Source organism: Oncorhynchus mykiss, chromosome 24 (genome assembly GCF_057628025.1).
Source record: "Oncorhynchus mykiss isolate SJ-2025 chromosome 24, ASM5762802v1, whole genome shotgun sequence".
NCBI lineage: Eukaryota > Metazoa > Chordata > Actinopteri > Salmoniformes > Salmonidae > Oncorhynchus > Oncorhynchus mykiss.
This window is the reverse complement of record NC_143045.1, coordinates 7,597,524-7,669,612: the sequence shown is the minus strand read 5'-3', so window position 1 is coordinate 7,669,612 and position 72,089 is coordinate 7,597,524. Positions and strand designations below refer to the sequence as shown.

At 42.0% G+C, this 72,089-nt stretch overlaps 1 protein-coding gene, 1 long non-coding RNA gene and 1 pseudogene across 6 annotated transcripts; 2 read left to right on the top strand and 1 right to left on the bottom strand.

Moving 5' to 3' along the window:
• Nucleotides 1–12,985: 12,985 nt before the first annotated feature.
• Nucleotides 12,986–34,473, bottom strand: LOC110503605 (uncharacterized). The gene is made up of 3 exons (XR_002470496.3): nucleotides 34,069–34,473; nucleotides 20,473–20,630; nucleotides 12,986–15,249 (listed from the first exon to the last, which is right to left on the bottom strand). It is a non-coding gene; the product is annotated as an uncharacterized LOC110503605 (long non-coding RNA).
• LOC110503603 (echinoderm microtubule-associated protein-like 1) lies at nucleotides 34,426–71,156 on the top strand. Of its 5 annotated transcripts, none has more exons than XM_021582019.3 (23): nucleotides 34,426–34,675; nucleotides 47,081–47,287; nucleotides 51,044–51,176; nucleotides 51,431–51,535; nucleotides 57,474–57,496; nucleotides 59,877–60,006; nucleotides 60,471–60,620; nucleotides 61,466–61,535; nucleotides 61,694–61,708; nucleotides 61,841–61,951; nucleotides 65,111–65,206; nucleotides 65,429–65,563; nucleotides 65,694–65,793; nucleotides 65,982–66,136; nucleotides 67,423–67,548; nucleotides 67,764–67,895; nucleotides 69,094–69,161; nucleotides 69,265–69,353; nucleotides 69,520–69,617; nucleotides 69,732–69,819; nucleotides 69,915–70,010; nucleotides 70,309–70,439; nucleotides 70,663–71,156. In XM_021582019.3, exons 1-23 carry the CDS (start codon nucleotides 34,603–34,605, stop codon nucleotides 70,786–70,788), a joined length of 2,457 nt encoding a protein of 818 aa, XP_021437694.1. In that variant the 5' UTR covers nucleotides 34,426–34,602; the 3' UTR covers nucleotides 70,789–71,156. The 5 variants fall into 5 exon arrangements, with proteins under 5 accessions (XP_021437694.1, XP_021437695.1, XP_090074298.1 ...); XM_036961585.2 differs by lacking the exon at nucleotides 34,426–34,675 and adding an exon at nucleotides 44,730–44,959; XM_021582020.3 differs by lacking the exon at nucleotides 61,694–61,708 and having other exon boundaries at nucleotides 34,448–34,675.
• LOC149972353 (zinc finger BED domain-containing protein 4-like) lies at nucleotides 37,173–40,032 on the top strand (annotated as a pseudogene).
• Nucleotides 71,157–72,089: the final 933 nt, after the last annotated feature.

Sequence of the window (72,089 nt, the reverse complement as noted above, 5' to 3'; positions counted from 1 at the left end):
GACGAGCTGTCAAAGACTCACACCAAGCCCAAACACTGCAGGGTGCATAACACACACCACACACAACGGCACAGTTCAAACATCAAACATACATAACCAATCAGCATGCCCCCATGAACACACACACTCATGCACACACACTGAGGCATGCCCCACCCTTCACCCGTGGGTTGGGACCAGGGGTGACATTGAGTGATTATAACACAGTGTACCGTAAGATGAATACCGGTAAGCAAGTGTGGTCCCACCTTGTTATCACAGGCAAAAGCAGAGCATGACAGGCAGCCTCTTAAACGCATTAGCTTGTTACCCCCGCAGGGTTCCTGGATGCCATGATACACACACAGTGTGTATCATGCGGGCGTGGTATTATTGGCTCCCTTGATAAAGAGGAGCAAAAAAACCTGTACAAAATAAATAATAAAAATACTTAGCTATATTGTATGATATTATGATATTATTTTATACTGACACAATTGCCCAGAGAAAGAGATTTTGATTAACAAGTAATACATTTTTTTAAGATAAGGGTCAGAGTTACATTTTTTAAAATGAGATTGGAGAACATGTTGGATGGGATATTAGACCATTCCTCCACACAGAATATTTCCAGATCCTTGATATCCTTCGTCTGCACTTATGGACGGGCCCTCTTCAAGTCAAACCACAGGTTTCCAATGGGGTTCAAGTCTGGAGACTGAGAGAGTAATTGCAAAATGTTGATTTTGTGGTCAATTAACACTTTTTTTGTGGATTTCGATGTGTGCTTTGGGGTCTTGTTGGAAGATTCACTTCGAGCCAAGTTTCAGCCTCCTGGCAGATGCAACCATACATTTTTTATTTTTATTTTTTTATTTCACCTTAATTTTACCAGCTGGCTAGTTGAGAACAAGTTCTCATTTACAACTGCGACCTGGCCAAGATAAAGCCAAACAGTTCGACACATACAACAAACATACAGTCAATAATACAGTAGAAAAAAAAGAAAACAAAATGTTTATGTACATATATAAATGTCCTGGTACTGGGTAAAGTTCATGATGCCGTTGACCTTAACAAGGGCCCCAGGACCAGTGAAAGCAAAATAACCCCATAACATCAAAGATCCACCACCATATTTTACAGTAGGTATTAGCTGTTTTCTGCAGATGCATTGTTCCTTCGAAGGCCAAACCCACCACTGGTGTGCTTGGTCGAAGAGCTTTTTGTTCATGTCATATGACCAGTAAGTTGTTAGCTCATCACAACATCACCCAGGGCTCTGAGAACCCATTTAACAGTATAGAGTTTCTCCACTAGATGACCACTTCTATTGAAATGTGTGTCAGGAGTCAGAACAGTCAGTCCCAGGACGCGTATAGACTACTGGGGATTCTGGTTCAGTCCATATCCAGTTTTTACTCCTATCACACCACTGCACATTAGAGTCCCGCGGTACATCCTCCCTGTGTCTAAATGGACAGAGCTGATAATGGCCACCACTGTCTAGGGGCCACAGTACTCCTTTCAGAAGGGGACCCAGAGTGAGAGGATGGGGACCCTGAGTGCAGTCTGTCGAGGTGACCCTATGATCCTCCTCCAACCCCCTCTGCTTCCTGGGCATTAGCAACAGGTGTGACATGAGAAAAGCTGTGGGTGTGTCACCACTCAGGAAAAGCTTAAACCGTGTCTGAGTGGCATGTGTGTGTGTAGGAATCTATAGGGGAGAGATATTGAATGTATAACAGCTCCACAATATGTCTAAGTTCAAAACCAGCAGTGTGAGGGTATTTAGGCAGAGTGTGTGCTCTATAATCATGCTTCTACATGTGAAAGACTGAGAGCAAGTGTGTGTCCGTGTTGTTCCAGAAATGACTCAATACTTATATAATGCTCCTCATAAATGGGATGCCAAAACAGAAAATGGCTGGAATGTCACACCAAACACACGACATAAGAAATATTTATATGTTCTGTGACACTTTTCTTTCCATTTATAAACACTTATTCTGATCGTTACCCAAGGATAGTAGTCAAATGGAATAGAATAATTTCTTAGGTCAATATCCTCACTCATGTCCTTTTACTCATTTAACGTCCTGTTTGTCTCCAAAACACTTTCCCAGGAACATGTGGTAGGCTCCATTTTGGAATTGAACCACATGTACATGGCAAGGGTCAATCAGAGAGAGACAGTTGTTGATTTACTGTATCTAAAAACAGCATGCCTTCATGGAGTATCTATCAGTTACTGATGTGTACAACATGCTGGATTACCAAACACACCTAAAATCCAATCAAATCCTTATCTGCAATGGAGTGCCAGCCATTTAACATTTATCAAAAAGTTTTAAAGGAAAAAGATCTGCTTTGAATTTCAACAGAGAGAAGCCACAATGTTTTTTTTCCATATAATCCTCTACGTTTTCCTAAAACATGGTGACTCAGTCAAAAATAAATCCATGATCTTTTAAGAGCCACTGCACTTCTGATTTGGCCTCGTTTTCATTAATGCTCATTAGAAATGCTAGCGGCCATGACTGAAGGAAAACGAGAGTTGTCTTGGGGGTGTGGTTTGATGTGGGTGTTTCTTGGGTGTGTCTTTGCCATTCAATAATAACAAACAAGGACAGTAGCTAGCCAGTTTGAGTTGAAACATTATTGAAAGCAAGCTGGCAACATGCATCAAACATGTCGTCAGGTTTGCTTGATTATGAGATAACGTTAGCTAGCAGGGATCAAACCTGTCTTCAAGTGCAATGTTAGCTATGCAAATCTTCCTCTGACATTACACGTTAGGGAGAGACTATGTATTTAGCTAGTTACATCACAGTATCATTGTCTATTATCATAGCTGCATAGCCTATCAAATAATGACTTGTAGCTTGCTAGCTAACATAGAAAACGTAGCTACTTAACAACAACACACCAGTCTCAGGTTTGATGGTTGACAGCCCAAGTAGAAGCTAGTCGGATATAATCCATATCCTGGCCATCTCCCTAAGATTGTTGAGCAACTTTATGGAAGCCCATTTTCACTACAGTAGCTATTTCCCGAGTAAGGGCAAGTACTAACAACATGTCTTGTCTGGGGAAGACGTTCCAGTGGGCAAGTTCGATATTTGATCATTCCATTGGTCCTCCTAAGGAGAGGTCTCTGCCTGCCCGGGGCACCGGCCATGTAAAGCGAACTCGCCCTGTCTTTTCCTAGAAAACACGGGTGCCACCACGTCTTTATAGGTAAAAGAGGGCATGAATTGTTGGCATAATTGTAATCCAAACCCTCAAGTAAGTCATGATGCATTCACTTACCAAATTCACTTTTGGACAAGATTGACTTTATGACCGAAGTGTTCCTATTTACACTTTGTAGTAAATTTTGACACTAGAATAAATGTTTCTGACTCATATCGATGCCACATAGGCCGTTTTCAAGTTGGAAAGGGCAGTTAACCTTTAATTGTTCACCTCTTCATCTATATTGATTAAAGGGTTAGTTTGAGATTTTGGCAATGAATCCCTTTACCAGAGTCAGATGAACTTGTGGATACCATTTTTATGTCTCTATGTCCAGAATGAAGGAAGTTAGGGGTAGTTTCGCATGCCAATGCTAACTTGCTTAGTTAGCTCAGCTAACTAAGAAACTCCCGAAAATAGGCTCTCACATGAATACTAAATGAATTCTCTACCTTGAAATAAGTACAACTATTGGCTGCAGTTCACACTAGATGATGCCAGATGGGGAGCTGGCATTGTAGGCAAACATTATGTTTGCATGATATTTGAATATTTTTCAATGGCCTTCTGACATTAGCAATGATTTAAATCACATAGTTTACTTAGAAACAAATTGATAGACATCTTGGAACCTGTCATCCCATACTTTAAAGGTTTCTTGTGCAGCTCGGATCAAAGGCCGAGAGCTCAGGTTCAGCTCTCTCTCAAAGCCAACTCCATGTGAAAAGACTCTGGTCTCTCTAGATCTCCCACATCTCCATGTGTCAGTGCTGTGGTGGTGAACTGTAGTTCAATCCTTAAGTGTTGAGGCTGAAAGATGGTTCTCTCTCTCCCCCTGCGTCTTTCTCCCTCTCTCCCTCCCGCTCCTTCTCGCTCTTGTCCTCTCCGTTTCTCTTTCTAAATCAAAGCTTAGCTGTCTACATTTGTACAGCCACAACACTCCAACACTCAAAGTTTGGTGGCCCATTAGCTGTCTGGGGAGGTGCTGTCCAACCAAAGACCGCTAACTCTTAATGTCACACACAGATGTATTGAACCAAAAGCAAAAGATGCAGAAAAGTAAGTCAGTTGTGTAAACATCAACTACAAGCCATCAACATCTACCTCCTCTTAGCGGCATACTCTAAATTCTGTCTGTACTGTATTCTGCTCCACAGAAGCAAACACACATACAGTGCAAGCAGGAACGAACGAACAGCAAAGGACTTGACTCTGTGAAAGCGGTCTTTGGAAAATGACAGGATGTTCATGTGAAATGCAACCATTTGAAATGTATGGATGGAGCCTACTGATAGACGGATTCCACCTTCGCCTGACTAGAAGCTATAGATATTTCAGCGATCATTTAGTCTCTAATCCTGAACGATTCACAGCACGCAGGAAAAATATGTCTTCAGGCAAGCACCTCTCAGTTGTTGCCTCTTGGCTGTAGTGAATATTTGTGACTAACTCAACCACTCGTTGACAAGCCTCTTTGTGCAAACATGTTCAATTACAAGCTCGCCTTACCACACTTTGTTTGATCTGAATATGCACTGCTGTGAAGTGAACAGATTCAAACAAAAGTCACAAGCTTTATGGACTCCCACTATGATGATTGAGAAAGGTAGCAGTCATTTGTCTATGTCTGGGAAAGCCCTTGTCTCCTATAATAGTCTACTGTACATTATGCAATGTGGAACAGACCAAAATACCCACATTAAATGATCAGACACATGGAAAATCCCTCTGAGAAGCGTTTGTCTTTCGGGTGAGGTTTATGTTTGAGTTAGTGTTTCATTGTCACTGTGGCATTGACACAAAGCCACAAAGCTACACTGTTATGAGATGGAGCCTAGCAGTGGCTCAACGGATATCAGTTAGACCCTACTATGCTATCAGTCATTAAATCTGGTTTTTAATGTGCTGTCCTCCACTTCACTCTCCACAGCTTTTGTTGCCTGCATTAAATCTACTGGTTAATACTTGCATTAAATGATCTTAATTAAATTTAATCAGCCCATGTGTTTCACGTGTATATGGAATCAAGAGCAAACAGCCAAACAACATAAGCGGTCACAGTGAAATTGGACATTAGTTGTCCTCAATGTAACTGTTTAGCACATCAAGAGGTTAGGCACATGGTATCACTTGTACGTTGTTGTTTACATCTACGCAGAGGCCCTTTGCTCCACTAGATCGGCAGATAATATGAGCCAGTTAACATGACCTTTATGAAATATGAAGCCTTCATGTGCGTGTTTTGATTACATAAATGCGTCAAAATTTGAGCCCCTGATGAAGATTATCTCATAGAACAAAACACAAGATTTTCTAAGTCTGTGTTCACCACAGACCTTATTTTCAGTGTTTATCCAACACCCTTACGAAAGCCCATTAATTTCCCCATAGGCTTTGTTCAAAGAGCCACGGCAGTTAGTGCCTACAAAAAGATGCCATTACTATTGCTCTCTATAGCTACAGATGACAAAAAATAATCACGTCTACTTGTCATGCATTCTTTAGAGCAAAAATCTTTTTTTATAATTTATAATTAATTCTTCACTTGCACAAGAGAAAAACGGGATTAAAAGTGACTTACACTCATTATTCAACATCACCTGTTCCTCAGCTCACATTAGCATGAAACCCTCAGTAGCTTTTCGCTAATAAAGGTTTAATTAAGGTCTTCACCCGGGGCTGCCCCAGATCTCCTTAATAACCCAGCTCTGATCAGTGATCACACAGCGTACCATCCAACTAACACATCTGTCCAAAAGAGACCTGGCTCTTAGTTAACTTAGTATGGGTCCATCATGGAGCAGATGTGTGTGGGCCTACGTGTGCTGCGGGCCCACCAGTCAACCATGACTTAGAGAGTCGAGAGACAACGCTTAATACATTTTGCTTCAATTAAAAGGTAATCCAGCTAAATCTTTTTCATTGACTGGATTTGGTGTCTGTGGTCAGTGAGCAGCAGTATTTCTCAGACCTTTGTCAAAGTCAGAATAGTCATTGTTGAAATAACCATCCCTGTGCCAAAATTTGGTACATTTCAATTTGCCCTGAGCGTACAGTATACACAGGTATTTTGTTAGAGGTAAAAGTTAAAGAGAGTAGTTAGTGTAGTGTAAGTTAAAGTCTCAAATTTTCCAGCAAGTCTTTTTTCTTTGTAGACCGTAGTACACTATCAGCGCTCAGGTACACAATTTGACAGTGACCCTTTAAAAACGCCTGCATATTTTCTGAGGCAGACTCATTCCTTTTGTGATGAACTGACCGAGCTAGCTACTGGCCAGTGTTCTAGGCTTTCCCCTTGCACTGCTTGCGTCTTCATCAGTATTAATGCAGCTCATGTGGTGGAGGGCCATTATGGGTTATCACACACTGCTACTGTAACGTATCTCCCACCCCATCAAAGAGCAATGAACCAACAGAGAGGGGGGAAGATATTGACAAACGCGCAGTCCCAAAACCAGTATTGTCTGCTTCAGACCAGTCTCCTGCTGAGAGCGGGTCTAGAATCTGGTCTTCCTTCATGCCTGGTAGCCCTTTTGCTCCACACATACAACCCCCCCTCTATAATAACCAGCCTCGGCTAATGGTTTTCAGAAAAACACATTTTACAGCCCATAATGCATGAAGACACGCTTTATTGTTTGTGTTAGCAACATGGACTCCGGGGTAGACGTAAGAAAGTAAATGTAAACCCGGGACACTCCAAACAGTATGATATGTTACGTTTCATTTGGTATACATTCATTTGTGGATGTCCATCATCCATTTCGTATGATATGTTACGAATTACAATTCCTACAATATGTTGCGAATTGCACTTCGTACAATAAGTTAATCACTGGCAAAACATATATGTTACGAATTCCCATTTGTTGTGACTAACGTTAGCTATGTGTTGCCTCCTGCCCTCAGGAGGATGAAAAGGTTTGGCACGGCCCCTCAAATTGCATGGCGCTACAGAGGATGTGCGAATAGCCCCAGTACATCACTGGAGCCGAACTCCCTGCCATCCAAGACAGTGTGTGAACGGAAGGCCTGGAAAATCATTAAACAGTCCAACCACCCAAGCCATACTGTTCTCCATGCTTCCGCACAGCAAGCGAAATCAGTGAATCAAGTCTGATCCCAACAGGCTTCTGAAAAGCTTCTATCACAATGCCATAAGACTGCTAACTAAGTAGCTAACAAAATGGCTACACGGACTGAGTTGACCTTAATATTTTAATATATGCACACAGGGCCCTACACACTATGCACACTGATACCCCAACACACATAGACAGTCACTCCATCATTTGTTCACACAAACCTAATATGCACATACATTTATACTGACACCACACACACCACTCACATACAATCATTATATATGCTGCTGCTGCTACTTTGTTTATCATACATCCTGGTGCCTAGTCCCCTTACCCCAAAACATACAGTTGAAGTCGGAAGTTTACATACAGTGCCTTGCGAAAGTATTCGGCCCCCTTGAACTTTGCGACCTTTTGCCACATTTCAGGCTTCAAACATAAAGATATAAAACTGTATTTTTTTGTGAAGAATCAACAACAAGTGGGACACAATCATGAAGTGGAACGACATTTATTGGATATTTCAAACTTTTTTAACAAATCAAAAACTGAAAAATTGGGCGTGCAAAATTATTCAGCCCCCTTAAGTTAATACTTTGTAGCGCCACCTTTTGCTGCGATTACAGCTGTAAGTCGCTTGGGGTATGTCTCTATCAGTTTTGCACATGGAGAGACTGAATTTTTTTCCCATTCCTCCTTGCAAAACAGCTCGAGCTCAGTGAGGTTGGATGGAGAGCAAAATTCCCTGTCTTAGGTCAGTTAGGATCACCACTTTATTTTAAGATTGTGAAATGTCAGAATAATAGTAGAGAGAATGATTTAGTTCAGCTTTGATTTCTTTCATCACATTCCCAGTGGGTCAGAAGTTTACATACACTCAATTAGTATTTGGTAGCATTGCCTTTAAATTGTTTAACTTGGGTCAAATGTTTTGGGTAGCTTTTCACAAGCTTCCCACAATAAGTTGGGTGAATTTTGGGCCATTCCTGCTAACAGAGCTGGCGTAACTGAGTCAGGTTTGTAGGCCTCCTTGCTCGCACACGCTTTCTCAATTCTGCCCACAAATGTTCTACAGGATTGAGGTCAGGGTTTTGTGATGGCCACTCCAATACCTTGACTTTGTTGTCCTTAAGCCATTTTGCCACAACTTTGGAAGTATGCTTGGGGTTGTTGTCCATTTGGAATACCCATTTGCGGCCAAGCTTTAACTTCCTGACTGAGGTCTTGAGATGTTGCTTCAATATATCCACATAATTTTCCTGCGTCATGATGCCATCTATTTTGTGAAGTGCACCAGTCCCTCCTGCAGCAAAGCACCCCCACAACATGATGCTGCCACCCCCGTGCATCAGACCAGAGGACATTTCTGCAAAAAGCACGATCTTTGTCCCCATGTGCAGTGGCAAACCGTAGTCTGGCTTTTTTATGGTGGTTTTGGAGCAGTGGCTTCTTCCTTGCTGAGCAGCCTTTCAGGTTATGTCGATATAGGACTCGTTTTACTGTGGATATAGATACTTTACCTGTTTCCTCCAGCATCTTCACAAGGTCCTTTGCTGTTGTTCTGGGATTGATTTGCACTTTTCGCACCAAAGTACTTTCATTTCTAGGAGACAGAATGCGTCTCCTTTCTGAGCGTTATGACGGCTGCATGGTCCTATGGTGTTTATACTTGTGTGCTGTTGTTTGTACAGATAAACGTGGTACCTTCAGGCATTTGGAAATTGCTCCCATTGATGAACCAGACTTGTGGAGGTCTACAATTGTCTTTCTGAGGTCTTGGCTGATTTCCTTTGATTTTCCCATGATGTCAAGCAAAGAGGCAGTGAGTTTGAAGGTAGGCCTTGAAATACATCCACAGGTACACATCCAATTGACTCAAATTATGTCAATCAGCCTATCAGAAGCTTCTATAGCCATGATATCGTTTTCTGGAATTCTCCAAGCTGTTTAAAGGCACAGTCAACTTAGTGTATGTAAACTTCTGACCCACTGGAATTGGGATACAGTGAATTAAGTGAAATAATCTGTTTGTAAACAATTGTTGGAAAAATGACTTGTGTCATGCACAAAGTAGATGTCCTAACCAACTTGCCTAAACTATAGTTTGTTAACAAGAAATCTGTGGAGTGGTTGAAGAACAGGTTTTAATGACTCTAACCTATGTGTATGTAAACTTCCGACTTCAACTGTATCTACCGCTATCGATCCAGTATCACTGCACATTGTAAATAAGGTACTGGAACTGACCCTGTATATAGTATGTTTACTCACTTTGTGTTCTTCTTATTCTTATATCTTATGTTTTTGTTCTGCCTTGTTATTTTTAGTGTTACAGTGTTACATTAGTGATTACTGCATTATTAGGGTTAGAGCTTGCAAGTAAGGCATTTCACTGTACTTGTACATGTGACATTAAAACGTAAAACTAGGCTAGTGTTTATCCAGGCTGTATCACAACCAGCCGTGATTGGGAGTCCCATAGGGCCGCGCACAATTGGTCCAGCGTTGTCTGGGTTTGGCCGGTGTAGGCCATCATTGTAAATAATAATTTGTTCTTAAAAATGTGTTCTTAACTGACCCGCCTAGTTAAATAAAGGTGAAATAAACAAATAAATAGACGTTAAGGTTAAACGTTAGGTTAAAGGGTTAAGGTTAGGGGAAGGGTTAGCGAACATGCTAAGTAGTTGCAAAGTTACTAATTAGCTAAAATATTAAAGTAATCCGTGATGAGATTTGAACATGCAACCTATGGGTTGCTAGGCATTTGCATTATATGTAACCAACCACACTACTTTTGTTTTTGCCTTAAGTAACCTTCTGTGTCGTGTAACCATACCAAACGTAACATATCATACTAATTTGAGTGTCCCGGATTTACATTTACTATTTTACGTCCAGCCTATGAGACCAGGCTGGTGTTAATGGAGTTGAGCAGAGTTGCTCAGAGGCATTTCGGCCACCCTGTTAAGCTCCTGAATGTTAAAGGTAGACAGTCCGGTGTTCCGGGGGCATCACAGTGGGGCATCCACGCCAAATGCAAAGAGCCATAGTAGTGGCCCTGGAGTGCTGGAACAAAGCCAGCATGTAAACACTGTGGATGAAGCCGGTCTCTTCCATTGACTTCATATTCTTATTCATGTTCACACTTCTTCACTGGATTGATGTTAGGCCTGGGGTCCTGTCAAACACTCCAGTGTAGCTAATGATGTGATGAAAGAAAGAGCAGAAAACAGCTAAAAGAAAACAGCTAAATTCCTGCAATTCTACACATTTTGCCATGAGCCCAATTGTTTTTTTTTGCGGTGTTATTGTCAATATCATGCTATTCTACACACCCTGCCACGAGTGAGGGAACTTTTTTGTTTTGTTTTTTGTAACAGTATTTTTATTGGAATTTCACAATTTTCACCCATATTAAGAAATTAAACAACAAAGACAAAGCAAAAAACACCACTCACTTACTCATACCTGCACACACACACACACACACACACACCATCTTCCTCTCCCCGCTCGGCGCTTCTCTCGCCCCATCATTGGGTCTCTCAATACATACATTTTAAACAAACATACAAACAGAAATTAAACAAAAAAAAAAACTCAGTTTAAACCAAGAAGTTAGGTTCCACACATGGAACGTGCAGTGTAATTCTGAAATACATAGATCACCACCACTCTAAGAGAATTCTTGCAGCATAATAGCTGATACCTCAGGTTTTTAGTTCATTTAGATAAGGTTCCCATACTTTGTAGAACTGATCTGTTTTAGAATGCAATGTACATGTCAGATATTCCCGAGGCACCCATTCAAATAGTATCTTATGCCAATCTTTAATAGAAGGAACCTTATCACTAATCCACTGTAAAAGGATGTTTTTCCTCGCTGCGAAGGTAAGGATGTTGTAAAGCCTCCTCTTACCCACAGAAGTAACATGCCTACTAGGGAGACCTAACAGTAAAGAAACTGGGTCCAATTCTAGATCAACCCCTAGGATCTTTTCAATTTCTTGCAGAACACCAGACCAGTATCTTTGTATTTTGGTACATGACCATAAACAATGTGTTAGGGTGCCTGTATCAGTTTTACATTTAAGACACTGAGGAGAAGAGGAAGTGGGGCTAAAAGCATGTCTGCGATTTGGGGATATATGCAATCTGTGTATTATTCTTAACTGGATTGCTCTAGTATGATTACATATATATATTGTTTTTGCATATCTCCAAATGTCCTCCCACATCTCTTCGTCAATAGTAACAGACAATTCTTTCTCCCACACTTGTATCACCCTCTGTGTGTCAACAGCAGAAAAGGACCTTAAAGCATCAAAAAACAGACTTACAGACATTTTCCTTTGTGGGACAAAAAAAAGCATTCTTTCAATGACAGTCAGATCAGGGTTGCCAATTAAGGTGGTGCTCTTCAAAATATAATGTCTTACATGTAGGAAGCGGAAAAAGTCCTGCTTTGGGAGTCGATATTTCTCGACCATCTGCTCAAATGACAATAAAATAATTTAGTCTGCGTATGCCCTTATTAAGCCAAAAGTTAAAGCCAGCATCCAGCAATCCTGGACCAACATCTAGGTTGTTAAGAATTGGAGTAAGAGCAGGAGGTTAGTTTGGACCTTCCCAAAAAAAACATTGAACTGACCTCCATACTTTGAGTGTGTTAAGTGTAATGGGATTATTGCAGTGACCTTTTACAGACTTGAAACATCTGAAAAATAAAAGATCCTGTAAGGGGTATTTTGAAAGAGAAGTCTCAATGTCTAACCAAATAGAGAAGTCATCATTTGTGATCCAGTCAGAAATATAACATAGTTGGACACACCATTGATAGAACCTGATATTGGGTAGATCCAAGCCGCCCATAGAACTTGGCAGCTGCAATATTGCCATCTTAAGTCTTGGCTTGCGTTTACTCCATTTAAAGGAAGTTAGCCATCCATTTACATCCTGTTTTACCTTATTGGAGAGTAATACTGGGATCATTTGGATTGGGTAAAGTAGTCTAGGTAAAATGTTCATTTTCAAGAGGGATATTCTACGCAACCATGAAATCGGGAGAGAGTTCCAGCGCTCCAGATCCTGTCTTATTGTATCAAACAAGGGAACAAAATTGGCTTTGTACATTTGCTGGAATTTAGGAGTTGCAAATATACCCAGATAGGTCAAACTTGAGGGAGACCATTTAAAAAGGAAGGGGGGAGAAGTATTAGGTACAGAGTGTTTGTTACCAAGTGGCATAGCCTCTGATTTAGTTAAGTTAATCTTGTAGCCTGAGAGTTCGCTGAATAATTCAATAATATTAACAAGAGATGTAATTGAAGTCTCGGGACTAGAGATGAATATCAGGACATCATCAGCATACAAGCTTACTTTATGGTGAGCATCACCAATGAGCAGCCCCTGTATAGCAGGCATTATTAACCTGATGGCCTCGGCCAGTGGTTCCATAGCGAGTGCAAATAGGAGAGGGGACGTGAGGGGAACATTTTGCTATTTCACATTTTGCCATGAGGCTGAGGTGTATTTTTGCCTGTTTAGAGCACATTTCCTGCAGGTGGGGGTCCTTCAGGGGTCCATTGGCCCCTCTCCAGCAATGGCAAGCATAGTCTGTCTGACCAGCCATCTGAGAAGTGTGGCATGGCCATGTGGGAAAAGAGCATGAGGAGGAGGGAAAGAACTGTGAGTAATAATAATTCATTTAATTTGCAAAGCACTTTCATCACACCCAAGGCAGTGGACTTGCATCAATAGAGTGTATGCATCGTGGCATATTGTCGTTATTAAGGTTGGGGGTCTTCTGTACAGCTGCAGTCAAAAGACAGGGGCATACTGTAACTTGTACACTGAGTGTACAAAACATTAGGAACACCTGCTCTTTCCTTGACAGACTGACCAGGTGAATCTAGGTGTAAGCTATGATCCCTTATTGATGTTACTTGTTAAATCCTTCAATGATGCTCGGTTTTTCATTCTAAACAGTTTCCAGTGTATATCAAGAATAGTCCACCACCCAAGGACACCCAGCCAACTTGACACTGTGGGAAGCATTGGAGTCAACATTGGCCAGCATCCCTGTGGAACGCTTGGCACTTTGTAGAGTCCTTGTCCCGACGAATTGTCCCAATATTTGGAAGGTGTTCCTAACGTTTTCTACACTCAGTGTAGTACAGAGCATTTGGAAAGTATTCAGACCCCTTCCCTTTTCCACATTTCGTTACATTACAGCCTTATTCTAAAATGTATTAAATATATTTTGTTCCTCATCAATCTACACACAACACCACATAATGACAAAGCAAAAACAGGTTTAAGAAATGTTTGCCAATTTGTGAAAAATTAAAAACGTAAATACCTTATTTCCATAAGTATTCAGACCCTTTGCTATGAGACTCGAAATTGAGCTCAGGTGCATCCTGTTTCCATTGATAATCCTTGAGATGTTTCTACAACTTGATTGGAGTCCACCTGTGGTAAATTCAATTGATTGGCCATGATTTGGAAAGGCACACACCTGTCTATATAAGGTCCCACAGTTGACAGTGCATGTCAGAGCAAAAACCAAGCCATGAGGTCGAAGGAATTGTCCGTAGAGCTCAGAGACAGGATTGTGTCGAGGCACAGATCTGGGGAAGAGTACCAAAAAAATGTATGCAATGTAAGGTCTCCAAGAACACAGTGGCCTCCATCATTCTTAAATGGAAGAAGTTTGGAACCACCAACACACTTCCTAGAGCTACCCGCCCGGCCAACGCCCGGCCAAACAGAGCAATCGGGGGAGAAGGGCCTTGGTCAGGGAGACTTTGTTGAAGCACCTTTTTGGTCTGTAATCACTGCCAAAGGTGCTTCAACAAAGTACTGAATAAAGGGTATGAATACTTATAGAAATGCGATATTTCCATTTTTTAAATTATTTTTTTAAATAAAAAAAACTGTGTTTGCTTTGTCATTATAGGGTATTTTGTGTAGACTGAAGGAAAAACACAAACGTAATACATTTTATAATAAGGATGTAACGTAACAAAATGTGGAAAAAGTCAAGGAGTCTGAATCCTTTCCGAATGCACTTGGTTAGGGTTAGGGTAAGTGTACACTTGCGTAATGAAGGGCATTGACCCGATATCTGAGAAAAGAGCTTCAGCTTTGTTTTCACTATCTGGTCTAAATGCTGATATTGATGGGGAGGGATAGGTTTCCCTTGAAATGGACAGATAGTCAATTAATCTAGTCCAGCCCTCATCAACTAAGAGACTGGCAGCATGGATCATTGAGCACGATTGGTGCTTCACAAAGTGATTGGACCAGTGGCTTTGTCTGGGTTGGTTTGGCGGCAGGAAGAAAAGGCACCAAAAAAACAAACAAACAAAAACATTTGTGTTCACTTGTGATTTGTTATGAAAGACAGTGATCTGGAAGAGCAAATAATATCAACATCAACGCCAACATGAGTTATTCCGCCAGAACATTCCCCTCCGAAGATAACGCTACACAAAAACATCTCTAGCCCTCTAAAGCCACAGGATATTGTCATATCCTTCAACATACAGTACAATATACAGCATTTGAGCTCACATTCCAACATACAACATACCAAGCATCACCCCAATGCAATTTTTTTTCTATTGCGTTTTGTCATATTGACACCTAAAACACTTTTTAAATAAACCTCAACCTTTCTGTTCAGCCTCATTTTGAACAGATTGAAATGATTAGCATCAACAACAGACTAACTTTAACTCACAATGAGAGATGACAAAAAAATGCAACAAAATTTACGATTTGTTTGTGGTCGCAGCACAAGGAGAGGCATGGAATGAACGGGGGAGTTTAGTGGATAAAGAAATTGTTAGATAAAGTCTGGTTTCGGGGCCCACTTCTACTTCCTGTGGTCTCTGTGTCCCCTACTGCTGATCCAGCCAGTCCAAGAGAGTGCCGCAGTGTCCTGAAAGGAAAAAAACATTGCTACAGTTATATAGTGAACATACTGACACCCTATACTAAACTTATATATAGTACAGTTATGTAGTGAACCTACTGACACCCTATACTAAACATGTACAAGTAATGAGGTTCAGCCAAAAGATAGGGCATAGTAATAATCACAAAAATACAGCCGAGACCACAGTCCAATAAACGTATGTTAACCTAACCAAGTGGGGAAGTGGAATTGGTTCCTTCACTGAACCTGCTCCTCTGACCAACACAACTAAATCAAGTATCCTGTGACGGCAGGCTTTCCGTTAAGCAGTCAATTAAGTGATAATGCAATCGAAGCCGGTGTTTGGAGCATATACAGTATTGGCACGGGTGTTGTTAGGCCCGAGACGAAGTCCAACCGTGCCAATATATCCTCCAAATGCCGGCTTCGGGGGCATTATCACTTTTACACAACGGGTTACCAACATATTCAAATAATGATTGCCATATTATAATTAGAAATGTTATTTTGCTCAATTTAATCATACTATATTTCATCCTTCCACAATATATACAGTTGAAGTTGGAAGCATACATACACTTAGGTTGGGGTCATTAAAAGTCGTTTTCAACCACTCCACAAATTTCTTGTTAACAAACTATAGTTTAGGCAAGTCGGTTAGGACATCTACTTTGTGTGATACAGTGAATTATAAGTGAAATAATCTGTCTGTAAACAATTGTTGGAAGAATTACTTGTGTCATGCACAAAGTAGATGACACAAGTAATTCTTCCAACAATTGTTTACAGAGAGATTATTTAATTTATAGTTCACTGTATCACAATTCTTGTGGGTCAGATGTTTACATACACAAAGTTAGTTGTCTGTGGCTTTAAACAGCTTGGATAATTCCAGAAAATTATGTCATGGCTTTAGAAGCTTCTGATAGGCTAATTGACATAATTTGAGTCAATTGGATATGTACCTGTGGATTTATTTCAAGGCCTACCTTCAAACTCAGAGCCTCTTTGCTTGACATCATGGGAAAATCAAAATAAATCAGCCAAGACCTCAGAAAGACAATTGTAGATATCCACAAGTCTGGTTCATCCTTGGGAGCAATTTCCAAATGCCTGAAGGTACCATATTCATCTGTATAAACAATAGTACGCAAGTATAAACACCATAGGACCACGCAGCTGTCATACCGCTCAGGAGGGAGACACGTTCTGTCTCCTAGAGATGAACGTACTTTGGTGCGAAAAGTGCAAATCAATCCCAGAACAACAGTAAATGATCTTGTGAAAATGCTGGAGGAAACAGCTACAAAAGTATCTATATCCAGTAAAACGAGTCCTATATCAACATAACTTCAAAGGCAGCTCAGCAAGGAAGAAGCCACTACGGTTTGCCACTGCACATGGGGACAAAGATCGTACTTTTTGTAGAAATATCCTCTGGTCTGATGAAACAAAAATAGAACTGTTTGGCCATAATGACCATCGTTATGGGGGGATGCTTGCAAGCCGAAGAACACCATCCCAACCGTGAAGCACAGGGGTGGCAGGATCATGTTGTGGGTGTGCTTTGCTGCAGGAGGGACTGATGCACTTCACAAAATAGATGGCATCATGAGGCAGGATAATTATGTGGATATATTGAAGCAACATCTCAAGACATCAGTCAGGAAGTTAAAGCTTGGTCGCAAATGGGTCTTCCAAATAGACAATTACCCCAAGCATACTTGGCTTAATGACATCAAAGTCAAGGTATTGGAGTGGCCATCACAAAACCCTGATCTCAATCCTATAGAACATTTGTGGGCAGAACTGAAAAAGCATTTGGAGCAAAGAGGCCTACAAACCTGACTCAGTTACACCAACTCTGTCAGGAGGAATGGACCAAAATTCACCCAACTTATTGTGGAAGGCTACCCAAAACGTTTGACTCAAGTTAAACAATTTAAAGGCAATGCTACCAAATACTAATTGAGTGTATGTACACTTCTGATGCACTGGGAATGTGATGAAAGAAATAAAAGCTGAAATAAATCATTCTCTCTACTATTATTCTGATATTTCACATTCTTAAAATAAAGTGGTGATCCTAACTGACCTAAAACTAGGATTAAATGTCAGGAATTGTGAAAAACGGAGTTTAAATGTATTTGGCTAAGATGTATGTAAAACTTCCGACTTCAACTGTAGTCTCGACACAAATCTAGGGTTGCTAGATTTGTTCGTTCTATCGGTTCGGTTGCTAGAGACGCGACCCAGTCATTCAGTCTTTTTGTTTTGTATCTATGGACGTGACCCAGTCATTTGTTCTAAATGTTCCATTGCCATTCTGGCAGGCAATGTTATTATCCCTTGCTTGCTAGCTAGTCAACTAAAAAAAGTGCAGCAAGAAAATCAGCCTAGTAGCTGCATTTACATTTGTTTAAGCTGTTTTCTAGTGAATTTATTTGGATACATCCATAACAATGAGTTAATGAGGCGCAATTTCACCTGGCATTGAAAAAGTGCTCACTAGTCAGGATACTGATGTTCAGAGGAGCTAGCCAACAACACAGCTAACAAAATCAATTGAAACTGAAGCTAGAAAGACTGCAAACTAGCTGCACTTCGTTTCATTTGACCTTTTTTCAATTTACATTTATTTGTATATATCCATAAAAATGACGCCAGCTGATTCATGATTTTGACTGGCTGAGAAATGCTGCCTGCTTGTCTGTCTTATCCCGACACGTTCATCACTATGGGACAAATTTTTATATTGAAACAATGTTGCAAATGTTGGAGAGACAGACAAAAATGTTTATACAAATTCTCTACTGTTGAAAATGATATATTAGTCTAAAAGAAATGTGAGATAATGTCTAGATGCTTTTATAATGAAGATCAAGTTTATAAATTCCCTGAAAGGCTGATGAGACAGTGGATTGCGCAGTCAGTTGGAACAGAGTGAATAGGCATTTTAAAGTCATTGATTTAGCCGGTGGTAACCTGTGGAATAGACACCGGCTGGAATGCGGTTTTAACCAATCAGCATTCAGGATTCGACCCACCCCTTGCATAAAGTGGTGTACATTCTGTGGCCTTTGGGTACACACAGTAAATAACTGCAAACAGCCAGCAGAGGGATAATTAGAGCATGTGCATTGCCAATAAAAGTCTGCAGTGAGGGAGATATACAAACACAGGCCCACCGCTCAGTACACAGCTGCATCCAGGCAGCCAGCACAATCGGAGCATCACTCATCCTCCATACACAAACCACCCTCTTAATGGAACCACTGAATAGACTTATTATCCTCTCTCGTGGTGATACAAGAACAAGACTCCTTCATGAGGTTAAAAGGACACATCCTGGCAGTCGTGTGAGAAATGTGGAGTGTGTTAAAGGTGATTATGATGTCACACTCATAAGTTATTCTGGACACGGTGGTAGGCATGCAAGATTTACCTAGCAGCCTGTTGGTCAAGACATGCGTGCCTGTGTCACTGGACCATTTTAGTGCACCTGAATTACTTTAGCGGCACTGTGGCCTGCAACGCAGTCTCAATCCGCCAAGCACAGCAACCTCAACAAGAAAGCATTTTCACCATAAAATGGGAGAGGTTTTTGTCCGTCTGAAATCTGCAATACAGCAGGCTCACAAGAGAATCATATTTGAATACAGGAAGTACTAATCAGCAGTACATTCTAAAGGTGGAGGAAGAGACACTGCCGCTGGTCTGCGCTCTGACAGTCTTGGATAAGATCCAAAATCCCCTGAAAAGGAAGAGCCCCAGCTCCCATGGGGCAATTCCCTCACTATCCGCAGAGGGGTGCAATAGATTCTCACCTTCTATCCCAACTGTATAACTTTAGAGGTCAAAGCATAGATGCAAAATTTTTGTCAGGGTTAGTAATAATGTGCTCTGGAGCTGTGCAGGCATTGGATTCGTTTAATTGCTTTCTAGAATGATTTCCCTGTACTGTGTGGCACATTTTCTTGTCACCCCTAATCTAATATTTTTGAGGTATTGTGCTATTATCATCATCTTGCAGTCAGTTGAATTGCCATTTTGCAGATTTGTACGGTCTTATTGAGCTCATTTCCAAGTTTTACACATCTTGTGAACACTGAAACGCTAAATTGCTCAGAAATATACATGAGTGGGTGTAAAAGCCGTATATGCAAGTCATTTGGCACCTTTCTCCTCCCAGACTGGCTGTGGTTACAGTGCCAGCACCAGACATACATCACTCCTGTCAATTGTCAGATGTGTCCTTGGATTTCAGTAAGGCAGCATTTGAGGTCTATGGAGACTTTTCCGCACAGGGAGTCAATGATTATGTCAACGGTGCTGTCCCTTATAATAGCTATGTCCTTTCTTTGGTGCCAGTGACCTCTCCATGTTTTAATCCCCCAAATGCAAAAGGAAGACATATTCAGAGCAAAATCATTGGTAAAAATATTGTGCACGAATAGCTACTGTACAGGTATGCATCCATTTCATTGCGTTTGAACGAGAGGGCTTTATATAATATTTGGTTGATCCAGGGAAGGTTCAAATAATGTTAGTCTACCCATTGTTTGGATGGGTGTCTTCTGAAGATCTAAAAATAGATTCTGTAGAAGATCTGAAAACATGTCAAGTGTAAACATGTCCATCATGGCCAGGAGCATGGAGCAGACATGAGTCTATCCAGTAGCATTGGTGCTCTTTCTGTCTGTCTGCTCCCTGTTGAGAGGTCTGTGAGGTGGATGCACATACACAGGCGTAATCAGAGCCTGTTAAAACCCTATTGTAGAGATAGGAGAGCTGCCTCTGGTTTGGTTTTTCTGCCCTGGGCCTCAGTGGGAGGCTCGCTGCGTGACTTCCCAAAGTTCCTCCTCCAGGCAAAATGGAAATCAAACTGACTAAGTGCACCCGGAAGACAAATTAATGCGCATTAAAGCAAGTCAATGAAATGTGAATCTCATTCTTATCACAGGGAGAGGTGTATGTAGAGGCGCTGGACTACTAATAGGACTGCCAGACCATATAACATTATTTACCATGTCTCTCTCTCTAGCATACGTTATCTATCTCAATCTGAAGCAGTCAAAAACTAGGGTCAGTTGTCTGAGTGCACTTTGGCATCGCCTCCTCCTGTACAGAAATAAGGTTATCACTGGCCATTTCTGTATAGTGTTACCTTTCGGTTTTCACTTTAAGTGCTGTGTTAGCATGCTGTGCTCATACGGCGAGCCTCACCTTCCTTGAGATTTTCTTAAGCGATGCCTTCCGTGTGCACCAGTACTCTGCACTCAGATTAGTCAAGATCCAGCAAGGTGCAATATTCTGGTCCATTGTGGCCTTGAGTGATGATGAAGCTGTTGAGTGAGAATAAAAAGATTCTTGGGACCTGGGACCTGTGGGTCAGAGAAAAATGGAGGATCAATCAAGATCATATAATGCACACGGAAATTGTTGAGAGCCAGTGTGATACTTTTAAAAATGCATTTCCACTCATCATCTAAAGTCTCAGAATGAGCGACTGAGGTAATGGACCTCTGATCAATGGAGATACAAGAGATGTGAGTAATGGAATGGAGAGTGGTTGCTATATGCTGTGAGGCAGCTCCCTCTACAGTTCTCTCTACACCGTACACGAGATAGTGACGTGACAGAAGCCTAAACAAGGACTGTTATCATTCCCTCAACTCATATTTATTTACATGAGTGATTCAACAGAGATTCCACTTGTTTCTTTCATATTGGTTGACTTACAATAGAACCCAATATTTATTTGTACATATATTTGACCAGGGGTTTCATTCAAACTCTGCGTGACTGTCTGAGCTTTAGCTCGGGGTTAAGATTGGTGTTCTGTATATCCTGCATGAGGTCAGCGTGCCAAGTTTGCTCTTTACACCCATTCTAATAAACACCCATCTGTTTTTAAACGATCTGGAGATAAGACGCATTACAAAATGATTCAGCTTCAGTCTATTTTGGAAGTCTGAAGAAGTCCGTTGGGTTTACTGTCCCTAATTCTGCCTAGACAGAATCACAAAGTCTACATGGAAATTCAGAACAACTGGAGATTTAAAAAGACCATAGAGCAACGTATGTTACTTTCTAATAAATAACACAAAAAAATACTGTTGAAGTACATTGTAATCTGCAATGTACTGTGTTACGGATATAGGTATCCTGTGTGTGTGTGTGTGTGTGTGTGTGTGTGTATCCTGTGTTCTTTTCTCTCCTTCTCCCCTCACAGGTGAGAATCATCACTCCCCAATCAGTCACCAATCAATCATCAATCAGAAGACACACCTCCTCCTGTTTCCTACCCAATCACAGTTCCTTTCCCTTGGTTTAAAAACCCTGTCAATTGTTTACTCTGGAGCTCAATCTCTCTGTAAATGCCACATGTCTGTAGATCGCGCTGGTTTACACTCTCCTACTATGTCTCTATCGCGCTTTATGTATTGAGCTATCTTTTGTTTGAGCACCTCCATATCACTTTGTCCTCACCTGTGAGTATTGTTTTTGGTGTTTGTTTGCTGGTGGGAAAAGGGGGAACCAAGACAAGTCGCCCATGGGCATACACTACCCGTAGGTAAACTTTGTTAACACTAGTTAGAACTGGGTGGACCACCCACTGTATTTTTGGTTGGTTAGTTAGCTGTTGTTGAAATAGGCCAGTCTAGCTTAGGAGTGTTTTGGATGCTTATTGTTTCTTTCCTTGGATCCAGCCCCCCCCCCCCCCCATTACCGTGTGTTTTCTAATAAACGTGTTTCACGGTAATTTAGTTGTCTGGTTATTTCGTTTTCACTATTATTTGCATGAGTTATGTTACGGGTCTCGTTACCATCTCCCCTAGACTGTAGGGCCAAAAGGGATTCGTAACATACTGTTTACTGCATGTAGGCCTACAGCACTACATGGACAGATAAACCCCCAACACAATGCAATGTAACCAGTCCTATAGGATATTCATAAAACATCAGTCCATGTTTGCCCTCTAGCGTAGTTTTGTTGTGCTGCAACAGGCACCGTATAGAAACCGAGACACCTCATTGGTTTTTCGGGGGGGGGGGGACAAGCGGGAGTGTTGGAGGGGGGTTTTATTGAAGGAAAGATTCACCCATTTTAAATGTTGGAGCGACGTTCTATCGATTCCCGGGGTAACTTCATATTTCCATGTGTACATGAGCAATTCACCATTCAAGCAGGCAGAAAATGATCACATGATGATCTGATCATATGACGCAAAACTTGTCATACCGGCTTTATTTCTGCCTGCTTGAACGGCGAATAGCTCAGACACATGAAATTACCTCGGGAATTGATAGAACATCACTCAGATATGCACAAATATGATAACATTCAATATGGGTGAATATTTCTGTTAAGTAGACCTGAGCTTGGACACACCTACTCAATCCAAGGTTTTGTAGAATAATAGTGAAGACATCAAAACTATGAAATAACACATGGAATCATGTAGTAACCAAAAAAGTGCAAAACAAATCAAAATATATTTTAGATTATTCAAAGTAGCCACCCTTTGCCTTGATAGTAGCTTTGCACACTCTTGGCATTCTCTCAACAAGCTTCACCTGGAATGCTTTTCCAACAGTCTTGACAGAGTTCTCACATATGCTGAGCATTTGTTGTTGTTGTTGCATTCTAAATAAATCAGTGTCACCAGCAAAAAAAACAATACATCGCACCTCCTCCTCCATGCTTAATGTTGTGGGAAAGTAACTTTTCTAATAACCAAAGGAGAACCTTTAGGGAACAGCAGTTCTGAGAACGTTCAATTAACCCAATAAAACATATTTTGGTGTGTTAGAGAACATTTACAGTGCATTCAGAAAGTATTCAGACCCCTTCACTTTCCACATTTTGTTACGTTACAGACTTGTTCTAAAATGGGATGAAATGTTTTTTTCCCCCTCAATCTTAACACAATAACCCATAATGACAAAGAAAAATAGTTTTTTAGAAATATCACATTTACATAAGAATTCAGACCCTTTACTCAGTACTTTGTTGAAGCACCTTTGGCAGAGATTACAAACTCAAGTCTTCTTGGGTGTGACGCTACAAGCTTGGCACACCTGTACTTAGGGAGTTCCTCCCATTATTCTCTGCAGATCCTCTCAGGCTCTGTCAGGTTGGATGGGGAGTGTCGCTGCACAGCTATTTTCAGGTCTCCCCAGAGATGTTAAATTGGGTTCAAGTCCAGGCTCTGGCTGGGCCACTCAAGCACATTCAGAGATCTGTCCCGAAGCCACTCCTGCTTTGTCTTGGCTGTGTGCTTAGAGTTGTTGTCCTGATGGAAGGTGAACCTTCGCCCCAGTCTGAGGTCCTGAGCACTCTGGAGCAGATTTTCATCAAGGATCTCTCTGTACTTTCCTTCATTCATCTTTTCCTCAATCCTGACTAGTCTCCCAGTCCCTGTTGCTGAAATAAATCCCCACAATAAATTCCCACAGCATGATTGGTGGAGTGCTGAGAGATGGTTGTCCTTCTGGAAGGTTCTCCCACCTCTACAGAGGAACTCTGGAGCTCTGTCAGAGTGACCATCGAGTTCTTGGTCACCTCCCAGACCAAGGCCCTTCTCCCCCCGATTGCTCAGTTTAGCAAGGAAGGCTAGCTCTAAGAACAATCTTGATGGTTCCAAACTTTTTCCATTTAAGAATGATGGAGGCCACTGTGTTCTTGGGGACCTTCAATGCTGCAGACATTTTTTGGTACCCTTCCCCAGATCTGTGCCCCGACACAATACTGTCTCTGAGCTCTAGAGACAACTCCTTTGACCTCATATGCCTTGGTTTTTGCTCTGACATGCACTGTCAACTGTGGGACCTTATATAGGCAGGTTTGTGCCTTTCCAAATCATGTCCAATCAATTGAATTTACCACAGGTGGACCCCAATCAAGTTGTAGCAACGTCTCAAGGATGATCAATGGAAACACAATGCACCGGAGCTCAATTTCGAGCCTCATATCAACGGTCTGAATACTTCTGTAAATTAGGTATTTCTAAACACCTGTTTTCGTTTTGTCATTATGGGGTATTGTGTGTAGATTGAGGGAAAACATTTATTTAATCAATTTTCGAATAAGGCTGTAACGTAACTAAATGTGGAAACAGGGAAAGGGTCTGAATACTTTTTGAATGCACTGTACATAACATTCCCCTGTAAAAACCCACCACACGCCAACCCCTCTTTTACGCTACTTCTACTCTCTGTTCATCATATACTGTATGCATAGTCACTTTAACCATATCTACAGTGCCTTGCGAAAGTATTCGGCCCCGTTGAACTTTGCGACCTTTTGCCACATTTCAGGCTTCAAACATAAAGATATAAAACTGTATTTTTTTGTGAAGAATCAACAACAATCATGAAGTGGAACGACATTTATTGGATATTTCAAACTTTTTTAACAAATCAAAAACTGAAAAATTGGGCGTGCAAAATTATTCAGCCCTCTTAAGTTAATACTTTGTAGCGCCACCTTTTGCTGCGATTACAGCTGTAAGTCGCTTGGGGTATGTCTCTATCAGTTTTGCACATCGAGAGACTGACATTTATTCCCATTCCTCCTTGCAAAACAGCTCGAGCTCAGTGAGGTTGTATGGAGAGCATTTGTGAACAGCAGTTTTCAGTTCTTTCCACAGATTCTCGATTGGATTCGGGTCTGGACTTTGACTTGGCCATTCTAACACCTGGATATGTTTATTTTTGAACCATTCCATTGTAGATTTTGCTTTATGTTTTGGATCATTGTCTTGTTGGAAGACAAATCTCCGTCCCAGTCTCAGGTCTTTTGCAGACTCCATCAGGTTTTCTTCCAGAATGGTCCTGTATTTGGCTCCATCCATCTTCCCATCAATTTTAACCATCTTCCCTGTCCCTGCTGAAGAAAAGCAGACCAAACCATGATGCTGCCACCACCATGTTTGACAGTGGGGATGGTGTGTTCAGGGTGATGAGCTGTGTTGCTTTTACGCCAAACATAACGTTTTGCATTGTTGCCAAAAAGTTCAATTTTGCTTTCATCTGACCAGAGCACCTTCTTCCACATGTTTGGTGTGTCTCCCAGGTGGCTTGTGGCAAACTTTAAATGACACTTTTTATGGATATCTTTAAGAAATGGCTTTCTTCTTGCCACTTTTCCATAAAGGCCAGATTTGTGCAATATACGACTGATTGTTGTCCTATGGACAGAGTCTCCCACCTCAGCTGTAGATCTCTGCAGTTCATCCAGAGTGATCATGGGCCTCTTGGCTGCATCTCTGATCAGTCTTCCCCTTGTATGAGCCTAAAGTTTAGAGGGACGGCCAGGTCTTGGTAGATTTGCAGTGGTCTGATACTCCTTCCATTTCAATATTATCGCTTGCACAGTGCTCCTTGGGATGTTTAAAGCTTGGGAAATCTTTTTGTATCCAAATCCGGCTTTAAACTTCTTCACAACAGTATCTCGGACCGGCCTGGTGTGTTCCTTGTTCTTCATGATGCTCTCTGCGCTTTTAACGGACCTCTGAGACTATCACAGTGCGTGTGCATTTATACGGAGACTTGATTACACAAAGGTGGATTGTATTTATCATCATTAGTCATTTAGGTCAACATGGGATCATTCAGAGATCCTCACTGAACTTCTGGAGAGAGTTTGCTGTACTGAAAGTAAAGGGGCTGAATAATTTTGCACGCCCAATTTTTCAGTTTTTGATTTGTTAAAAAAGTTTGAAATATCCAATAAATGTCGTTCCACTTCATGATTGTGTCCTACTTGTTGTTGATTCTTCACAAAAAAAATACAGTTTTATATCTTTATGTTTGAAGCCTGAAATGTGGCAAAAGGTCGCAAAGTTCAAGGGGGCCGAATACTTTCGCAAGGCACTGTACATACTACCTCAATCAGCCCGACTAACCGGTGTCTGTATGTAGCCTCACTATTATAGCCTCGCTACTGTTATTTTTCACTGTCTTTTTACTGTTTTTATTTCTTTACTTACCTATTGTTCACCTAATACCTTTTTTGCACTATTGGTTAGAGCCTGTACACGTGACAAATACACTTTGTTTTGATTTCATTTGTTTGGTTGTTTGAAAAATAGCCTTCTCCTAACGTTCTGGGAACCTTGCATGTGTTTCTTAGGGCTAGGTGAGGGCATGGTTTTCCAATGGTTATTTTTCATACAACCTTCACACAACTTTCTTGAAATGGTTCAGAGTAGATGCTTGGCTTTGGATTATTCTCATCACATTTAACTTGACCCCCAAATGTTTTATTTTCTTGTTATTTCATTACTTTAACAGAACATTTCCTAAATAGGTTTACAATTTTAGTAATGTTATGGTAAATGTTCTCCAACTCGTTTGGCATTGGGAATGTTCTCAAAAAGTTCAGACAACGTTAAGAAATAGCAATCTTCTGTGGGAATGTCAGTAATTCAGCATTACATTTCATACAGGTTTGCTCATGGTTCTAAAGTCATGTTCTCAAGTTGTCCCAAGAACGTTAAGAAACAACATTCTTCTGTGGGAATTTCAGTACTTCAGCAAAACGTTTCCTTCAGGTTTCCTCATGCTTGTTTTTAAAGTCATGTTCTCAAATTGTTCGAGAACGTTAAAACCTCTCTGGGATATGTGGGACGGTAGCGTCCCACCTCGCCAACAGCCAGTGAAAGTGCAGGGCTCCAAATTCAAAACATCAAAAATCTCATAATTAAAATTCCTCAAGCATACAAGTAGTTTACACAATTTTAAAGATAAAATTCTCGTTAATCCAGCTACAGTGTCTGATTTAAAAAATGCTTTACAGAGAAAGCACCACAAATGATTATGTTAGGTCACCACCAACTCACAGAAAAACACAGCCATTTTTCCAGCCAAAGAGAGGAGTCACAAAAAGCACAAAGAGGTCAAATTAATCACAAACCTTGGATGATCTTCATCAGATGACACTCATAGGACTTCATGTTACACAATACATGTATGTTTTGTTCGCTAAAGTGCATATTTATATCAAAAAATCTAATTTTACATTGGCGCGTTATGTTCAGTAGTTCTAAAACATGCGGTGATTGTGCAGAGAGCCACATCTATTTACAGAAATACTCATTATAAATGTTGATGAAAATACAACTGTTATACATGGAATTAGAGATATACTTCTCCGTAATGCAACCGCTGTGTCAGATTTCAAAAAAACTTTACGAAAAAGTAAACCATGCAATAATCTGAGAACAGCTTTCAGACAACAAAGCTGCCAAAAAGATATCCGCCGTATTGGGTAGTCAACATTAGTCATAAATAGTATTATAAATATTCACTTACCTTTGATGATCTTCATCAGAATGCACTCCCAGGAATCGCAGTTCCACAATAAATGTTTGTTTTGTTCGATAGTGTCCATCATTATGTCCAAATAGCTTCTTTTGTTAGGGTGTTTGGTAAACAATTCCAAAAGCGCGTTCAGGTCCCGTTAAACGTCGGACGAAATGTTCAAAAAGTTCAGTTACAGCCCGTAGAAACTTGTCAAACTAAGTATAGAATCAATCTTTAGGATGTTTTTAACATAAATCATCAATAAGGTTCCAACCGGAGAATTCCATTGTCTGTAGAAAAGCAATAGAATGAGAGCTAAATCTCTCGTGACCGCGCCTCAGAGCCTGTGGCACTCTGCCAGACACCTGGCTCAAACAGCCCTTATGAGCCCCCACTTCACAGTAAAATCCTCAAACAAAGTTCTAAAGATGGTTGACATCTAGTGGAAGCCTTAGGAAGTGCAACATAACGAATATCCCACTATCTCTACAATAGGGGCTGAGTTAAAAAAACTACAAGCCTCAGATTTCCCACTTCCTGATTTCTTCTCAGGTTTTTGCCTGCCATATGAGTTCTGTTATACTCACAGAGATCATTCAAACAGTTTTAGAAACGTCAGCGTGTTTCCTATCCAATAGTACTAATAACATGCATATATTAGCGTAGCGGGTAGTTTACTCTGGGCACCTTATTCATCCAAGCTACTCAATACTGCCCCCCTGTCACCAAGAAGCTTTTAAGAAAACTTTCCATAAAAACTACAATCATTTTCTGGTAACATTCAGAAAACGTTGTGAGAATCTTATTTAAATAAAAAAAAACATATACATTCTGTTGTTGGCATCAATAAAACTCTGTATCTTCTATATTGTTAAGTGTGTTCAGGTGTGTTGGCCAAGCCCACTAATTCACCACACCTGATCTTAATGAGGGCTTGTTTCCTTTGAAATGGGCTCTGCTTGAATAGACTGAAATCAACAGTTTTGTTTTGCTACATCCTAGTTTTTGCTAGCTCTATCCTGGTGGCTCAGTGAACTAATTCCAAGAATGAAAATTATAGGTTCGAATCTCACTGATGCCGTGTCACAATTAAAAATGAATGTGTTCGCATGATTAAATCCTAAGGAAATGAATTTCCATATGTCCTATCTGTGCATTGAGTTAAAATAAAAGTTCACACAAAATAAGATAGCAGTGTAATTAAGTCTTATTGAAACAAAAACTGTTCTCAGAGCGTTAATAAAACCTCCAAGGAAAACTTTCAAGGAACCAGAGTAAAACATTATCGAAACCTCCCTGCAACCTAAAAATAAATGTTTGCAGAACAGGATAAATGCTCGCTTCTATTCTCAGAATGTTTAAAAACGTTTCGTTTTACCGGTCATGAAATGCATGGCTTCGTTCCCACACCCAAAGTGAAACCAAAAACTAACATTCCCACAACTTCCAAGGACCAAATGTGCTAGATGGGTACTCTCGGAAATCCCAGACCTAGCTGGAATATTACGAGAGGCAACCCATCTGACTAAAATAACTATTATGACATCCTCACTGTGTACTGATCATCTCTGTTGTCAACTGCTGGAGATGTCTTAGGGCATTGCTATAGTTATATGGAAAGAGGGATAGACAGTCTGATTCTTCTTCCAGTATTGAGATTCAATGGAGTGATAAAGGCAAGTGCAATGTCACCCACCAGTGATAGGAAAATATAATCCGTGAAATCACCAATATTATTTGTAGACACATTGCTGGTTTGGCATTTTTGGGCCTATCAGGTATGACATGCAACCTTTCATAAAATGATATATAAATGTCTTGGAACATGTGGCCTTGATAAAATATAAGAGTACATTGGTAACTTCTAATTCGTAACAATAAATATTGCATTTTGCCTAATGGGCCCATTAACAGCTTAAAATTAAATATTTGTGCGTTCTGTTGCCTAAAGTCGAAGTAAAGATGCATCACAGATTATCCATTATATTAACCAGACGCTCTAGTGGCCGCTCTAACAATTCAAATAAATGTCTTCAAAAATGGAAGGCAGTCGGAGGAGACAAGATCAGGTGGGAACATTCTAACCAATGAGGGAGAAGACACGCGTGTGAACAACAGGCACAACGGTTTCCATTAGTTACCACAGTCAAAGTCAAAGATCTAGTGGCTATATCGTAAAAATCATGACAACTAAAATGTGCATTGTTCTGACTTGCCCAGTTAAATAAAGGTTAAAAAAGAAGATAAATGTAGAAATAGGCGGGGTTTAAGACTTTGTGGTAAATACTGACATCCAGGCACAACATCGATATAGGTTTTTTTCTCACAAAGTTTCCGTGATGTCACGCGTCCTACTTATGTCAGTACACTCGTAACAACGGAATTAACCATTTTTAACAAAGAAATCTAAATTTCCCAACTGGCTGATGATACTACTATTTTCTTAAGAGACAATGACCAGGTCGCCCATGCCCTTAATGCTATACATGCATTTTCTATTGCATCAGGATTCAAACTGAGTGTTTCTAAATGTGAAATCTTATGTTTATTTGACTCTGATAATAAAGAAATAGAAAATATTCCTGTAAATGACAGTGTTAAATATTTAGGAATACATATGTCAAAAAACCACTTAGTCAGACAACGTGAATTTCTCTCCTAAAATTAAGAAAACCAAAAATATATTTAAGAATTGGCTACAAAGAGATCTTTCTATACTTGGGAGAGTACTTCTGTCCAAGGCAGAGGGACTGTCTGGTTTTTGTGTACCCCTCATTATCTTTATTTGTAAATCCTGCTACTTGTAAAGAGATCAACAAGACCTTTCTTGACTTTATCTGGAAAAATAAGTCTCACAAACTAAAAAAGTCAGTCCTTTCTAATAAAAGAGCTGAAGGCAGTCTGGAAGTTTTGGATTTTGTGACATAAATTACACTTTCAAGATCAACTGGTTGAAAAGATGTTTGATCAATACTGATTCAATATGGTTCCAAATAATGTGTTTAATAAATTTGGAGGTCTTCAATTTTTACTGAAATGTAATTATATTCCTGAAAGATTACCTGTTAAATTAGCTAGGTTTCACAAACAAGTTTTAATGGCCTGGAAAATAGGTTTCCTGCACAATTTTTCCCCACACAAAGCTATTTTGTGGAGTAATTCAGACATAACTGTAAGGAATAAGTCATTGTTCTACCCCAGCAGGCATGAGAGGAATATTGACTTTATTCTTGATTTTTTCGACAACAAGGGTAATATTCTCACATATGAACAATTTATAACATTGAAAGAGTTTCCAATACCTTTCAGGGAGTTTATTTCTGTGATCAAAGTCGTTCCCAGTGGTCTAACTACACTAATGAAATCTCATCTTAGCTTTGGTAATGATCACAAAGTTTATCCAAAACTCAGATTGGAAGGCATGGGCTTACTTGAGAAATATTGTTGTAATAAATCTATAAGACAAATTCTTCATTCACAAAACTAACTTACACAGAGATGAACATTTTTCTGGAACATGCTTATTCCTGACATTGTCTGGAAAAATGCATGGTTAAGGCCTTACAAATATTGTATACCAAACAAAGTTAAGGAAGTGCACTTTAAATTTTACATAAGATATATCCATGTAATTCTATGATATCCAAATGTGTGGTGTAGTATCCGAGGAGGTATACCCCAGGGGATGGTAATAGAGTACGTGATGCAACGTTGGCTCCCTCTGTTGGGAATACGGGAGCTGGGCACCCCGACACGGACAGCTCTAAGTGGAGGTAATTAGAGGAAAGAGCCAACCAGCCGTGGAGGCCAAATAAAAGGAGCACGGTGGCACACCGAGAGGAGGGGGAAGAGACCGACACCAAGCAAAGGTAGAGAAGAAGGACCGAGCGAAACCTAGGTGATTTTCTTTGTTCTATTTGTTTTCTGTCTTAGTAAAGTTATTTTTGTGGACTAAAGCCTCCCTGTCTCTGTGTCAATCTCTGCACGCTCAACCCAACACCCCACGGTTTACCACAGTGGCTATTGATGATATCTGCGTTTTCTGTGAAAGAGGTGAGAATCTGTCTCACTTGTTCTTTGAATGTAAATTTGTGTCATAATTTTGGGAAAACCTTGCAAAATACTATTTACCATTATGAACACTCCTTCATGTCAGAAACATGGGTATATGTTACTATTGCAAGGATAACAAGACCATTGAAATGATTGTGATTAAAAAAAATAAATGTATTGTCAAATACTTAATACATGATTGAATGTAACTATTTTATTAAAACATTAACCCTAGTGAATAACGAATAACATTTTCCTGAATCATTACAGTAAGATTTTTGCACTAGAATTTAATATTTTTATTACTTGATTTGTGTATGTTAGCATTTTCTTGTTAATACCTGCGTTCTGTTTTTGATGTAATGTCAATTGTTCTGTATTTTGAATAAAAAAAAAACTTGTTACAGAATCATTAAGAAACATAAATGTAATCTAATAAGCCACATGTAGCAAATAAACCATTATAGGTTTTGTCAACTAAATTCAACACTCCCTCATTGACCTCCATACAAAAACTACTCGCTTGTTGAGCGAAAAACACGACAAACTATACCTGCCAGAGAAAGATTTTCAACCAAGTTCTCCCTCACTTCGCCTCTTCTCTGGTTACATTCCATTCTCCACATTGAATCCTTCAAGTCTTCTATAATATCATGGCGGTCCACAAATAACCATTTAAAGTGCATGCCACTACCTACTGTGTTGGAATGTACGATCAATCATGATTGGGCCAATTCTGTACTACCTTGAAAATACATTTTTGGGGAGAAATGTCCTGATGAAACAAAAATAGAACTGTTTGGCCATAATGACCATTATGTTTGGAGGAAAACGGGGGAGGCTTGCAAGCCCGAAGAACACCATCCCAACATTGGAACATGGGGGTGGCAGCATCATGTTGGGGTGCTTTGCTGAAGGAGGGACTGGTGCACTTCACAAAATAGATGGCATCATGAGGCAGGATAATTATGTGGATATATTGAAGCAACATCTCAAGACATCAGTCAGGAAGTTAAAGCTTGGTCGCAAATGGTTCTTCAAAATGGACATTGAACCCAAGCATACTTCCAGAGTTGTGGCAAAAAGGCTTAAGAACAACAAAGTCAAGGTATTGGAGTGGCCATCACAAAGCCCTGACCTCAATCCTATAGAAAAGCTGTGGGCAGAACTGAAAAAGTGTGTTTGCGAGCAAGGAGGCCTACAGACCTGATTTAGTTACACCAGCTCTGTCAGGAGGAATGGGCCAAAATTCACCCAACTTATTGTGGGAAGCTTGTGGAAGGCTACCCGCAACGTTTGACCCAAGTTTAACAATTTAAAGGCAATGCTGCCAAATACTAATTGTTTGTAAACTTCTGAACCACTGGGAATGTGGTGAAATAAAAAAAAAGCTGAAAAAAATCACTCTCTACTATTATTCTGACATTTCACATTCTTAAAATAGTGGTGATCCTAACTGACCTAAGCCAGGGTATTTTAACTAGGATTAAATGTCAGGAATTGTGAAAAACAGTGTAAATTTATTTGGCTACGGTGTATGTAAACTTCTGACTTCAACTGTAGTTCTACCAATCTGTTTTACAGCCTCTGCATATGATACATCATGACTGATCCTATTTCTGAGCCTCTCCAGCAACTCTCTGTACCTGGCATCCACCAAACGCTGCGCTGTGTTCTTCCACACAATTACTGCACTTAACCTTGACATTTCTTAAACATTCACTGTAATCATGTGCACCTCCACACACATGTTATTTATTTTACATTGAGCAGCTACATGTCCCATTCTTTGGCATTTAAAACACTGCGGTGCATATGGGACAAATTCTCTAACATTGAAACTAAGGAATCCGATCTGTACTTTTCCTGGTAAGACTTTCTCAAAACCTCTGCATCACTGATAAGCTTTCACTTGTTTGACCCTCTTTCCTACTGATCAACCTTTTGGCCTCAATCACTCTGCCTCTCTTCACATTTTAATATCATCTTTGGGCATAGACATTAGGACCCCAGTGATGACTCCCCTCAATCTAGCATCAGCACCAGGGACATGGCTTATTCTTCTTCCCATTAAGTTTTTCCATTTTCAGAATCTTCTCTTGCTGAGCCTGGCTACCACACACTATTAACAATCTACCATTTCCAATGAACCAGGCTAATTTCACTTCACCTAATCTCGTTCTCTACAGCATTAGTTAGACTATAGGGTGTAAGTGAGACCGTGTGGTCTCATCAAACACGATCACCACTTTCCACTCCAACACATCATTACTCTTGATTCCTACATTGTCCCTCTTTATCATTTCTTTACTAGATGATCCACAGCTTTCTGTATCATGATCTCTCTTCTTTCCACTACCGATCATTCCGTGTGCTTGACCCTCATCCTTCTGCTCCATGCCATCAGAACTGACACCCATATCGTTAGCATTCCACCACACCTTTCGCTTCACCAACCTTTTCTCCATTTCGTCTGCAGTACTAGCCGCCATTTCCATCCTCCAACCCTCTCGCCCCTCCAAGTTGTCAGTTCTAGTCGTTATATTTCTATGCATGTATTAATGAAGTGCCAGGTGCTCAGAAAAGACACCTTACTGCAATAATTATTCAGCATAGTAAACAAAACCAACAGTAGGCTTATACAATCGGCATTAACTTTAAATTAATGAGAGTTGTGGATATATCCTACGCTAAAGACATTTAATGTAGACAACATTTTTCATTTCAAATTTGATCAATGTATCTATTATTGTAAGCTATCTCGTGTCTATTACCAACCGCGTCCTCTCCCGGTTTCGAATGGTTGCATGTTCTGTGGTGAGGCTGTTGCTATAGTAACATGTACGGAGAGCAGACAGTAGTGGCGCTGGTGAGCGACAAATAGCGAAAGGTGTTGAGGGTTTCTGAATGTGAAAGAGTGAGGAGGAAAGACGTGCGGTTAGGGAGGCTGCAAGAAGGGGGGAAGTGACGGGTCTGCTTGAAAAGAAAGAAATGTCGGAGAGGATCGCTTCATCATGTGGCAACCTTTATGACACCACGTCACTCCTTCTCCAGTACTGCAAAGGTGAGTTCACTTTTGACTTGCTTGCAGCTCCGAGTCGACCGGTTTTGATATGAACCGTGACACACTGCTGGGACTTTAGGTTTGCATGCACCTGTTTGCAGGTTCCCTACCAGTTTACACGAAACAGACATGTAGCTCGAGCTACAGATTATTGAATAGAATGTTAGCTTGCATCGTTAGAATGATCTATGGTCGATCTATCCATCCATCATAGAGCAGGCTGTCGTGAACTTCGTTAACCCACTGCTATGTTGTGATAGGTGTAACCCGGAGCCATGTATTTAGAAAAATATTTGGTTCTGGTGTAGCCGAGCTGCAAACCCTCTTTGACTTTATGTAAAATATTTTCCCGACTGGGGGAAAACAGATAGGCTATCTCTATGATATTTAATAGTGGAACTATTTGCATATTATGGTTTCACTGTTCCAGATTAAGTGTAATTGCCTTAGAGAGAAGATGAATTACACTGTCGTGGCTTCATCTCTCTGTTGTCATCTCTCTGTTGTAAATTAGAGAGTGGTGTTCACTGTTTGAGGGGCAGCAGGGTCTGGACATGACTGTAGGGTAAAGGGTGATCATAACAATACAGCTCGTCAAAGAAAAACTGATGCAATGATGCTGTAACTGGCCACATCACAAGACCAGGCTCATGCATGTGAGAAGAAAAGAAAACACACACCTCTGGTCATGTTTTTTTACTCTACAGTATTTAGTTATATTTTATGCAGCCACGCTATCCAATACAATTTGACATGGTTCACAAATCCAATTATGCACGTAAGCAGTGGGATGAAATTGAACTGCGAGTAAACATAGGATATTTGAAGGGACCGTGTAGCGTACCTAAATAGACTTGAAAGGTAATTAATGTATTGCTGAACAAAAATCTGTGAAACTCAGGTTCTGTGTATTGGGCTACATGTAAGGTCTAAAAATAGCCTATCATATTGAGTGACGGGTGGACAGACATGGAGAAAGGCATGTCATCTGTTCAAATGGCCAGGCTGTCCTTACCCTGTAACCATGAGAAGATATTTCCCATGGCAGGGTCTACTATGCACAGGACCCAACCGGGGTGTCCTCTCCATTGGCCAATGTCTACCCAGCTAGGACATAACGTTCTGAGAACCATATTTTTCTCAGAGCTTGGTGAAAGTGTGGTTGTCCTATGGTTATTTTGCATACAACCCTACCACAACTTTCTGTGAATGGTGCAGGACAGTTGCTTGGCTTTGGAACATTCTCAGCACATTTAAGTCACTTGACATAAAAAATAAACAAAATCTTGGTATTTCATTACTTTAACAGAACGTTTCCTAAAAGTTCAAACATGGTTACATTTCATTTCAATTTTGGTAATGTTCTAGCCTCGTACGAACCATCCTGATCTCGCAAGCTTACATTCTGTTTCGCTACACGGATACAGTTTGGTCACGACAAGATTCAAATAATTTGAGCCTAATTCTATCCGCTGTATGGCTGGACCAATCAGCATCCTCTAATAATCTGTGGGCACAGAAGTCGAAAATCATAACAATGGCTGCTCCTGAGGAGGTTGGTGTTGATTCTGCTAAAGGAGCAGTTATATCAGAACTGGAGGACATCGCTTCATTGAAAGAACAGCAAATAACTGCACTGAAAGATTTTCTCAGGGGAGATGTTTTCAAGTCAAATCACGTTTTATTTGTCACATGCGCCTAATACCAGAGGTGTTGACTCGAGTCACATGACTTGGACTCGCGTCACAAATATGATGACTTGCAACTCGACTGACTTTAACACCAATTACTCGTGACTGAACTTGGACGTGAGCCTCTTGACTCGAACTGACTTGATACCCTCCCCAAGCCCAAATATGAAGAATTATGCTATTAAAAAGTGTGTAGCGCGTCAACTCTTCATTTAACAGATTACAGTTTGGACAGCAGCCAATCAAATTGTGCCCGTGGAGAAAAAGTTGCGCGTGGAAGTGCAGAGGAACATCGGCGGGTGAATTCAGATGGAGCCCCTGGAAAGATGATACCCCAAATTCTTATTTTCGGATATAAAGACTACGCTGTAGTCAACACAAAATGGATTGCGACTTGCAAAAATTGCGGGAAGAAACTTGCGGTGCTACTGCCGCCGCTTAATTACAGATTTAAACAATACCAGATGAGCAAAAGTGTCACAAGTGAACCACCACAGTCTCCAATCTGACAGTTCATGGAGACCCGTGTAGGGCAGTACAGCATGAATCATCCACAGCAGAAAGCTATCAACAATGCAATACTGTCTGACCTGGTTATCGATTGCACCTTGCCTCTGTCTATTGTGGAAAACAAGAGTTTTCGTCACTTTCTGTCATTGGTTGACAGTAGGTACAGCCCAGTGTGTCGTAGAACATTGACATCAAAAGTAGAGAACCTCGCTACAGAGAGACGTTCAAAACTGACAACTCAGTTGAGCAACACAGGCCATGTTTCAGTCACAGTGGACATTTGGTCTGACCGAAAGATGAGGGGGTTCCTGCACTGTGTGGAGAAGGATGGAGTGAGGATACAGCTCAAGTCCAATCTCTTGGCCTGTGACCGCTTCAAAGGCCCACACACGGCCAAAAATAATCTGTGTGAGCAATTTGAGGCCATACAGTGGGGCAAAAAAGTATTTAGTCAGCCACCAATTGTGCAAGTTCTCCCACTTGAAAATTACAGGCCTCTTTCATCTTTTTATCATAGGTACACTTCAACTATGACAGACAAAATGAGGAAAAAAATCCAGAAAACCACCTTGTAGGATTTTTATGGTGGAAAATAAGTATTTGGTCAATAACAAAAGTTTCTCAATACTTTGTTATATACCCTTTGTTGGCAATGACAGAAGTCAAACGTTTTCTGTAAGTCTTCACAAGGTTTTCACACACTGTTGCTGGTATTTTGGCCCATTCCTTCATGCAGATCTCCTCTAGAGCAGTGATGTTTTGGGGCTGTTGCTGGGCAACACGGACTTTCAACTCCCTCCAAAGATTTTCTATGGGGTTGAGATCAGGAGACAGACTCCAGGACCTTGAAATGCTTCTTACGAAGCCACTCCTTCATTGCCCGGGCGGTGTGTTTGGGATCATTGTCATGCTGAAAGACCCAGCCACGTTTCATCTTCAATGCCCTTGCTGATGGTAGGCTTTGTTACTTTGGTCCCAGCTCTCTGCAGGTCATTCACTAGGCCCCCCTGTGTGGTTCCGGGATTTTTGCTCACCGTTTTTGTGATCATTTTGACCCCACAGGGGAGCCCCAGATTGAGGGAGATTATCAGTGGTCTTGTATGTCTTCCATTTCCTAATAATTGCTCCCACAGTTGATTTCTTCAAACCAATCTGCTTACCTATTGCAGATTCAGTCTTCCCAGCCTGGTGCAGGTCTACAATTTTGTTTCTGGTGTCCTTTGACAGCTCTTTGGTCTTGGTCATAGTGGAGTTTGGAGTGTGACTGTTTGTTTGAGGTCATGGACAGGTGTCTTTTATACTGATAACAAGTTCAAACAGGTGCCATTAATACAGGTAACGAGTGGAGGACAGAGGAGCCTCTTAAAGAAGAAGTTACAGGTCTGTGAGAGCCAGAAATCTTGCTTGTTTGTAGGTGACCAAATACTTATTTTCCACCATAATTTGCAAACAAATTCATTAAAATTCCTACATTGTGATTTTCTGGATTTTTTCCCTCATTTTGTCTGTCATAGTTGAAGTGTACCTATGATGAAAATTACAGGCCTCTCTCATCTTTTTAAGTGGGAGAACTTGCACAATTGGTGGCTGACTAAATACTTTTTTGCCCCACTGTATGTGGTGAGTACAGCATTGAAGATAAATTTGACAATATCATTAGTCACAATGCTGCCAACATGAGAAAGGCATTCACGGTGTGCTTCCCCATTGATCAAGAAGATTAAGTACATGACGAAGATCACCTTGATGACCCAGAGCTCTGGAATGACCTAGCCCTGGAAGACCAGCAAACAGTGGATGCTGCTATTGCAAAAAAAAATACAGCGCTTGCAGTGTTTTGCCCACACTCTCCAGCTCGTGGTGGGAGAAGGCTTGAAAGAAACAAAAGTGATGACTCCTCTTTCAAAGTTATCAAAAATCAGCTCACTGCTTCATACAAGCACAACATACAAAGAGGTGTTTGAGGCTGAATTTGGGGAAAGAGACATCCCTGCTGCTGTCAACACAAGATGGAACTCAACACTGAGACAAGTGTAGGCAGTTCTCCAATGTGACCATCTAAAGCTCATGCATGAGAAACGCCTGGGCACAAGGAGTTGTTGTTCACAGTACGGGAGTGGAATAAGTTGAAGGAGTTGGTGGACATCCTGAAGCCATTTGGAGAAGCAACAGATATGACACAGGGGGAGAAGATGGTCGCAATCAGTTCTGTTGTTCCCTCGGTCCTGTCCCTGAATCACTACCTGGAGTAGCGGAAGCCTCACGTCCATTTCCTGAGCGGCCTGGTCAGAAGTCTCTAGGCATCCACAAACCAAAAGATTTCTTGGAATCTTCATCAATGTGAAAATGGCCAGGACACAAGATGGAATCACTGCCCCCTTTTCAGATCCAGTCTTACCTCAAACCAGCTGCCTTGGATCCGGCTTTTTCTCTGATGTGGGTGGAGCACCATGTGCTCTTCAAGGAGGAGGTCAAGGAGGAGGTGGCACAAAGAGTGAAAGGTAAATTATTATTGAGTTTAATGTAACTTTTTTTCTCATAATTTAATCCAATTGACTGCAACAATAATACTTCTTCAGTTTAACCCACTGCATCACCAATACTCTAATACCAGCCTTTTTGTTTCTGCTTTTACATGTTTTGCCAGAACTGATTCTGCAAGATGCTACAGGGACTGAGCAAGCTGTGCCTCTTGTTGATGAGGAAGAGAGAGAGGACCATAGACTTGGACAAGAAGAAGGGCTGTTTGCAGCATACTGTAAGAGGCAGAAGAAAGCTGTTGGGACCTCTCCAGCACTACAGCTGAGTCACTACCTTGACATATGCGAAGGAGAGAATGCCCTCTTGTTCTGGGCAATGAACATGAAGGATCTTCCTTCACTGTCCCAAAGGGCCATCGGGGACTTGGCAGTGCCTCCAGTGCCCCGGTGGAGCGTGTCTTCAGCAATGGTGGCATCACACGGCCTTGTGCACAAATGACTGACAGACTTTTATCGAATTTGGTATTTTGCAAATGCAATGTATCATAGGGCACTGAGATAAGAGAAAAAAATGAAACTGTTTATGCATTACACATACACTCACACACACACGTAGTCTCCATGTTCAGGTTTTATCTCCCATCTTTGGGATCAGTATTTTATTCTCAGACATTCAGGCCAGTGTTCAAATTGTAGGCCTACTTGAATTTCAGTAGCAGTTGTTTTGCTGTACCTTTTTAATAAATGATTGTAACTTTATGGCGGGATTGATTTAAGTGTCTAGAGTATACCTGGAGAGAGAGATTTTGTTTTTGTTGTCATATTGTTGTGTCTTTCTCATGGCTACCCATGTATTTCCATGGAAATATAAAGTTTATTTGGAAAGTAATAAATATTGTAATAAACCTGTTGTTGAGGTTATTCACTGTAGCTCTCTTGTTTTACTAGATCTATGGTCATAGCCAATATTCATACTGCCCTTGCAAGTCTTTGCCACTCTTTCCCCTCGGTTGGCACACAGTCTTACATGGAACAGGTTCTGGAATGGGAAGGGAAAGAATATCCCCCTTGACTTACACCTGGAACACCTCAGCTTCTTGAAGTCATTTCTGAAGGGCCTGGGTCCAAACACGACTGAGCAAGCAGCAGACAGGATTATCAAGTCCATTGGTGTCCTCAAGGACTTAATGGACACCGCAGACGCTGAGTTAGCAGCATTAAAGTCTAGTGGCATCCATCATGCTGCTCGCCAGACTGGGGACATTCTAGCCTTTGTGGAGTTTGTCAGGGAGGCAGAGCTGTTCAAAACCCAACCGGGCAGAGTTCACCGCATTCCCTGGTTTAAACCGCAACATTTTCTCAAAAGTGAAGTACAGTGAGTTGTTCCCATTTTGATTTGAAACAACTTAGGTGCCAGGCTAGCTGGGGATGTGGATGGCTTAGTCTGACCTTCAAACCCTGTCTAAGAAGGACAGGAGTAGGCTAAATACACTAATAGAACAATAATGTCTATTAATGTCTACTATTATTAACGCAGCATAAATTGTGCCGTAAGTTACCTTCTGTCTTATGTACTGTGCAGTGCCATCAGAAAGTATTCACACCCCTTGACTTTTTCCACATTTTGTTCTGTTACAGCCTGAATTGATAATGTATTGCATTTAGATGTTTTTGTCACGGGCCTACATACAATACTGCATAATTTTAAAGTGGAATTATGTTTAATTAATTGTACAAATCAATTAAAAATGAAAAGCTGAAATGTCTTGAGTCAATAATTATTCAAGCCCTTTGTTATGGCAAGCCTAAATAAGTTCCGAAGTAAACACTTGCTTAACAAGTCACATAATAAGTTGTATGGACTCAATCTGTGTAACAAATACTAGTGTTTTAACATGATTTTTGAATGACTACCTCATCTCTGTACCCCAACCATAATTATCTTTAAGGTCCCTCAGTCGAGCAGTGGATTCCAAACACAGATTCAACCACAAAGACCAGGGAGGTGTTCCAATGCCTCGCAAAGAAGTGCAGTTATTGGTAGATAGGTAAAACATTTAAAAAATACATGGTGAAGTTATTAATTACACTTTGGATGGTGTATCAATACACCCAGTCACTACAAAGATACAGGCGTCCTTCCTAACTCAGTTGCCGGAGAAGAAGGAAACCACTCAGAGATTTCACCATGAGGCCAATAGTGACTTTAAAACAGTTACAGTGTTAAATGGTTGTGACTCCACAATACTAACAGTGTGAAAAGAAGGAAGCTTGAACAGAATAAAAATAATACAAGACATGCATCCTGTTTGCAACAAGGTGTTCAACAAAAAGTGTTCAACAAATCAAAATATATTTGATATTCTTCAAATAGCTACCCTTTGCCTTGATCACAATTTTGCACGCTTGGCATTCTCTCAACCACCTTCACCTGAAAGATTTTTCCAACAGTCTTAAAAGAGTTCCCACATATGCTGAGCACTTGTTGGCTGCTTTTCCTTTACTTTGTGGTCCGACTCATCCAAAACCACCTCAATTTGATTGAGTTTGGGGGATTGTGGAGGCCAGGTCATCTGATGCAGCAACTCCATCATTCTCCTTGATAAAATAGCCCTTACACAACCTGGAGGTGTGTTTGGTCATTGTCCTGTTGAAAAACAAATAATAGTCCCACTAAGCCCAAACCAGATGGGATGGCATATCGCTGCAGAATGCTGTGGTAGCCATGCTGGTTAAGTGTGCCTTGAATTCTAAAGAAATCACAGAGTGTCACCAGCACAGCATCCCCACACCAAAACACCTCCTCCATGCTTTACGGTGGGAAATACACATGCGGAGATCATCCGTTCACCCACAGTTGGAACCAAAAATCTCCAATTTGGACTCCAGACCAAAGGACAAGCAAGTCTCTTCTTCTTATTGGTGTCCTTTTAGTAGTGGTTTCTTTGCATCAATTTGACCATGAAGGTCTGATTCACACAGTCTCCTCTGAACAGTTGATGTTGAGATGTGTCTGTTACTTGAACTCTGTGAAGCATTTATTTGGACTGCAATTTCTGAGGCTGGTAACTAATTAACTTATTCTCTGCAGCAGAAGTAACTCTGGGTCTTCCATTCCTGTGGTGGTCTTCATGAGAGCCAGTTTCATCATAGCGCTTGATGGTTTTTGTGACTGCACTTGAAGAAACTTTCAAAGGTCTTGAAATGTTCCGTATTGACCGACCTTCATGTCTTAAAGTAATGATGGACTGTCGTTTCTCTTCGCTTATTTGAGCTGTTCTTGCCATGATATGGACTTGGTCTTTTACTTGGTCTCTCTATCTTCTGTATTAGGGCTGAGGAGTTTTGCAGGATAAAAAAGAAACGTAATGGAGCTAAGCACAGGCAAAATCTTAGAGGAGAACCTGGTTCAGTCTGCCAGACACTGGGAGGTGAATTCACCTTTCAGCAGGTCAATAACATAACACACAAGGCCAAATCTACACTGGAGTTGCTTACCAAGAAGACATTGAATGTTCCTGAGTGGCCGAGTTACAGCTTTGACTTAAATCTGGTTGAAAATCTATGGCGCCACTTGAAAATTGTTGTCAAGCTATGATCAACGACCAATTTGGCAAAGCCTGAAGAATTTTGAAAAGGATAATGGGCAAATGTTACACAATCCAGGTGTGGAAAGCTCTTAGAGACGGTTTGAAACTGGTTTTGGCTAGGGTTAGTCTGTTGTTGATATAGTCCCAAAATGATTTGCATGTCAGCGATCAAGTTTTCAAGATGTATAACTTTCAACATACAGAAATACAGCCGGTATGATGCTTTCAAAGTTATATCTCCAATTCCCATGTGTCCTATTTGTGCTCGAATTTCCAAAAAGTTTACCAAGAAATAAGCTAGCAATGTTATTTAAATTCTCTTATTGAAACATTCAGTGAAGGTTTTTAATGAAGTTATTCAAAAACCTCAAAATAATCATTAATTATTGTCACATACCGGATAGGTGCAGTGAAATGAAGGATCCAGAGTAAAACATTGTCAGAACCTCACTGCAACCTAAAAAATAAACGTTCCCAAAACATTCAAAATGTGCACTTCTGTTCTCAGAACATTTTAAAAAGCTTAGTTTTACCAGGTTATGACATCTATGGCATCGTTCCTACAACCAATATGAAACCGAAAACACATGTTCCCACAACTTGTGCTAATGTGCCAAATGTGCTATTTGGGTAGCCTGCATGTGCTGCAGACTTAGGATCTGTTCCAGGCTGTGGATCACCCCGGACGGTGGAATACAGAGGGGAGCAGCTCAGCTCCTCTGCCAAAAGGAGGATGAATTGGCTTTGGAGCCATCTTGGTCAGGGTTGACCAGCTCCTTTACTGGTTGCTGTGTGTGTGTGTGTGTGTGTGTGTGTGACCAAAGCTCGAGTCTGGACTCTGAATGGTCTGGTGCTGACGATTTAGCACGTAGTGTCACTAGAGGTTAATTAAGCACTTCAACAGCTGAGATAGCAATTGAGTGTAAAGGTGTATTTTTTTCCCCGCAACAAGCTATTGCTGTGTCTTTTTTCTCTCTCCACACATAAGGTTGTGTGTTCCTTCCAAACGCCTCAAATTTTGTTTAATCTGTTCACAGAAATATTTTGCCAGTGCCTCTGTGAAAAGTCCAGGTGCACTTTTGCAAACTTCAGTGCAGCAATGTTTGTTTTTTTGGACAGCAGTGGCTTCTTCTGTGGTGTCCTCCCATGAACACCATTCTTGTTTAGTGATTTATTATGAATGCAAACAATAGAAGGTAAAAGGCTTGCAAAGGTAAATGTACTTTTAACTTGTGACCATCTGGCCCATTTGTCTTATTGACTGACTCAGACGGCGTGCAACAACAATGGCTCATCTATTAGGAAATATCAGACCTACAGGTCAGAGTTCAGGTGTCTTAACCGTTTTCATTGTGTGACAGCTGGTAGTAGGCTCCCCTCCCTAGGGTTTGCTCACATTGTTACTCATGTAGACGCTGGTCCCCGTGGTGTGTGTGTCCTCCCATGACTTCCTTGGAGATGAAGGAAGGGGGCTAAGTTGTGTCTGTCATTCTGTCATTGATATAATGTACAGTATGATTCCAGCCATGCCACGGTGTGGCTGATGTGAGCACATACACATGTATCTGTGTGTTAGTGAGTGGGTGTGTTTGTGTGTCATGAATGGAGGAGACTCGGATCCCACCCACTGCAGTCTCACTTCCTGGTAGTGCCTGGCTGTCTCTGCAGCAGAGTATAGGTCTGGCCCCCAGCCAAGCCAGCCTCCCTCCCAGCCTCAGGCTGCATCCACTGCTGCTGCCGCTGTGGAGGCAGGGCTGCAGGGAGCAGTGTCCTGTTACAAACTGTGACTCGCCGCTTGTCTCTTTGTGAGCTGCACGTACCGCTAGAGAGGAGGAGAATAAGGGGGGGGGGGGGTTGGTCCAGGAAGAGGGAGGCAGAACAGGCACTGGCTGTAGAGGAGAGGAGGGGAAAACCCTACATAAGAAAGAAGCCCAGGAGCCCCCAAGAGAGCTGAGGAGAGCAGGCTGTCTGACGGAGTGACTGGCTGGCTGGCTGAGTGACTGAGCATGACAGGTAAGGGAAGGCAAGCAGAGCCCAGAGCCCTATGAATATTTCAGCAGGCTTTGGTTTCGCCCCCGACCTCCATTGTCCTCTCTCATCACACAGGGGTTCATCCCTCTCCACCTTATGCCATATTGCTAACCTTCCCTCCTCCCCTCCCATTCCCTCTCTCCTCTCCCCATTTACTCATTTTCATATTATATAATTAGTAGCCATGCATTTTTAACACTGAGGCCACCTGCTTTAACTGTGCTAGCTGTAGCTGTCCTTTGCCTGTGCTGTGTCATCTGCTGGAGGCAGTAAAGAGAAAGTTATTGAGCACGCATCATAAGCCTGCAGTCTGTCGGACAGCTACTGTGTGTAAAGTAACAAGGGTGAAGGCTGTTTCATTAACAAAGTAATGGGATGGCGTTCATGTGGACTCGTTGTTGAATAATTAGGTAGATTTAAATGAATGAATGAATGATCACACTTAATTCATTACCAGCAACGTTTCACTGAGGTGTTTTGGTTTGTGACATGGGGATTGGGTGGAGTAAAGCTCCATAGCTGTGGTTGTTTTGGTTTGGGACATGGGGATTGGGTGGAGTAACGCTCCATAGCTGTGGTTGTTTTGGTTTGGGACATGGGGATTGGGTGGAGTAAAGCTCCATAGCTGTGGTTGTTTTGTAACTTGGCAGTGTTTTTTACATTTGCTGCAGAGGAGATTTGAAATCTTATCAATGCTTTACTCAGCAGATTTCAAATGGTGACTAAGGTTATAAAGCACGCCATGGTTAATTGACAGCATAAGCCAAGTAATTCAATTTGGGGAAATAATCTTGCTGGTTATTTCCCTAATGGAAAAACGGTACCTAATTCCCCATAAAATCCAGTAGGGATTTGTCATGTCGGAGTATCCAGTTCGACATGTTCTTTCATTTCCCCTCCTGCTGAATAAAAACCTCTTACAGATGTTGGGATTTTTAAAGTCAAACTCTCCACTCTGCCCAATTTTGAATATGTGTGTTCTTCCACAATATTTCTGACTGAGAGATGAGATCATTGGTTCCACTGGGTCTGAAAGGCAGAGTAAATAGGCATGTCAGTCAGAGTTTGCATTATACTCAGAAATCATGTTGGTAGTACAGCATGACAGATGCATATTAGTCCAGGTAGAATTCTCATATGCAAATAAATGGCTCTTGGTCATTTGAATGGCATATGATGATAACGAATATGGGAATGTTGTCAACTAACAAACAGTCGTCAACTCAGCATTATACTGTATGTACAGCATGCTGTTGCATGGTCACAAAATCTGATTTAACAGCATTGTTTTGTTGAAAGACATTTGAAAACATTGTCAGACCTTTCAGTTACAGGGCATCCTATCTGATATTGCACAGTTAAGCATTTGAGCTGAAACAGAGGATTAAATTGGGCAGCCAAATGATGTCATCCCAGTGAAGGACGAGGGGTTAGGGGCTAGCTAGCATCACACAGTGGCGAAGGTGCATAAAGATGTAGTAATTCAGAAATGACGTCATTGTTTTACCACTATTCAATGAGTTTTTAAAGTACGGCGCGCGATATGGTTCAATGCGCTAATGATTCAGCACAATATGCTTTTTCAAATTGCTGGCGTCTTGGCGCTAGAACTGGTTTACCCAGGTATAATGTGCTAATGACAACACACAAAAGAGTAAAGGAGGCCAATGCACAATACAGTTAACTTAGCAAACGAGGCATGTGTGTTAAGAGCATGGGGGCCGTCATCTTTATGCACCTCTGTTTTCTCTACATCACTGAAGAATAGCAATCTTCAAAACGGGGTTGGCCTCAATTTTGTTTCAAGCAAATACACATTTTCATCTCTGTCAGAAACCCCAGCACTGTCATTTTCGGTGTAGGAATCTAAGACCAACATATTGTTTGTCAAGGAAGTAGCCTAGTGTCATCTTTATTAGCAAAAACAAACACATAAAGCTTGGAGAATTATGCAAATTCCTGCTTACAGTCCTGGGTGAACAACAAAACACCTTTTGTTCCATGCTCCTGACACCATCGCTATCTGTCACTCTGTCCGTTTTTTTCCTTCTTCCGCTCTCTCTCCCTCCCCATTTCCCCCCACTCTCTCTCCCTGTCTCCCAGATGACAACGTGTCTGCGGGCAGCACCATGGAGGTGGACGACCGCCTGTCCCACCTGGAGCAGCGTGTCCAGTTGCAGGAGGATGAGCTCCAGCTGCTGAAGGCTGAACTGGCCGACGCGCTGCGCAGACTGGGTTACTGTGAGGAGCTGACCCAGCCTGGGGCCGGAGCTGGGGGGAGGAGGCCTACCGTGGCCGCACCCACCAAGAGTGAGGGGCTGGGGAGATAGGAGGCTGGGAACACGCTAGACCACCACCGTAGTCTCGTCGACATACAAGTCGGAAGTTTACATACACTTAGGTTGGGAGTCATTAAAACTCGTTTTCAACCACTACACAAATTTCCTGTTAAGAAACTATAGTTTTGGCAAGTCGGTTTGTGCATGACACAAGTAATTTTTCCAACAATTGTTTACAGACAGATTATTTCACTTATAATTCAATGTATCACAATTCCAGTGGGTTAGACATTTACATACACTAAGTTGATTGTGCCTTTAAACAGCTTGGAAAATTCCAGAAAATGATATCATGGCTTTATAAGCTTCTGATAGGCTAATTAACATAATTTGAGTCAATTGGTGGTGTACCTGTGGATGTATTTCAAGACCTACCTTCAAACTCGTGCCTCTTTGCTTGACATCATGGGAAAATCAAAATAAATCAGCCAAGACCTCAGAAAAAAAATGGTAGACCTCCACAAGTCTGGTTCATCCTTGGGAGCAATTTCCAAACGCCTGAAGGTACCACGTTCATCTGTACAAACAACAGTACGCAAGTATAAACACCATGGGACCACGCAGCCGTCACACCGCTCAGGAAGGAGACGGGTTCTGTCTCCTAGAGATGAACGTACTTTGGTGCGAAAAGTGCAAATCAATCCAAGAACAACAGCAAAGGACCTTGTGAAGATGCTGGAGGAAACAGGTACAAAAGTATCTACAGCGGGGTAAAAAAGTATTTAGTCAGCCACCAATTGTGCAAGTTTTCCCACTTAAAAAGATGAGAGAGGCCTGTAATTTTCATCATAGGTACACTTCAACTATGACAGACAAAATTATTTTAAAAAATCCAGAAAATCACATTGTAGAATTTTTAATTAATTTATTTGCAAATTATAGTGGAAAATAAGTATTTGGTCAATAACAAAAGTTTATCTCAATACTTTGTTATATACCCTTTGTTGGCAATGACAGAGGTCAAGCATTTTCTGTAAGTCTTCACAAGGTTTTCACTGTTGCTGGTATTTTGGCCCATTCTTCCATGCAGATCTCCTCTAGAGCAGTAATGTTTTGGGGCTGTTGCTTGGGCAACACGGACTTTCAACTCCCTCCAAAGATTTTCTATGGGGTTGAGATCAGGAGACAGACTCCAGGACCTTGAAATGCTTCTTACGAAGCCACTCCTTCATTGCCCGGGCGGTGTTTTTGGGATCATTGTCATGCTGAAAGACCCAGCCACGTTTCATCTTCAATGCCCTTGCTGATGGAAGGAGGTTTTCACTCAAAATCTCACGATACATGGCCCCATTCATTCTTTCCTTTACACGGACCAGTCGTCCTGGTCCCTTTGCAGAAAAACAGCCCCAAAGCATGATGTTTCCACCCCCATGCTTCACAGTAGGTATGGTGTTCTTTGGATGCAACTCAGCATTCTTTGTCCTCCAAACGCGACGAGTTGAGTTTTTACCAAAAAGTTATATTTTGGTTTCATCTGACCATATGACATTCTCCCAATCTTCTTCTGGATCATCCAAATGCTCTCTAGCAAACTTCAGACGGGCCTGGACATGTACTGGCTTAAGCAGGGGGACACGTCTGGCACTGCAGGATTTGAGTCCCTGGCGGCGTAGTGTGTTACTGATGGTAGGCTTTGTTACTTTGGTCCCAGCTCTCTGCAGGTCATTCACTAGGTCCCCCCTGTGTGGTTCTGGGACTTTTGCTCACCGTTCTTGTGATCATTTTGACCCCACAGGGTGAGATCTTGCGTGGAGCCCCAGATTGAGGGAGATTATCAGTGGTCTTGTATGTCTTCCATTTCCTAATAATTGCTCCCACAGTTGATTTCTTCAAACCAAGCTGCTTACCTATTGCAGATTCAGTCTTCCCAGCCTGGTGCAGGTCTACAATTTTGTTTCTGGTGTCCTTTGACAGCTCTTTGGTCTTGGCCATAGTGGAGTTTGGAGTGTGACTGTTTGAGGTCGTGGACAGGTGTCTTTTATACTGATAACAAGTTCAAACAGGTGCCATTAATACAGGTAACGAGTGGAGGACAGAAGAACCTCTTAAAGAAGAAGTTACAGGTCTGTGAGAGCCAGAAATCTTGCTTGTTTGTTATTGACCAAATACTTATAATAAAATACCATAATTTGCAAATAAATTCATTAAAATTCCTACAATGTGATTTTCTGTATTTTTTTTCTCATTTTGTCTGTCATAGTTGAAGTGTACCTATGATGAAAATTACAGGCCTCTCTCATCTTTTTAAGTGGGAGAACTTGCACAATTGGTGGCTGATTAAATACTTTTTTGCCCCACTGTATATCCACGGTAAAACGAGTCCTATATCGACATAACCTGAAAGGACGCTCAGCAAGGAAGAAGCCACTGCTCCAAAACCACCATGAATTAGCCAGGCTGCACATGGGGACAAAGATCATACTTTTTGGAGAAATGTCCTCTGGTCTGATGAAACAAAAATAGAATTGTTTGGCCATAGTGACCATCGTTATGTTTGGAGGAAAAAGGGGGATGCTTGCAAGCCAAAGAAACCATCCCAACTGTGAAACACGGGGGTGGCAGCATCATGTTGTGGGGGTGCTTTGCTGTAGGAGGGACTGATGCACTTCACAAGATGGCATCATGAGGTAGGAAAATTATGTGTATATATTGAAGCAACATCTCAAGACATCTTGGTCACAAATGTGGTCTTCCAAATGGACAATGACCCTAAGCATACTTCCAAAGTTGTGGCAAAATGGCTTAAAAACAACAAAGTCAAGGTATTGGAGTGGCCATCACAAAGCCCTGACCTCAATCCTATAGAAAATTTGTGGGCAGAACTGAAAAAGTGTGTGCGAGCAAGGAGGCCTACACACCTGACTCAGTAACACCAGCTCTGTCAGGAGGAATGGGCCAAAATTCACCCAACTTATTGTGGGAAGCTTGTGGAAGGCTACCCGCAACGTTTGACCCAAGTTTAACGATTTAAAGGCAATGCTACCAAATACTAATTGAGTGTATGTAAACTTCTGACCCACTGGGAATGTGATGAAGGAAATTACATCTGAAATAAATCATTCTCTCTACTATTATTCTGACATTTCACATTCTTAAAATAAAGTGGTGATCCTAACTGACCTAAGACAGGGTATTTTTACTAGGATTAAATGTCAGGAATAGTGAAAAAACTGAGTTTTAAATTTATTTGGCTAAGGTGTAGGTAAACTTCCGATTTCAACTGTACTAGCTGTAATAGGAGAGTCTAGAAGCTCAATATGTGAGGCTACTACTACTGAGGATGTTGCATTTTCAACCTGATGCACAAGGTGTGGAGAGTGTTGGCTACCAGCCAGGGGGAATTGTTTTAAGATGGTCATACCAAGGATGATATGGCTATGTGATTTGGAATCAGCTTAAGGTATCAAAAAATATATATAAAAATGTGTTGATTTAAACATTTAATTTGGCCCATAGAAACGCATTGAATAACAGATAGTAAAAATAATTGTAAAAATCTAAAGGAAGTTTGTTCTGAAGTGTCTCTCCTATATCTGAAAGATATAAGAAAGATCAGGAAACTATATATATATTTTTTTACATGTATTTAAAGATGAGACTTGCAATGGAGATAAACCATGTACTACTTACTGTATGTAGTCTTTGGTAAGAATTTGCAGTGTCGATTTTCAAAAACTTCAACAACATACATCTGTTTACTGAACCATTCTTTCCCTCTTGATGCCAGTGCGACAACTCCTGCAAGCCTTACCATCCAAGCCTCTCACTCTCAGCAATGGTTATGTCCAGCAGAAACGTATGGGGGGATACCCTTCCTCCCCCTCTTCTCCCAAAAAGGAAGTGTCGCTGTCAATCAAAAGGTAAGACATTGTCCGAATGTGTGGATCTAATACTGTTTTTTCTTGGTATACTTCTAATGTGTATTTCCAAACTCAACCTTAGGGTGGCAGTGTGGCATTGAATCTACTGTACAGTAGGCACTGTAAACTAATGACTGGGGACATGTCTTGCCTTTCATATCCCTCTCAATACCCCTATTCACTCTTCACCCTCCCACTCTTTCTACCTCTCGTCTTTTTCCTCTCCCTCTTCCCCCTCTCACCTCCTCCACCAGGAAGAGCATGTCGACAGAGCGTCTCTCCACGGCCAGGAGGGAGATGGTGTCTGACAGCAGAAGCAGAACCACCTCGTCCAGCAGCTCCGCATGTGGCAGGAGCAGGTGACAGTTTGAGACAAGCATAGACACCGCTAACCCTCTAAACACAGACACTGACTCAGCTAAACCTCGAAACACTGACACAGCAATCACTCCTGCTCTTTCTGGCTAACTGAGAGATCATGGTGTGCAGCCAAGCAACCCTCTGACTGACAATGATGTAGTCATTGGCTAGAGAAGACCAAAGCAGGGAGCACCTTAGCACTGCATTCTCACATACTGTACGTTTATGCTTAGGCTGCTCAGTGTTACAGTTAACTATGTCCCTCTTTTATCCACAAGGCATCTGTAGCCGTAGCTCACATCAGTGCTAATATACATCTGTGCATACCTCATATACATCTGTACAGTCGACCCGACATCTGAGAATGGGTGTACAGCTCATCTCTGATCTCTGGGGAAAATATCACGACCGCTTGCCACATCCTGAGCAGCCATATCTGCCTCCTTTGCCAGATATACTGTAAATACCCTTTCTTTCTCCCTTTTCGATCAGACAGGTGACATATGGTGTGGGTCTATGTTCTTCCCAGCTCTTCCTCCTTCCTGACATTGTATTCTGACAGTAGAGGTCCCAAGGTCTCGGTGTGGCTTTGTTGACGTCCAATTTAGGGCACTCTGATCAGTAGACCGATCGTTGTTTTTAACCCTCTCGCTGTTCAGATCAGATGACAAAGGATCATTAAACACGTGTGTGTGAATGCACCACGGATGCATTGCCGTGCCACACCGTGGTGTTGTATTTCTGTGCAGAGAGCAGGTGAATGCACGCTGGATGTTTGACTGGCTTGAATCATTTAGACCCGTGTATGTGTAATGTCTAGGGAGGAGAGGAGACAGCCGGGGAGGGTGGTGATATGATCTCTCTATGTTGACAACATACGTATAGAAATACAGATCTGCTGATGTGTTTTAACATGTACTTCCGTCATTTTAGTCCGGTGCAGTGTTATGTAGGTTACTGTATTTAACAGCATCATTATTTACATACATCTAAGTAATGGTGAACACAGCACAGTTGATTAGTAAAGGAAGATGGAACAGTGTATTCACAGTCAAATGCATGGTTGGTTGCTTGTACCGAACATAAACGCCCAACACCTGCTCATTGTTTGAATAGTAGATAACAATATCTGATCGGTTTTATGGAGGTGCTATTAAGCTTTGAAAGACAGATGGATACAGTCAGTCCGTCCACTCCCTCCTCCCTCCTCCTTGAGCTCACTCTGCCGAGGGTGTCAAATTTCAGGGGTGTAGGTAAAGGAGGTGTGGTTACTGAGCAGAGGGGAGGTCCATCAGAGTAAGGGAGGTCCATCAGAGTAAGGAAGTTCCTCCCCATTGGTGGAAAAAGTGCCCAGTACAGTTAACGGAATCAACAAGGAAGCCTGTTAGTTGTCGACAGGGTTCTGTTTTGTGAACCACTTTGCCAACACTGTGCTGTTACCTAACGGAAAAGTTACCATGAAGAGATCACCCAGGTAAAGGAATGCTTTATACTTAAACAGTTTGCAGTTAGGAAGGAGATTGTTTAAAAAGCCATTTTGGGTGGATGGATCGTTTATTCCAACAGGAAGCAGTAACTTTAAAAAAAAATGTGGTCATGCAGACCTTCTGATGGTTTTATTTTCAGTTGGGTTTGGGGAGGGGCAGCACAGAACAAAGGTCAATTGTGATTTACAACATAAACTGTTAAAGGTGCAATACGCAGAAATCACTCTGCCATTTCCTGGTAGAAAAAAAACTAATAGTTTGCACAGAGAACATAGAGCTTCTTAGACTTGCTTTCAATGAGTGACAGATCTATAACTCACATTTCTATATGAATTTGGTCAGGTCGCCGAAAAAGTAACATATTGCTGCATTAAGAGCCACAACGTTTGGGCTAAATGCATATTGTTGCGGTATGGTTTTGGAAGCATAAAGCACCTTATCTTTCATATTGGCAACAAATCATAAAAAAAAACGTAAAGTTAAATTGATACACACCTTTCATAAGGTTAGGGTTATGGTTACCATATTTCCATGTTACAGCGCTGATTACTGAAGACCGATGGAAGAAAGAGGTGCTAATTTGCTTTCTAGCATGCTCCGAACACCTGTATGTAACGGAAAAAATACGCCAGAAAAGGGTTGTAACTGAAAAATGCTATAGGCTGCAACTGTGTTAAAACAGTGTACAGTAAGTATATATTTTGCATTTGTGAAATTATTTTAATGTGATATGAAAGTAGAGGGCTTTATGTTTCGAAAAACCGTATTGCAAGCGAGGATTATTAACGTTACTAAACATTAAAACAGAGCGTCGGGATTGTAGTTCACATGGTCCCAGGTTAGCTTAATATTGGACTAAAGGAGCCTAACAGTACTCCTTAATTCAAGGACCTTGCATGTTCTGTTTAAAGGGTGAATTGGCTCTGGAAGCCAAAACAACCAAATACTCCATCTAGACGTGAATCGATTCTCAATTGCGTTACGTTTCTAGAATCATAAATCCCTCTACTTTCATATAACCTCTAAATAATTTCACAAAACACTCACTGTACACGGTTTGGACCGGTTTTAACACAGTTGCAGCAGTATTTTTCAGTGACAACACGTTGGTGTTGTCTGTCTTCTGTTTACACGCAGGTGTTCAGAGACGCAGATAGCTGATTAGCACAGGCGTCTTCCCTCTGTTTTCTGTAAACAAGTGCTGTAACATGGAAGTATGGGTGCGTGGTGACCCTATAACAGTGTGTAGTAATTCAACCTTTTTTATTTTAATATTATTTTTCGCTGATATAGCATATATAAGGTTATGTTACCAAAATTGTATCGCAAGTGTTAACATTCAGACAGAGCATTGGGGCTCTTAACTAAACCCCCCCGATCGGAAGATACCTTTGTGAATAGACACTAGAGTTGGCGTCTATGAATAGGCTAGTGGGAGCGCTGTCCCGTTCCAGTTTTGGGCAGATCCTTAATTACATTACGGGTGTGTGAGTCAACAAACCAAAAAGAATGGGCATTTTTTTCCACACAGGCTTGATTTTCTATGACAGAGAGGGGCTTACGTAACATTCCCCCTCGCTGTTGCAATGCCTCAGTTTCATTGTGATCGTGGGTGGCTGGTTTGGATTACTGATTCCTCTTGCGCTGCAGAATGACTATTGATTGGCACTTTTGCTCATCCACGTGCATTAGACAGATCAACTGACGCACCCTGATTTGCAGACTGGCTCGATGGTATAGCTGAGCCTGAGGACGAGGAACAGATTGCATGTATTTGAATGGCAAATTTGATTCAGGGGTCTGAACGCATGCAAATACTGGTTGAGGAAGAGCTCATGATATCCTGTTTGACCACGTTTCTATCTCGCTATGCTGACTTGTCATACAGTGTTTGATACAGTATGCTCTCAATCACTTCGCCGCCCGGGATAACACAGCTCACTGGGTGCCTAGCATTAATTTGCTCTGAAAATCTCAGCCGTATTGTCTGAGTGCACAGGAACTTGACTAAAACCACTCTCTCCACTGCTGCAACACCATACAGTAATTGCCTGAAACACTCAAACTGCAAGACCACTGCATTATTGGCCACAATGTATGTTTGCTTTATGCTAGACAACTGTTCACATCAGTTCTCCAACTTGCATGTATTTTACTAACTGAGACAACACAATCGTATCACACGTTCCATGTCCTCTCGTTTTCCATGTGGAATGTAGTCTTACTCTTTGTGAAGTCTATGCAAAATGATGTAAAGCTACAACAATCTGTAAAGAAGGCCATTCTGGATGTATTGTTCTCTGTATTCCGGTAGCACCTGGAATTTACTCGATAATGATGCTAGGCAATAGAGTATTTTCTGGTACTTACTTCAAAGAATTCAACATAATATGTAACTATCTTGTACCAAATGGTACAGATTGCAACTTGTTTTAATGAATTGAAAAGAAACAAACACACGGATCATAAATAATCACTAAGTAAATGCCTTCGTGGCTTTGGATCTTTCAGTGTCTCTCATTGGACACAACAGGGCCTCTCCTCTTTTTGAAAGCCGCAGGCAGGGAGACAAACAGGTATTTTCTTGGCCACTTTAAAGAGAGCCCTTCCCCGGCTGTCTCGGGTTGCCCCACAAACAACCAGTCTCCAGATGGAATACACTGTAGTGAATGAATGCTCTGCCAAGGACAGAAATATAAAATCCTCACTGTCTACTTATGTTCTCAGTCTGTCGACCAAAATTGGTACTTGGTGTGTGTGTGCCTTGCGAGTATCCAAACTTTTTTTTTTTATAATCCCAAATGTACTACAATACATTTTCAGTTTGAATAGCAAGAATGAATAAAGCAAGCTGTCAAAGAACAATCTTCAGTAGTATTGTAATTGTATCCACAGTCTCCCTCCAAACTGAATAACCTACTGCGCTATACTTTCAGATGGTTAAGATGGCCTTCATGGCTATTTCATGCCATTCATATTCCCTACGAACTGAGAGGGATTGTTTCTCCTCGAGTCTCTCTTATCTTACTTATCATCACTCCTGTGACTGTGCTGCCATGGTACTCTCAAACTGACCTACCTCGGCAATCTGTCAGTGGCCTTGACAGAAACTCATTACTTTTCAGCTGTTGTCGGGTAGTGCTGGAGAGGCCACTCTATAGGATATTGACTGTCGCGTTGTCTCTGTCACTCTCTCTTGCTCTTTATTTCATTCTCTACCACTGTCTCTCTCTCTCTCTCTCTCGCAATAACTCTCCTTATTTTTACATTTCTCGGCATGGCACCAGTTGTATTTACGGCTACCCCTATCTCATCATGGATACAGTATTTTCCCTTCCGCATTGTGTTTGCGTCTGTGAATACTGTATGTTATATGTGTATGTTGTCTATATGCGCTACAGTATGAACTACTGCTTTTAATCTTGCAGCACTATTTGGATAATGCTAAACGTGCATAAATGGGCGTAAATGGGCTCTACTGTAATTCTACTGTGGATAAAAACATTTTTTGAAAGTAGGCGGTCAGGAATAAAGGATGATGTCACTGAATCATTTAGTCCATTGCAGCAGGAGTTAAACTGCGTCTCAGAAACGTCAACTGCTCACACAGTTAAACTGCGTCTCAGAAACGTCAACTGCTCACACAGTTAAACTGCGTCTCAGAAACGTCAACTGCTCACACAGTTAAACTGTGTCTCAGAAACGTCAACTGCTCACACAGTTAAACTGCGTCTCAGAAACGTCAACTGCTCACACAGTTAAACTGCGTCTCAGAAACGTCAACTGCTCACACAGTTAAACTGCGTCTCAGAAACGTCAACTGCTCACACAGTTAAACTGTGTCTCAGAAACGTCAACTGCTCACACAGTTAAACTGCGTCTCAGAAACGTCAACTGCTCACACAGTTAAACTGCGTCTCAGAAACGTCAACTGCTCACACAGTTAAACTGCGTCTCAGAAACGTCAACTGTTCACACAGTTAAACTGCGTCTCAGAAACGTCAACTGCTCACATAGTTAAACTGCGTCTCAGAAACGTCAACTGCTCACACAGTTAAACTGCGTCTCAGAAACGTCAACTGTTCACACAGTTAAACTGTGTCTCAGAAACGTCAACTGCTCACACAGTTAAACTGCGTCTCAGAAACGTCAACTGCTCACACAGTTAAACTGCGTCTCAGAAACGTCAACTGCTCACACAGTTAAACTGCGTCTCAGAAACGTCAACTGCTCACACAGTTAAACTGTGTCTCAGAAACGTCAACTGCTCACACAGTTAAACTGCATCTCAGAAACGTCAACTGTTCACACAGTTAAACTGCGTCTCAGAAACGTCAACTGCTCACATAGTTAAACTGCGTCTCAGAAACGTCAACTGCTCACACAGTGTCTTAACAGTCACCAGTCATACACTGATATCTGTTCTCTTCTCTCTTTTTTTCTGTTTCAGCAAAGAATGCGCTGTCAATGCAGGTATGTCTTACACACGCCTGTGGCTGTACTGTGTGTGTGTGTGTGTGTGTGTGTGTGTGTGTGTGTGTGTGTGTGTGTGTAATTCCTTTACCATACTCGGCACCCTTTTATACCTCAGTTTAACTAAAGAATACAGTGTAAATGCAAACAAAAACATTTCCCGGCACTGAGCATTTTTATGTAACCTTTTATTTAACTAGGCAGTTAATAACAAATTCTTATTTACAATGACAGCCTAGGAGGGTTAACTGCCTTGTTCAGGGGCAGAACAGTATTCACAGATTTTTACCTTGTCAGCTCGGGGATTTGATCTAGCAACCTTTCGGTTATAGGCCCAACACTCTAACCACTAGGCTACCTGCCGCCCCATAACCAATAAGCATTTCCCAGGTTACTACACGGAAATCCATGAAACAGGGGCACTGAAGTAAAGAATGAACATGCCCAATAAACAACAACCAATAGCCTGTCTGTTATTGTTGGTGGGCTGTATTCATTTTTAACAAGCCAATTAACTGCATTTTTCCCTTGTCCTCTGAGTGCTTGGGTAAATGATTAGGGACCGCTGAGCTGCATGGTCAGAGCCAGAGAGCACAGCACACTGCTCCATTATTGAGCTCAGTTGACTCGCCGCAGCACTCTAATGCAAACCATAACCGCAATTAGTTTTTATATGATGTCATGTCCGCCAAGAGAGACGGTATTATGGGGTACCCTGAGTAATTGTAGTGCCTCAAATAAAATAAAAATCTGCAAAGCTTCAGAACAGTTTGAAATGCGGTGCATTCGGAAAGTATTCAGACCACTTGACTTTTTCCACGTTTTGTTACGTTAAAGCCTTATTTTAAAAGGGATGAATATTTTTCTTTTTTTAATCATTATTATTTTTGAAAGCCTTATTCGAAAATGGACAGTTGACAGTGCATGTCAGCGCAAAAACCAAGCCATGGGGGCGAAGGAATTGTCCGTAGAGCTCTGAGACAGGATTGTGTGGAGGCACAGATCTGGGGAAGGGTACCAAAAATGTCTGCAGCATTGAAGGTCCCCAAGAACACAGTGGCCTCCATCATTCTAAAATGGAAGTAGTTTGGAACCCCCAACACTCTTCCTAGAGCTGTCCGCCTGGCCAAACTGAGCAATCGGGGAGAAGGGACTTGGTCAGGGAGGTGACAGAGCTCCAGAGTTCCTCTGTGGAGATGGTTGTCCTTCTGGAAGGTTCTCCCATCTCTGCAGCTCTCCACCATTCAAGCCTTTATGGTGGTGGCCACATGGAAGCCACTCCTCAGTAAAGGCACATGACAGCCCGCTTGGAGTTTGCCAAAAGGCACCTAGAAGAGTCTCAGACCATGAGAAACAAGATTTTCTGGTCTGATAAAACCAGGATTAAACTCTTTGGCCTGAATTTCAAGCGTCACTTCTGGAGGCAACCTTGCACCATCCCTACGGTGAAGCATGGTGGTGGCAGTATTATGCTGTGGGGATGTTTTTCAGCGGCAGGGACTGGGAGACTAGTCACGATCGAGGGAAAGATGAACAGAGCAAAGTACAGCGAGATCCTTGATGAAAACATGCTCAAGAGCGCTGAGGACCTCAGACTGGGGTGAACGACTCTAAGTACACAGCCAAGACAAAGCAGGAGTGGCTTTGGGACAAGTCTCTGAATGTCCTTGATTGGCCCATCCAGAGCCCGGAATGGAACCCGATCGAACATCTCTGGAGAGACCAGACACTCACCATCCAACCTGACAGAGCTTGAGAGTATTTGTAGATAAGATTGGGGGATACAAATACAGGTGTGCCAAGCTTGTAGTGTCATACCTAAGAAGTCTCAAGTCTGTATTTGCTGCCAAAGGTGCTTCAACAAAGTACTAAATAAAGGGTCTGAAATACTTTTTAATTTGTAATGCATTTGCAGCAATTTCGCTTAGTCATTTATGGTGTGTGTGTAAAATTGATGAGTTGGGGAAAAAAATATTTAATCAATTTTGAATAAGGCTGTGATGTAATTAATAAAATAATAATAAGTCAGTTATGAACAAATTCTTATTTACAATGACAGCCTAGGAACAGTGGGTGAACTGCCTTGTTCAGGGGAAGAACAACAGATTTGTACCTTGTCAGCTCAGGGCCCAACACTCTAACCACTAGGCTACCTGCCGCCCATAACAAAACGTGGAAAAAGTTAAGGGGTCTGAATAGTTTCCGAATTCACTGTATTTTGCCTCAGTGATTTCAATGCACAAATCCTGCCTCTTACATAGGTGGGGGAACAGAATTTATTTGAGTGCTTATGTTCAGAAGGCTGTTACATTTCCATAAAAAACTTTTTTTTTAAATCCCTCCCCTTCATGTTCTTATCTCGCCCCCTCTCCTGTGTCAGAGGATGGCTATGTGAGGATGTTCCTGAGGGGCCGGCCAGTCACCATGCACATGCCTGACCAGAAGAGGGACAGCTACAGCCTGGACCACAAGGGGGCGCTGCCTGAGCACAAGCTCAAACTGCAGTGGGTGTATCCTTCTGTCGCTGACAAACAAAGAGTAATGTTGCTAGGCATACAGGGGTGTATTCACTAGGAACTAAACGGAACAAAACAGGAAGGGACCTACCTGAATGTTTCCAATATAAACTTGTTTTTGTTGCACATTTTCAGTTTGCTAGGGTTGGACAAATGATTACACCCCAGATGAACCAGGGAAAGCTTGGTTTGGGACAATGGCTCTAGAAGTATAATGCACATTTTCAGAAAGGACATTTCAGTGTTGCATTACTGACGTCACACAAGAATATGAGACCACTTTTTACTATTTTGTATAGTTGATCACTTGTGTTTATGAGTTTATGGCCCCTGGAGAGTAACATATTTGGTTTGTATTGTACCCATAAGTTCTGAGATGGCATCAGCCTCCTACTGTTCAACACTATGGTAGTTCAGACAAGATTACTGTTGTGGTCCTTAAACCCTCGGTTGTCCAGGTATGGGTACAGGGGCAGAGACTGCCGCTCCAACCTCTACCTGCTCCCCACAGGGGAGATAGTCTACTTCAATGCCTCCGTGGTGGTGCTCTACAATGTGGAGGAACAGCAGCAGAGACATTACCTGGGCCACAACGACGATGTCAAATGGTAAGGCTAGTTAGTGTGCTTGGTTCAGCATCTCCCACTAGCATAACCTTTGGTTGACCGGCGCAAGCACACAACTTTTCTTCAGGAAATGTACCTTTTTCTTCTTAGCCTTAGCTTCCACTGCAGAGGGTGATGCCGCAATGCACGTGATAGGCTTCGCAAAAGGGCAAGAGGTTTTATTTGGCATAAATTTAGCTGAATGTGATTGCTCACTGTATGCCATTCACAGTGTCGCCTGATTATCGTCAGCTGTCATTTGATTGAAACCGAGTCAAGGTAGATTTGCATTTTCCAAGGCTTACTGTGCAAAGAGAACTTCCTTAAATGACACATTGATTCAGGATAAACTAACTCTATTTAAATTAGGTCCTGTTTGAGGCAGTGTCTCCTGTGCAAACAAAGGTTGGGCTGTATATGGTAATATCCTACTTGCACAGTATCATTTTCATCCATGTTGGGCTACAGCCAACTCTTTGATGTTCCTGACCAGCTTACTTTTTCATTTGTATTGTAGACTAATGTTTTCAGTGTGGCTATAATAGTGTAGAATTTACCTTCAAAATGTTCAAATGCGTTCATGAAAGTTATGTACCATCACAACACTTGTACTTCTTCAGGGGCCTTTGTACCAGTGTCTTTGTTGTAGGGCCCCATTTTTTCCCCCTTTTTGAAGTATTATTAACTGTTAATAATGAAGGTCTGAATAAATGAGTTGACGTAGACCGCATTACAAGCCATTGAGTACAGAGACTGGAAAACAAAACAAGAAGTCCCCAGAGGACAAGTGGGAAAGGTTAGCGTAGCCTTGTGGCCGCGTCACAGTCATTGTGCATCTTTCCCGGCAGCTTAGGCATCCATCCAGACATGGTCACCATAGCCACTGGACAAGTCGCTGGAACCTCCAAAGATGGCAAGGTACATTTTTTAAAATCAACATTTTCTCCTATTCTGAAGGAAAGACCTCTTCTGGGATTCGTATTGTGGTTCACAGTAATATGTACATGGCTGCGGTGTTTTCAATTTCTCTCTCTCAGACCCACTCTTTCTCTCTCTTTCCTTAATTTCATTATCAGCTGTTAGAGGGCAAGGTACATTTTAAAATCAACACATTCTGAAGTAATGACCTGTTATGTCCTCTTATGGCCATCTCATATATTTCACTGTAATACATGACAGCACTGTATCCAATTTCTTTCTCTCACACCCACTCTCTCTCTCAGCTGTTGCCTCCTCATGTGCGTGTGTGGGATTCGGTCAGTCTCAATACCCTGCATGTCATTGGGATGGGCGTGTTTGACCGGGCGGTCACCTGTGTGGCCTTCTCCAAGTCGGTAAGCGCTCCACAACGTGATTACACACCTAACTTTGAGAAAGTCATTCATAGTCATTTATTATTACTTTGAAAGCATGTTCCATGACAATAGGCAGCATACTATGCATTCAGGCCCTTTGACCTCTTCCTCATTTTGCTACGTTACAGCCTTATTCTAAAATGGATTCAATCGTTTTTTCCACATCAATCTACACAATCTACATCTAACCCGCAATGACAAAGAAAAAACAGGTTATTAGAAATGTTTGCACATTTAAAATAACTGAAATATCACATTTATATAAGTATTCAGACCCTTTACTCAATACTTTGTTGAAGAGCCTTTGGCACCGATTAGAGTGCCATTGAGTCTTCTTGGGTATGACGCTACAAGCTTGGAGTTTCTTCCATTCTTCTCTGCAGATCCTCTCAAGCTCTGTCAGGTTGGATGTGGTGTGTCGCTGCACAGCTATTTTCAGGTCTCTCCAGAGATGTTCAAGCCTGGGCTCTGGCTGGGTCACTCAAGGACATTCAGAGACTTGTCCCGAAGCCACACCTGCGTGCTTAGGGTTGTTGTCCTGTTGGAAGGTGAACCGTTGCCTCTGTCTGAGGTCCTGAGCACTGGAGCAGGTTTTCATCAAGGATCTATCTGTACTTTTCTCTGTTCATCTTTCCCTCGATCCTGACTAGTCTCCCAGTCCCTGAAAAACATCCCCACTGCATGATGCTGCCACCACCATGCCTTGCCGTAGTGATGGTGCCAGGTTTCCTCCAGACGTGACACTTGGCATTAAGGCCAAAGAATTCAACCTTGGTTTCATCAGACCAGAGAATCTTGTTTCCCATGGTCAGAGTCTTCAGGTGGGCTGTCTTGTGTTTTACTGAGGAGTGGCTTTCGTCTGGCCACTCTACCATAAAGGCCTGATTGGTGAAGTGCTGCAGAGAAGGTTGTCCTTCTGGAAGGTTCTCCCATCTCCACAGAGGAACTCTGGAGCTCTTTCAGATTGACCATCAGGTTCTTGCTCACCTCCCTGACCAAGGCCCTTCTTTCCCGATTGCTCAGTTTGGCCGGGCGGCCAGCTCTAGGAAGAGTCTTGGTGGTTCCCAACTACTTCCATTTTAGAATGATGGTGGCCACTGTATTCCTGGGGACCTTCAATGCTGCAGACATTTTTTGGTACCCTTCCCCAGATCTGTGCCTCGACACAATCCTGTCTCGGAGCTCTACGGACAATTCCTTCGACCTCATAGCTTGGTTTTTGCTCTGACATGCACTGTCAACTGTGGGACCTTATATGGACCGGTGTGTGCCTTTCCAAATCATGTCCAATCAATTGAATTTACCACAGGTGGACTCCAATCAAGTTGTCGAAATATCTCAAGAATAATCAATGGAAACAGGATGCACCTGAGATTAATTTTGAGTCTCATAGCAAATGGTCTGAATACTTATGTGAATGTGATATTTTTGTTTTTAATAACTCTGCACACATTTCTAAAAACCTGTTTTCACTTTGTCATTATGGGGTATTGTGTGTAGATTGAAGGGAAAAAATAATTTTATCAATTTTAGAATAAGGCTGTAACATAACAATGTGGAAAAATTCAAGGGGTCTGAAAACTTTTCTAATGCACCTTTTTATACACTTCTCAAAAAAATAAAGGGAACACTAAAATAACATCCTAGAGCTGAATGAATGAAATATTACAAAATCACACAAAAAATATCAATGGAAATCAAATGTATCAATCCATGGAGGTCTGGATTTGGAGTCACACTCAAAATTAAAGTGGAAAACCACACTACAGGCTGATCCAACTTTGATGTAATGTCCTTAAAACAAGTCTAAATGAGGCTCAGTAGTGTGTGTGGCCTCCACGTGCCTGTATGACCTCCCTACAACTCCTGGACAGTCTGTGGTGGATAGAGCGAGACATGATGTCCCAGATGTGCTCAATTGGATTCAGGTCTGGGGAATGGGCGGGCCAGTCCATAGCATCAATGCTTTCCTCTTGCAGGAACTGCTGACACACTCCAGCCACATGAGGTCTAGCATTGTCTTGCATTAGGAGGAACCCAGGGCCAACCGCACCAGCATATGGTCTCACAAGGGGTCTGAGGATCTCATCTCGGTACCTAATGGCAGTCAGGCTACCTCTGGCGAGCACATGGAGGGCTGTGCGGCCCCCCCAAAGAAATGCCACCCCACACCATGACTGACCCACCGCCAAACCGGTCATACTGGAGGATGTTGCAGGCAGCAGAACGTTCTCCACGGCATCTCCAGACTCTGTCACGACTGTCACATGTGAACCTGCTTTCATCTGTGAAAAGCACAGGGCGCCAGTGGCGAATTTGCCAATCTTGGTGTTCCTTGGCAAATGCCAAACGTCTTGCATGGTGTTGGGCTGTAAGCACAACCCCCACCTGTGGATGTCGGGCCCTCATACCACCCTCATGGAGTCTGTTTCTGACAGTTTGAGCAGACACATGCACATTTGTGGCCTGCTGAAGGTAATTTTGCAGGGCTCTGGCAGTGCTCCTCCTTGCACAAAGGCGGAGGTAGCGGTCCTGCTGCTGAGTTGTTGGCCTCCTACGGCCTCCTCCACGTCTCCTGATGTACTGGCCTGTCTCCTGGTAGCGCCTCCATGCTCTGGACACTACGCTGACAGACACAGCTAACCTTCTTGCCACAGCTCGCATTGATGTTTCATCCTGGATGAGCTGCACTACCTGAGCCACTTGTGTGGGTTGTAGACTCCGTCTCATGCTACCACTAGAGTCAGCATTCAAAAGTGACCAAAACATCAGCCAGGAAGCATAGGAACTGAGAAGTGGTCTGTGGTTACCACCTGCAGAACCACTCCTTTATTGGGGGTGTCTTGCTAATTGCCTATAATTTCTACCTGTTGTCTATTCCATTTGCAGAACAGCATGTGAAATTTATTGTCAATCAGTGTTGCTTCCTAAGTGGACAGTTTGATTTCACAGAAGTGTGATTGACTTGGAGTTACATTGTGTTGTTTAAGTGTTCCCTTTATTTTTTTGAGCAGTGTATGTTAAATATCCATAAATTGTCTGAAACAAATAGAGCTATTTATTTACACGATATATATATATATATAGATATATATATATATATAGATCGATCTCTGACAAATACCTGTGCTTCAACAGAATGGTGGTGCTCATCTCTGTGCCGTCGATGACGCCAATGACCACATCCTGTCTGTGTGGAACTGGCAGAAGGAGAAGCAGCTGGCGGATGTGAAGGTGATGAATCCTCACAGACTATACTACAGTATGCATGAGGGGAGCTGCTTTCCTTGGTATTGCATGGTGTATCACTGCAATAATGACTAGTCTTCATAAATAAAGAAAAGTGAAGGCGTCAGCAGTGTAGGCTTGGGTATGAGTAAGTGTTGTCGTCTGTGGTGCGGTCAGTCACCATTGTCTGCAAGTTCAGGGGTCGAATTCTCCTCTCATCCCCTTCAGTGCTCCAATGACTCAGTGCTGGCCGCAGCCTTCCACCCCATGGACGCCAACCTGATCGTCACCTGTGGGAAGTCCCACTTGAACCTCTGGACCATGGACGGGAACACTCTCACCAAGCGCCAGGGGCTGTTTGAGGTATGTCGATGACCGAAATACAACTGTTAACTTCTGCCTCCTGTTACAACTGATAACCGTAAAAAAATATATATTGTGTACACAAAGTACTTATTGAATTATAACAGAACTGTTAAACCGTTTCTCCCAGAAAAACGAGAAGCCCAAGTACGTGCTGTGTGTGGCCTTTGCTGAGAACGGAGACACCATCACAGGAGACTCCAGTGGGAACATCTTTGTCTGGGCCAAAGGTCTGTTTGAAGACAATCGCCTTCTCAGCCTCCATAATTCAGTGCTCTGCAATCAGTCATTCAATTCACACATCCATTTCTTTACTTTCATGAAAGCAATTTATTAAGAATAAAGTAGCAATCGCACAAGTCCACGTCAAACGTCCCTCCTTGAAGCATATTATTTGACAGCTGTTTGTGATTGACAGGTGGGAACCGGATCAGCCAGGTGGTGGCGAGGGCCCATGAGGGCGGGATCTTCTCCCTGTGTGTGCTGAAGGACGGTACACTGGTGTCCGGTGGAGGGAAGGACCGCAGGATGGTGCTCTGGGACCATGACTATAACAAGCAGAGTGAGATGGAGGTGAGAGAGGAGGGTGTAGGTGACTCTGAAGGATGAGTAAACCTTATGCAGATAAGGACATGCTGAACTCTATATGAGCCAAAATCCAGTCTGCTGCTGAGGTCATCACTTCCCTTGACTTTTTCCTTAGCACAGGACGGTTAGAAAGACCAAGTGTTTGTTAACTAAACGCAGCAAAAAAAGAAACGTCCCTTTTTCAGGACCCTGCTTTTCAAAGATAATTTGTAAAAATCCAAATTACTTCACAGATCTTCATTGTAAAGGGTTTAAACACTGTTTCCCATGCTTGTTCAATGACACATAAACAATTAATGAACATACACCTGTGGAACGGTTGTTAAGAGACTAGCAGCTTACAGACAGTAGGCAATTAAGGTCACAGTTATGAAAACTTGGGACACTAAAGAGGCCTTTCTACTGACTCTGAAAAACACCAAAAGAAAGATGCCCAGGGTCCCTGCTCATCTGCGTAAACGTGCCTTAGGCATGCTGCAAGGAGGCATGAGGACTGGAGATGTGGGCAATAAATTGCAATGTGAGATGCCTAAGACAGCTCAACAGGGAGACAGGACGGACAGCTGATCAGCTGGTTCGATTACAGGCTCAAAATGGCCAGAAACAAAAAACTTTCTTCTGAAACTCTTCAGTCGATTCTTCCTCTGAGAAATGAAGGCTATTCCGTGTGAGAAATTGCCAAGAAACTGAAGATCTTGCACAACGCTGTGTACTACTCCCTTCACAGAACAGCGCAAACTGGCCCTAACCAGAATAGAAAGAGGAGTGGGAGGCCCCGGTGCACAACTGAGCAAGAGGACAAGTACATTAGTGTCTGTTTCTCAAACTAGACGCCTCACAAGTCCACAACTGGCAGCTTCATTAAATAGTACCCCCAAAACACCAGTCTCAACGTCAACAGTGAAGAGGCGACCCTGGGATGCTGGCCTTCTAGGCAGAGTTGCTCTGTCCAGTGTCTGTGTTCTTTTGCCCATCTTAATCTTTTATTTTTATTGGCCAGTGTGGCTTTTTCTTTGCAACTCTGCCTAGAAGACCCAGCATCCCGGAGTCACCTCTTCACTGCTTGACATTGAGACTGGTGTTTGGCGGGTATTATTTAATGAAGCTGCCAGTTGAGGACTTGTGAGTCGTCTGTTCAAAAACAAGTGACCCCAAACTTTTGAGCGGTCGGTAGTGTCGGTGTCCTTTGGGTAGTCGTAAATGCAACTTGAGAAATGACCGATGAGATGTATAGTTTAATGCTCGTTGCTGTCGTGTGTCCTCTCTCTCAGGTGCCTGAGGCGTTTGGGCCAGTGAGAGCTGTGACTGAGGGGAAGCAGGGGGAGCTGTTAGTGGGGACCACCAAGAACACCGTCCTTACAGGCTCTTTCCCTGAAACACTCAACCCTATAGTACAGGTACACCACCTCTCAATTTCCACTGTAACTAGTTATTTCCTCCGCTTCAGTAGGAAGTATATATCTATTTTTACCTGTTTATAACCCCCATATTCCTCTTCTCTCCCTTCCTCTCTTACCGTTCTTCCTCATCGGTCTCCATTTTGCTTTTTCTGCACACGCAATACCCTTTCTCTATCATCTCACCTCTCTCGCCTCCTCTCTTAATCTCTCAGGGTCACACAGATGAGCTGTGGGGTCTGGACATCCATCCTTCCATGGAGCAGTTTGTGACTTGTGGCCAGGACAAGCAGGTCCACCTATGGGACACCAACTCCCATCAGCCTCTCTGGAGCAAGACCATCGAGGTTCTCAATCTTCCGACTCTTCTCTGTAGCTAGTCTCTTTTGAATATTCCAGAAGAGAGTTGTAGTTTGACGTAGTTGGTTCTGCTCTAATGACAAAGGCACCTGAAACAACATCTAGCTGGTTATTTAGTGTATTTACATCAGTCCATAGTAAGTGTCCTGACTTCAAATCAAATCACATTTTATTTGTCACATACACATGGTTAGCAGATATTAATGCGAGTGTAGCAAAATGCTTGTGCTTCCAGTTCCGACAATGCAGTAATAACCAACGAGTAGTTTAACCTAACAATTCCACAACTACTACCTTATACACACAAGTGTAAAGGAATGAAGTATATGTACATAAAAATATATGAATGAGTGATGGTACAGAACGGCATTGGCAAGCTGCAGTAGATGGTATCGAGTACAGTATATACATATGAGATGAGTAATGTAGGGTATGTAAACATTATATTAAGTGGCATTGTTTAAAGTGGCTAGTGATGCATGTATTACATAAAGATGGCAAGATGCAGAAGATGGTATAGGGTACGGTATATACATATGAGATGAGTAATGTAAACATTATATTAAGTGGCATTGTTTAAAGTGGCTAGTGATACATTTTTTACATCAATTCTTCCATTATTAAAGTGGCTGGAGTTGAGTCAGTGTGTTGGCAGCAGCCACTCAATGTTAGTGGTGGCTGTTTAACAGTCTGATGGCCTAGAGATAAAAGTTTGAGTGCTTTTGGTGACAAGCCAAATTTCTTCAGCCTCCTGAGGTTGAAGAGGCGCTGCTGTGCCTTCTTCACCACGCTGTCTGTGTGGGTGGACCAATTTAGTTTGTCCGTGATGTGTACGCTGAGGAACTTAAAACTTACTACCCACTATTGTCCCATCGATGTGGATAGGGGGGTGCTCCCTCTGCTGTTTCCTGAAGTCCACGATGATCTCCTTTGTTTTGTTGACGTTGAGTGTGAGGTTATTTTCCTGACACCACACTCCGAGGGCCCTCACCTCCTCCCTGTAGGCCGTCTCATCGTTGTTGGTAATCAAGCCTACCACTGTAGTGTTGTCTGCAAACTTGATGATTGAGTTGGAGGCGTGCATGTCCACGCAGTCGTGGGTGAACAGGGAGTACAGGAGTGTCTTGTATGTGATGGTGCACCATGCAGTCTTGCTGATCCTCCATGTCTCCCTCCGTTCCCCAGGACCCAGGGCGTTGTGCAGGGTTCCACCCCAGTGGAGCTGTGCTGGCAGTGGGGACCATGACAGGAAGGTACTGTACATCCTCAGACCCTCACACATTGGTGTCATTCCCCTGATACTATCAAATGGTCTCACTTACAGTATACTTCCTCATCCTGTCTGTGTGTCTGTAGGTGGTTGGTGCTGGACGCTGACACCCGAGACCTGGTGTTCATGCACACTGATGGCAACGAGATAATCTCTAATATCAAGTACTCCCCAGGTACTGTACAAGACACCGTCATTTACAATAACATACTGTGTATCCCAATTTAAATATACACATGGTTAATGGCTCCAATAAGTCTGAACAAAACAGTACAGGATTATACAGTATTCTTATCCTCCACCTCCTACATCCATTAAAAAAAGAACTCTCCTGCTCTTAGACGGCAACTTCCTAGCCGTAGGTTCCCATGACAACTTTGTTTACATCTATGCCGTGATGGAGAATGGCAAGAAGTACAGCCGCGTGGGGAAATGCACTGTAAGTAAGAAAGACGATCCCTTTTATGGAAAATTGAATCCTTCTATTTTCTGAACTATTGCACTAACATTTTTGGGATTTGAAAAAAAAAAAAATGTTTTTTTTCCTCCATAGGGTCACTCCAGTTTTGTCACCCATCTGGATTGGTCCGTCGACAGCCAATACATCGTAACCAACTCAGGAGACTACGAGATCCTATTCTGTGAGCCTCTTTTGTCCAAACGGATAACTCTGTCTACAACTGTAGTCTATGTTGTGTTGTGGTACATTCAAGCTCGTCTTCTGTTTGTGGTAAAGGGGAAGCTTCAAGCGGAAAACATGTGACGAGCATGGACCTAGTTCGTAATGTGGAGTGGGCAACCTCCACTTGTGTTCTAGGCTTCAGCGTCTTTGGTGAGTTACCACTTCCTGTTTGGGGTAATGATGGCAAAACCAGACTGTAGCTTTATAAATCCAAGAAACAAAACGTATATGCTTCAACTGTAACTCACTGAGTTCTTTACAGTCAGTTCAGGTCACTCTAGCAATTGCAGATTGTGACAGCAGTCCAATCACTTTAAAATGAAGCTGTTAGTCTTTGCAGTTGTATCAAGTGGAGTCTAATGTTTCCTGCCTCTTGGCTGGTTTGGTTCGCAAGTAAACAGTCTACCCACCTATTTTGTTTTACTGCTATATCACTGGTTCTATCTAGGCGTTTGGCCTGACGGTGCTGACGGCACGGACATCAACGCCGTGTGCAGGTCACATGACTCCTCCCTGCTGGCCTCTGCTGACGACTTTGGCAAAGTGCACTTGTTCTCCAACCCCTGCTCCCAGCCAAGGGTGCGCTTGTCATCATTTACATCTTATACGTTTTATTTGAGTGTTTTCTCATCCACTTAAGTTAACCTGTTTGCATCTGAACATATGTAGGTTAATCATTCAGGGGGAAATCCTTCCAATAAATCAATGTTTTTTTTTTAATGAAGTGGAAGTTAGGATTTTTCTAATTAATTGTCAACCTTTTGTGTCCGTCTCCCTTCTCCCTCCTTGTCACGACATGCAGGCCCCAAGCCATACCTATGGTGGCCACAGCAGCCATGTGACCAACGTTGCCTTTCTCCACGACGACAGTCACCTGATCTCCACCGGAGGGAAGGACACCAGCATCCTCCAGTGGGTGGTCGCCTAGACAACCCTGCGGCATCAGTCTCCACCGTCGCCTCCTGCCCACCAGAGGGCAGCAATGCTGTGCCTATAAAAACACCCACCTTTTAACCCTCTCCTCTCTGCACATATGTTTGATGGTACTGTCCTGAGGTGCCACTAGGTGGGGCACTGACTTCAGAGAATAAGCATGTCGAGACTATTTTAAGGCTATTTAAACACAGTTGTAGCTGCTATTTATGTTGCAAAGGTCTATAGAGGTATATCTGAGTGGCTGTGGTATTCTAATATTAACTGTATTGTGGTGGTGTGGCACCTAGCACTTAATACATATTTAGGAGTAAGCTTAAGCTGTGCTTTGCCTTCGTTTTGTTAATAAAGTTTCTAACCCAATCATGTTTGAATACTCTCTGATACTGTATTTAAAGAGCTATTTACCAGAGGCAGTGATTCAAACGGTGTACAGCGACTTTAAAAGGTAGCGCTAAAATAATGATGTTGAATGTAATGTACAATTGCAAACCATCTTCTGACTTGCTTTAGTGCTACCGGTATGTAGTCAATCTACTACAGTGTACTCGTATCACTTCCTGCCAATGAAACATACAGAAGTTTCCCATTTACACCCTAGGCTTTTTCCACATGCCTAGAGAATACGTACTTCATTGTATTTTCAGAAGTGACCCCTGCTGTGTATTGCCGCTGTTCTCTTTAGACAGTCAACATGCTGACGACAATAACATCCCTTGTAACCTATTTGTTTGAAGGGTCAAGGCCTAGCCTGTTGTTATTGGTCACGAGGCTGATGTGGTGGTGACCTGTCAACACGTGCCTGATTAGCAAAGAGGAAGAAGGTCATGGTAATCCTCCGAAACAGCATTAACGTCTCCTCGGGATCCTATTTGTTTTGCCCTCTGTGCTTCAATCGTATGGATGAAGTCATGTTTTTTCTTCTACTGTAACCCCTAGGTAAACAGACAATGTTCTTGATCACTGACCGTTTGGAATCCTATTTTAGTCAGTACTTCAAAACACGTAAAGGTCATCGTTGGCAAATACACTTTCAAGTACTTTGTTGTGTAGTGTTTTGCACCAAAAACCTCTGCAATCCTATTTGTGCATCAAAGCAATTGCTGTCCCACTTCAAATGTAATCCGTCAACTATTCAGAATACCTCACTCATCATTTTAAAAACATTCCCATGTTTCCCTGAAAAGAAACAAGAAAATGGTGGGGCATGTGCGTTGACTGTCTACATATACCAAACCCTGCTATACTGTATTATGTGAAACGGGTCTCTACAAACCCAAGCTCAAGCAGGAAGGT

Coding starts and splice junctions, on each gene's coding strand:
- LOC110503603 (XM_021582019.3), top strand. CDS start 34,603: ATGTCGGAGAGGATCGCTTCATCATGTGGCAACCTTTATGACACCACG. Junction 60,007..60,470: donor AAGCTCAAACTGCAGTGGGT/GTATCCTTCTGT, acceptor TCGGTTGTCCAG/GTATGGGTACAGGGGCAGAG. Junction 69,354..69,519: donor TAATATCAAGTACTCCCCAG/GTACTGTACAAG, acceptor TCCTGCTCTTAG/ACGGCAACTTCCTAGCCGTA.